General features: G+C 33.8%; 1 protein-coding gene and 1 pseudogene across 1 annotated transcript; both read left to right on the forward strand.

The window, feature by feature from the left end:
- The first annotated feature begins 21,663 nt into the window (after window positions 1–21,663).
- LOC123659034 lies at window positions 21,664–49,828 on the forward strand. The gene is made up of 6 exons (XM_045594311.1): window positions 21,664–21,721; window positions 22,433–22,794; window positions 26,393–26,612; window positions 27,196–27,370; window positions 29,041–29,177; window positions 49,614–49,828. Exons 1-6 carry the CDS (start codon window positions 21,664–21,666, stop codon window positions 49,811–49,813), a joined length of 1,152 nt encoding a protein of 383 aa, XP_045450267.1. The 3' UTR covers window positions 49,814–49,828.
- A 3,846-nt stretch (window positions 49,829–53,674) lies between these two features.
- Window positions 53,675–53,793, forward strand: LOC123659332 (annotated as a pseudogene).
- Window positions 53,794–72,089: the final 18,296 nt, after the last annotated feature.

Below are 72,089 nucleotides of genomic sequence, written 5' to 3' on the forward strand. Positions count from 1 at the left end.
TTCATTTAGAATATAACAAAGGTTAATCCCAAAACATGGAGATATAAGAGAAAGTACACACGCAAACTGTAGCCTTATTGGACTAAGCTACCCCGGCTGAGTTACAAGAACACGATTCACATGTATTTTATATACACGGGCTTAGTTTATGTACGTTGCGTTAATGAAGTTTTAAATAAACAGAGACCCTGTATTAACTTTAACCTTGAAAACTCGCCGGCAAGAAACCTTGAAACCAAGTTGGTATTCTATTAATAACTTTGGCGCTCACCGAAATGGTTCGGACGGTTTCTCTGAAACATCTCTCATGTTACAAAAAACATTCTTTTCTTACTTTCGTATTATTAATAATAAATAATTATGTTTCAGGTAAATATAAGATCGTCTGTTCGTAAAGTAGGTAACGTATTGTTCGGGTTTGGTGCAACAATATAATTCTATATTTAAAAATTCAAATTAAAGCTGTTCTATTTGAACTTAATCAAATCGCACAGATATTATTTATACGTTTGCGACTACAATAAGTTATAAAAATCTATGTTATCTAATGGCCGTTGCGAGTGTTTAACGGAACAGCGTTCTATAAAACTTAACTGAAAAAACACTAATTAAACAAAAACAAAACAAAACAAAATCAAATTAGAATGCCTCGAAATATGTTGCTGTGAAATGTAATACCTGTAATACACATGATTGTCATATATTAATTTATAAATAACTTCGTTTAAAGATGAATCCAATACAGTATATTAATGAAAACAATATTATGTTTATGACATAAGAAAATTTTTCATCGCTCTGATTAATAAGAAACATTTCTTTAAATTAACTCAAAGATATTTGTTAAGGAATTTATTCGTGAGTCGGTATTTATTGTACTGGAATTTAGAATTTCTCTTTACGTAATAATTCGACGGTATGAGACCAACAATTCCTGAATAGCAGGTTTACCCTTTACATCATAAAATACCTTCAAATCTACAGCCCAAGAATTATACGCGGTTATAGACCTAAATGTAACCCCTTGAAGACAATTTCATGTAGATATGGCGCCGAGCCTCGTAAGTTTTGGCTATAAAAAGTAAAGATCTTAAATACATCTAGGTTTTATATTTTTGACAGCGCTGATATTTTTAAAAGTCTAAGTGTCTGAAGTATAGTTAATTTTTACTTTCATTATTTCAAATATCAAAACCATTTTTGAAATAATATCGCTTCAGCCTGTAATATCCCACTACTGGGAATAGGCCTCTTTCCCCGTGTAGGAGAAGGATCAGAGCTTGATCCACCACACTGCTCCAATGCGGATTGACGGATGTATTATCTACTATGAGTAACGATCGCTATCAGGTGTACATGATAACAACCGGGACCGATGGCTTAACGTGCTCTCCGAGGCACGGTGGGTGGATCTTCACCAGGACTGCACAAACACCCAAACCACGACAAACACCTGTATGGCCAATACAAATGTTTGTCATGTGCGGGGATCGAACCCGCAACCGCAAACTCAACGGGCACGATCCATAGCTGTGACCGTTGCGCCAACGCGGCATCTGAATTTAATCGCATTTGTTTAAATAATTGAATGATATACGCGACTGCAAATAAGAAAAAGATAGTGTTGCTTGAATGTAAGAAATACTAACAAAAATATGTTCTTAGGAGAACATTAGAATAATATACGAAATATAAGAAATTTAAAACTACTACCAATTTTTTTTAGATATTGTTAAGTAGTTCTAAAAACTAGATTTACTACTAATCAGATGAGTATTCGTCTATTCATTAGCGAAATGAAATTCATGTATTAAAACTTTTAAATATTTAAATGGAATGATAATGTATCAAACCACCGACACATGATGAGTAACGCAGCCCACTAAGATCCAGCTATTCCAATTCCATTCATAGACGATTTTTTGTCCTGCAGTATATTGGTTGCAGTTTATACGTACATTTATTTAGTAGTTTCTCTGGGTATCTGACAGGTTATTGCATTTGTGGATACTATGTTTCATGTACTAATATGATGTTTTATAGCCTATAGATCACAGCAAAATAATACTGCTTTTAAGCAGTATTGTGTTCCTGTTGGTGAGTAAGGTGACCAGAGCTCTGGGGGGATTGGGGATTGGGTCGACAACGCGTTTGCGATGCTTCTGGTGTTACAGGTGTCTATAAGCTACGGTAATCGCTTACCATCAGGTGAGCCGTACGATTGTTTGCCGGCCTAGTGATATAAAAAAATATATATTCCCATGTAAAAGTTGTCTAACAGTAAAAAGAACCACATTTTTGGAAGAACTATACCATACTCGTAATCCTTTATAGCAACACGTTCGAACAAACGGACTCTTCGTTTTTATTACATTGGTAAGGATGAATAAAAAAAGCTATACACGCAACAACTTCTAATAAAATTGGACTTTATGTCAGAGTATCAGAATCATAAACAAAATATATACGTCTCCGGCGAATATTCGTTAGGTCTATACATGTTATGAGCGGGCAATATATTCGAGACCATAAACTGTTATGTTATTTAGTGACCACTAACCATCTCATAATTTAATTACATATGTCGTCAGTTTCCGTGATGTCATCAAAATTTGAATCATTTATATATTTTATCTCAATAAACTTTCCACTGCTGGGTACAAGTTAAGTTTTGGTGATTCGTAAAGTTAAGGAGAGGTTTGAATATTTATTCTCCACTCGACTCCTTTACAAGGTAGGGACCATATTAGAATTTCTTTCATGTTACACAAGTTTACTTATGGAGTCGTACATAACTTTAAGCATAATATAAAATAAGATCATAAATTTTATTAAGGTCACAGGTAGAAATATCCTGCTCGTATTCTGCAGCAGCCCGACTGAGAAAGTACTTATAATTAACAGAAGATCACAGCCAAAAACTCCTCTCAGGGACTGTTGTGTTCTTGTGGTGAGTTAGGTAGCCAAATTTCCTGAGGATCATCGGGGGTAGATTCGACAATACCCCTGCGGTACTTTTGTTTTACGGGTGTCCATAAGGTACAGTAAACGCTTACCACTGCATTGGCCGTTCGCTTGTTTGGCACATTAGTCAAAAGAAAGACTTTATTTAACCTCTCCAGCTGAGATAAAAGTATTATATCCACTAATCCATCTTGACTTAGCACATCACATCCAAGGTCAATACGAAACAAAGGCAGTAACTATTTATCTAAATGGAAAGAAATGAATGAAGCAAGATAAAATAAAATAAAAAACCAACCTAGTGCGAGTCGGACTCGTGCACCGAGCCCGTACAAACAAAATGATTAAAATATTTTTATTATATGATACAACTAAAAAAAATTTCGCTTTATCTGTGCTATAAGACGTTACTCCGTACCAAATTTCAAGATTCTGAGTTCACGGAAAGTACCCTGAAGGTTTTGATTCTCTTAGTGTCGAAAATTTGCAGCATAAACGGCTGTATCTTTTGATTGCGTTAGCTTAGAAGTTTGATTTTTTCATAACTCCAAGGAACAGTAGACTTAAGTATTTTATATAAATTTCAGCTCGACACCTTCACGCGTTCCTGAGAAAAAGGGTCTTGACAGACAGACGGATAACAAAGTTATCCTATAAGGGTTCCGTTTTTTCCTTCGAGGCACGGAACCCTAAAAAACCATAAAGTATTAGTCGTAATGAAATCGTTGTCAAGATCTGCGTCTGAATGAAAGAAAAAAAATGTTATGAGAGGTGTTTTATTATCACGTAGCTGGCAGATTCTTTCTGTGAAATAAAACTTTAAGATGAATAAAAGTCAGTAATGAGTGCAAAGTTCCTTTTTTGTTTTTCTTGTAACATTTTACTGGGTATGTGTTTTAATGGAATTCTATTAAATTTATTATCTAAATTTACACTTGGGAGTTTTTACTTTTAATAATTTTTTTTTTTTTTTATGTCACTAGGTCGGCAAACAAGCGTAAGGCTCACCTGATGGTAAGCGATTATCGTAGCTTATAGACGCCTGTAACACCAGAAGCATCGCAAGCGCGTTACCGACCCAATCCCCAATCCCCCCAGGAGCTCTGGTCACCTTACTCACCAACAGGAACACAATACTGCTTGAAAACAGTATTATTTTGCTGTGATCTTCTGTAAGGTCGAGGTACTACCCCAGTCGGGCTGCTCCATATTTTGAGCAGGAAATTCCTGCTGTGCCCTAAAAATTATAATTATAGTAGACTAACCGCAGTTTGTAGTGGCCCTGCTTTCTATTCCGCGGGTTGCAGATTCGATTCCCCTTGTATCTGGGTGTAATATTTGTATTTTATATATGTATTATTTATATCTATATTTATCAAAAAAATATTTAGCTATAACAGTCGGCTGTTACCTATACAAGCATTAAGTTGCTTACCTTAGGAACAGACAACCGTGTGTAAATGTTATAAGATATTATAAGATATTTACCTATTTAGTTACATCTAGCACGAGGGTTATAACGTTTGTATGTATAACCTGTATATTCTTATTGATTCTTCGTAAAGATTATTTTTCTTTTAAGAAAAGTAAATTAAAATAGAATATGACGGTGAATGAACTAAAGGATTAATCACATTTAAGCAACGTGAACGATATATTATCGGACTATCTTCAGGCTGAGAGCAAGGTGAGTAAAAAATTGCACCGTTGAACTCTCTTAGTTGATATTTTATACAAAGCCATTGGCTACCCATTAAAGTTATAAGACTTTCGTTTTAATTTTTTTTTCAATTTTATATACAAACTTGCGTATTAAATTTGTCCTCTTAATCAATGTAGATAAAAAAAAATCGTTAAAATATATGTTGGATACATTTCAAATGATTGTACAAAATGCTTGCAAAATCAAAAAAATATATATGTATAGTAAATTTGTAAGCGATATTATAAAAAAAAAATTTTTTTCATTCGTTATTGTGATATCGATTTTTTCTTGAAAAATAAAATTAATGTTAAATTATCCACCGTTAATGTAGTAATATATTAAAGTCAGTCTATACAAGTGATTGATTTAATAACACAAATATTAATTTGAATATAGTGGAATATATAATCACACACACTCACTTCAGCCTATCGCAATCCACTGCTGGACACAGCCCTCCACAAGTTCGCGCCAAAAATGGCGTGAACTCATGTGTTTTGCCCTTAGTCACCACGCTGGGCAGTCGGATTGTTGACTGCAGGGCTGGCTTTGTCGCACCGAAGACGCTACGGAATACGGAACTACGGAATACGGACTACGGTGTACGGACTACGGAATGTATAATAGCAAAAGTAAAAAAAAAATTGAAATTTTATCAAACTAGAAATGTAAAGTAAGCATGATGAAAAACTGAAAGGTTAACCGTTTCAATTCAGTAAAAACTTCATCATAATCTCGTCAGCGTAAAGTTCTTTTAGCAACGAAAGAGCAAGCCACAAAGTTAAATTTTTACTTGCTATGAGCGCGTAAACGTTATATAGGTTTTTCTATTTGAAATGTTATTTTTTTCGCATCTTATCAATGGAATTACTTTTTATTTGTAACCGGTATTTTTTCTGACTGATGGACAAGTTTAAAGTGCTTTTGAATTTCTGAAAGTTATTTTAGGTAATAACGATTGGAGTTTTATGTAGACTAACCTTTTGGCGCAGTTCGTCTTGCTTTCTGCTCCAGTGGTTGTGGGTTCAATTTCCGCCTGACTCTTAACAACTCGCCCAATAGTGGGATATTACAGGCTGAAGCGTTCCTTATTTATAATATCCAAGGTTTAAATAGATTAGAGATTATCACAATACACGAGATTATTTTATTTACAACATAAAAACGGCTCAAAATCAATCATTAAAACTGTTTTAAAATTACTAAGCAAATACTTTTTCTCACATTCAAATACGCGTGTATATATATATATATATATATATTTGGTACAATTTAGTGGTCAGAGTAAGGATTTAAGTTTTATATCAAATTTCAATTTTCAAATATCTAGCTGGAAGCGCTGTACTGTAAGTAGTCTGTAAGTCTGATACCCTGATCCAATAAATATTAATTTTATACCTGTAACATAAAATATTGTTCACATCTAGTTTCCCCTAAGCAGAGAAAAGGCCTTTGCCCAGTTGTAGGACATTTACATGTTGATTCATGAGAATGTCCCTGGCATGTATTTGGTATATAAAGAACTCAAAAATGATAACGTGACATTTAAATGCGATTTAACTTGCCTATTGTCTAAGTATTTTGTATTTAAACCCGAAGCTGTTAATATCGACAAATACTTCAAAACACGTCCAACTTTAAGCGTTAACTAATTATATTAGTACATAAGGAAATTTAGCACGGGCAAAATTGCAGGAGATATGTAGCTGTTCTAATAAAATTAAAGTTCGTTACAAGTACTGATCTTCAAATTTTTTGATGTGAAAATACGTTTAATATTTCAAACATTGTACTTAAATGTTGCAGTAATTTACACTGTCGACCGTTTCAGTTAAAACACTCGGTGAGTTACGACAACGGCGAAGCAAAACAATTATTACTTTTCACCGAAATTTTAATTTCCCTCGAAACAAACGAACTTCCAACGGATCATTTTAGAATTTAAATTCAAAATATTTTTAAAAACACGGTCGAGTGACACTCCGCCGATGACTTCGCGGTCTCGACGCTTTAGAGTTACGAAAAAGTAAAAAACTATCGAGTGCCCCTCCAATTATGTAGACCAGGAAAGTTTGCTTGAGCCGGAAGACTTTCGTTTGATTATTTTTAACAAAAAAAAAAAAAAAATCGCGTTAATGATGTTTTTGACAACGGTGTCATTCGATAGCTGTTCTGGTGTAGATGATTACTGTCTTGTGAAGTGTATGCTGAGGCTCACGGACTCAAGAACAAGAGCGAAGAGCGAAAGGTTTTTAATGCTGATGCAAAAGGTCATATAACCATATTTGAGGCAGGAGTAGGAGGCGTTCGAAAACTAGATGACAACGACCTAATTTAGTAGCTAATATATCTATATACTAACATATTTTCTGCTCTCAGTATTTTAATCAATATACTTAATAATACTTGAGAATACTTAAGAATACTTAAGAATATAAGAATATATATAAGAATATATATTAAGAATACTTAATAATACATAAGAATATAATACTGAAGAATGAGTGTTTATAATTACGACTGGTTTGTGGCTGTTGCGCTAGTGGTTGCAAGTTCGATCTCTGCACATGATAAACATTTGTTTTCTGTTTTTTTTTTTTGTTTGTCTGGGTGTTTCTCTGTCCTTGTGGGCCTCCCCGCCGTGCTTCGGGGAGTACGTTAAGCTGTCGGTCTCGGTTGTTATCATGTACACCTGATAGCGATCGTTACTCACAGTGGGGAATATAGTCGCCAACCCGCATTGGAGCAGCGTGATAGATTAAGCTCTGATTCTTCTCCTACACGAAGAAAGAGGCTTTTGCCCATTAGTGGTATATCACAGGCTGAAGCGTACAATTAATAATGAGTTCTGCTAAAGTTTTAAACCTTGAAGAAATACTCTCGGCTCGATATATGGGACTACAAATGGTTTTCAAATAAAATTGAAAACAAAATTATGAAATTGACGCGAAAAATTGCTTCCCTATATCGTAATGACTACGATTCTCTTATTGACAGTGAAATATCCGAAGTTACGAATTTCTTAACAACTCCCAAGACGATTCAAAAGTAAATTATGTTTATTCACTTTACAACTACAAATCTGACTTTATAAATTTGACTACGTCACGTGCTTAGCCCTGATGAGTGTTTAACGACATCTAAGCTTGTAAGCGCCTCCACTTTTGATGGCGGTTCTAACGCTGACGCTCAGTAACGCTGACGTTAAGTTACTGTTACGCTTTACAGCGCTTCTAGCCGTTAATAAATTATATACGTGTATTAGTATACCAGCATTTACTGCGCTCATACGAATAGCAACCGTATTTTTTAAAATGTTTAAACTGCCTTTTGCCCGCGTCTTCGTCCGTGTGGAATAATTACTTTGGGCTAACTGGGGAAGCTAGCAAAAGGAAAAAAACCCGATTTTGAAACATTCTTTATTTGTACTCCGCTCATATTAGTCTTAGCGTGATGATAGCTTTAGCTTTCTTCGATAAATGGGCTATCTAACACTGAAAGAGTTTTTCAAATTGGACCAGTAGTTCCGCAGATTAGCGCGTTCAAACAAACAAACAAAAAAAAACAATCTCTTCAGCTTTATAATATTAGTAAAGATTAATTACGAGTACAATTGGATTCGTTAAATAGAACATTTTAATTTTTAAATATCGTGGTAATTGTTCTTGAGGAGTTAAAGTCGCGCTTCGGGGCTGATACACTTTTTTATAACCGTTTATCTTTATATATATATATATATATATTGTGTGCGTGTGTATGTCACTGAACTCCTCCTAGACGGCTGGACGGATTTTGTTGAAATTTTTTGTGTGAGTTCAAGGGGATTCGAGGATGGTTTAGATTCACAATTTGGTTCACTAGAAAATGTTTATTTAACTAATTTTTCATTTATAAGTAGTTGTTAATTTTGGAATGTTTTACATTGGATCCGGTAGACTGCGCTACCATCGCAGGGTCAAATATTAAATATTATTCTATTTTAATTTCAGTTTGTCCCGACAGTTGGTGCTGCGATCAAATTGAGAAAAATATTTGAAATTTTGTGTTATGGCAAAACAACGTTTGCGGGGTCAGCTAGTTTATCTAAACAAATAAATAAAATTTGAGTGTCTGTTTATCTTATACTATTAAACGAGCAATTCGTGTGTATATATATATATATATATATATATATATATATATATATATATATATATATATATATATATATATATAGAATCTGGATCTCGGAAACGGCTCCAACGATTTTCATAAAATTTAGTATATAGGGGGTTTCGGGGGAGATAAATCTATCTAGCTAGGATTCATTTTCAGAAAATGTCGTTTTATCCCTGTTTTTAGGGAGTGAAAAAAATATCGTTAGAATGCGAAAGTAAATTTCGCATTTGTCAAGTTAGTTGCAATAGCTCGGTGGGAAATTGGTCGGTCGGGACCAACCGAGAAGATCATGGTTCAAATAACCACGTCCCTGGTCAATTATGTTTTCTTTTTCTTTTTCTAATTGCACTCGTTATTTTTTATTTAAATAGGCTGTTCCTACTTTTTTATTTATTATGTCGGGAAAATCGAAAAATATTATTCATATTTTATCATTATTATTTTTTAATTATTTTTTATTTTTGATTTTTTATGTATATTTATATTTTTTATTATCGTCGGTAAAAAAATATTATTCATATTTTATAAATATATAATTCGTATTTAAATGTGATTTTCAGAAAAAACACGATTTGTTGGAGCGCCTGTCAGTTTTTGAGACGCAATTACTCTCAATCTTGTAATTGTGTTTGACATGCGTTGGGGCAACAATTACGCCATGGATTGTACCTGTTGCGTTGGCGGTTGCGGGTTCGATCCCAGCACGTGATAAACATTTGTATTGGCCATACAGGTGTTTGCCGTGGTCTGGGTGTTTGTGCAGTCCTTGTGGGTCTCCCCACCGTGCCTCGGAGAGCACGTTAAGCCGTCGGTCCCGGTTGTTATCATGTACACCTGATAGCGATCGTTACTCGCTTAATATCCACCAACCCGCATTGGAGCAGCGTGGTGGATTAAGCTCTGATCCTTCTCCTACATGAAGAAAGAGGCCTATGCCCAGTAGTGGGATATTACAGACTGAAGCGTTGTAATTGTGTATTTTGCATCAATTTTTAATTTATCGTTATTTTTTATTTTTATTTTGCGTTAATTCATTATAAATAATTGTGTTTGCAGGCAAACGATAAAAAAATTGACTTCAATTACATCGAGAAGTAATGCAATGTAGGTACACGAAAAAATAGTCAAGAAATACGCATTATCAAAGATTACTTCAAAAGTTGTAATCAGATCTCGATGAAATATGACCACATGATAAACATCGGCATTCGATTAAGTTAAAAATCATCAAAATCAGTACACCCATGTTAAGTATTATGTAGTTAATGTAAAGTTATGCGGATTTTCGAGAGTTTCCCTCGATTTCTCTAGGATCCCATCATTAGATCCGGGTTTCCTTATCATGCTACCACACCAGGGATATCTCCTTTCCACCAAAAAAAGAATTATCAAAATCTTTTCATAAACGACGAAGTTATCCCCGAACATACATTAAAATATATATACTAGCGACCCGCTCCGGCTTCGCACGGGTATAAAATATAATTATAGCCTATGTCATTCACTGAAAAATGATTAAAATCGATCCAGTCGTTTTGATTTATTCATTACTGCCCGTGGCCCGCACGCGTTAAATTTAGAGTAAAAGCCGGCCGGAACTGTCGCAAACGCTACGTATCGCAATTTTTAAATCTATAATATCTTCAAAAATATTCATTTAAATCATATGCTTTAAAGGGCTATATTAAATCAACAATGTATTTACGGTATTTAATTAGATAAGGATTAATGCTGTATTGGTTAAAATCGCTTTGAAAATTAGCCATTATTTATCGTAAAAAGTAAATGACAAAAAAATGTTATTGTGGGATATCCATAAGAGATAGACATATACCATAGCGGAGTTTTCTGTAGAACTTTTCAATGTGTATAATACTTAGTATATTATTTTGATAAATCTCGTAGGGTTCAGGCTGCGTTTGCAATGTAAGCGAAAAAAATGTAATTTTTTACGACATCACATTAGAAACCTCAAAAATAACAGTATTTCTCCACTATTTAATGGATGTTATTATACATATAAACCTTTCTCTTCAATCACTGTATCTACTAAAAAACCTCATCAAAATCCATTGCGTAGGTTTAAAGATTTAAGCATATATAGGGACATAGGAACAGAGAAAGCGACTTTGTTTTATACTATGTAGTGATAGTGATATATATATAACAAAGTCAAAAAAGCTCATTTCTTAATTTTACAGGAGAGGATTTTCAATTTTTTTCTTTCGCTTTTACTTCCTTATTTCTGGATAACTATTTATAGTAGGTTTGAAATCTTTATAAATTAATAGTTTACTTTCTTTGCTATAGTTTAAAAAACTTATATTAAATTATCAAAAAGTCTTATATTAAATTAAAAAAAAGTGTCCTGAATTGTGACTTTGTTGCACCGAAGGTGCGATATATATGTATTGAGTTTCCTTCAGCCGATTTGAGTAACCTCCTCCTTTTTTGAAGTCGGTTAAAAAAGACTTCATCCAAACCGGCAGCGAATCATTTTAACTCTCTCTTCTACTACTAATCCTTCACGATTTACTAAAAATACCGAGCTGGGCTCGGTCACCCAGGTACTTATATTATAACCGCTTTCTATTAAACGCATATGAGTGTATACACGGTACATATATCAAAACTATATTTTTTACAATTTTTGTCTGTCTGTCTGTCTGTTTGTTCCGACTAATCTCTGAAACGGCTGGACTGTTTTTTACAGGATTTTCACTAGCAGATAGCTAATGTAATAAAGAGTAACTTAGGTCACTTTTATTTAAGAAATTTATTTATATAACTGAACAATTACTTTTTTGTTAAATTCCACTGGGACGAAGTCACGGGCACAGCTAGTAATTATATATATTTGAACTTCTTCTCACCGCGCTTCGAAAAACACGATAATTGGACAGCTGTCACCAACTCCTCGCTATGTCTTGACTAAGTGAATTTTATCCAGTCTAAGAAAATATTTTCAACGCATTCAACCTGTATCATCCCACAGTTGGGCATAGGCCTCTTTCTTCGTGTAGAAGGAGGATTAGAGCTTAACCCACCACGCTGCTCCACTGTGGAACGACGGATTACAACATATATACTTTATTTCAAAGGTTATTCTTGCCTTAAAAGCTCTTAGAGGTGTGGTGACATAGTTATGAATTGTCGATTTCGAATATATATTATTTTGATTTAAGCAAAAAAAAAATGTATCGCTCAGACCTGCATTAGACAAGCGTTGTGGTTTCAGCCTTTACTAGCAATTTACGTTACAGACTCACTCAGTCAATCTTTTAATTAAAAAACATCAGTATCTACTAAGTTTATTTGGGCTTAATCACCTCACCCAAAAATATATTCTCATATTAAATTTCGTAAATCCTAAGCTCTTGCATGTGAAAATAGCAATCACGTATTCGTGATAGAAATAAAATCGAAATAAAACCCAAGTACTGAAATACTAATTTCATGGATGGGGAAACCGTAACGCAATTAGGTTGTAGCTATCAGTCAATATTCAATTGGGTACGTCCGAAAAAGTTACTACTGATTAAAGAAGATACTCCCATCGTAGAGGAGTACCGAATCCCATTAATCGCAGTTCGTGCAGGGCTTAAGTAATATTTGTTCCTATCCCTTTCACTCCATCGAACCTCAAATGAGATAGTGATAAAACGTATTTCTTACCTAATTCTTTATGCCCCTGTAATATTTAGATTGAAATCGTTACGGTCTTCATTTCAAGGGTGTATAAGGGGTGATTTATAAGATTTTTTTTCTTATTACTTTTACTTGTACATTTTTAATGTTTCTCTTAATCTATATTGATATAATGAAGTGGAAGAGATTGTTACTTTGAATAAATATCAATTAATAAATATTTTACGAATCTAGTGCGTAAGTTTGTAAGTTGCTGGATGTTGAAGTGTATCTATTGTTATACGATGATCGTGATTCTAACCACGATCGATGACTTCATTTCTCTAAGAGATAAACAAAGAGAAACACTCAAATCGGTAAAACATATTTGTGAAGTTAAACATATTAAATTCTGAGCGGGAATGTCAAAATATTTAAAAATCTATGGTTTATACATTCCGTTATCGCTTCATAATTTGATCCTCGCGTTAAGTTGAAAATATTGTTATTTACAAAATCATTAATTTGTTTCTAAGATAGTTCTTAGTATTTGTTTTTGCAAGTATCCTCACGATATATCTTGTTTCATAATTAACTTATTTTTAAACCTATAGTTTTTAAAGATAACCAACTATGAATATAATTTAATGGTGAACAGTTAAGCGTTTTTTTCCGCAACAATTTCGAGAAGGAGGCCGATATGAGGATTCGGTTGGGCTGGGCGCCATTTTGGCAGGCTTCGTCGAGTCTTCACTTCGAAGATTCCGCAATGATTGAAGACAAAAAACTTCGAGCAATGCGTCCTGCCTATGTTAACATACAGAGCCGAGATGTGGACGTCAGTGTCCAGGGAAGGGACTGCTCCACAAGCTTAAAATCGCTCAACATGCAATGGAACAAGCTATGCTTGGGGTTTTTCTCAAAGATGGGATTAGTAATGACTATCCGCGAGAGAACGAAAGTAACCGACATAGCCCACAGAATTAGCAAGTTGAAGTGGCAGTGTGCTGGTCATTTGTGTCGTAGGACCGATGGCCGTTGGAGCAGACGGGTCCTGGACTGGAGACCGCGTCTTGGAAAATGCAATGTGGGACGTCCTCCAGCCCGTTGGACCGACGATCTACGTAAGATTGCCGGTGTAGGCTGGATGAGGATTGCGGAAAACCGGGATGTCTGGCACGAACTTGGGAAGGCCTATGTCTAGCAGTGAACTGCAATAAGTCGATGAACGTTTGGCATTTATAAATGTATTTGCTATGGTATATTTTAGTTTTTTTCCTCAGCTCAAAAAGAAGCTATTTCAAAATAGATAAAAAGTAATAAGCGTATTAAATTTTATCTGTCAATGGAGGAGCATGATCTTTCTCCTACACAACGACAGAGATACATGCCCAGCAGTGGGATGTTACAAGCTGAATCATGATCGTGATCATAGTAAGTTTGCAATATAGATTTATTCAATATTAAATCTCATAATGCAATAATAAAATAATGCAATTAATTTTCAAAAAAAAACAAAGACTACTCGGTATTCAATATGGTTTCTTGGCGAACAATTCGATAAAACATTATATAAAAAACCTTTGACGTAAGTTATCAGATATAATTACGTTAAGCTCTATTTTCTGATCATATTCAACCTGTAATACAATACTGCATTAACCGCTTCCCCATGCAGGAGAAGTGTCGGAACTTACTTCACCAATCTACTCCACTGAAGGTGGCGGCCATATACCCTACTACGAGTAATGATCGCTATCACGTGTCTATGATAACAATGGGCACTGACAGATTTACGTGCTCTCCGAGGCATGATGGGAAGATTCACAAGGATACCGAAACATCAATCATAGAAATACCCACCCCGAGTGGGAATCTTACCCGTGTCCGCCAATGTTTAGTCACGCACTTCTACACCAGAGCGGTTAAAAGTTGAACTGAGTAAATAAGAGACAAAGTGAAACCAAATCCACAGACCACAGCGAGTTTCTAGTTAACGCCAATTAATAAATAAATACGTTGAAATCGCAATTAACGAAAACCATTTAAATTTTGACTTTGAATAAAATAATTAAAAATAAGGACCTATCTTGAAGACACAGCGGGAAATCTCCGGTGTCATAATTGTTCGTTTGGCGTCTTCCAGTTACAAAATAAAAGATACCCTATTTTTATTTTTATCTTTTTCGTTTACTTTAGCATTTTTTGAGTTTAATTTATTGCAATTTCGAACAAAATCCTTACTAAGAATAATCATTAAGTTTCTGGTAATTCAATATAAATGTGTTTGTCCAGAAACGAAAAAAAAACCAACTTCTATTTAAATTGACAAATAATAAATGGGAAATCAAATGCGCGTTATTAGTAATAATTCAATCGATCAGCTCATACAGATCTCGATCAAATTTAAATGGGACCACATGAAAAGTACCAGCTTTTGATTAAAAGAAGAATTATCAAAATTGATGCATCCAGGAAAAGGTCATGAGGTAACTCACGCAAAAATCTTGCCTCTCCTCTGCCAAAGAGGACTCGCTTTTTTGACGTTAATTAAAAAAAATGGCATAGATTTGTATTACCCATCGCAGATATCTAATGATGAGTTTCTTTTAAGCAGAATATAAAATAATTTCTTCAGCTGTGAAATATGCAGTAAAATATTTATTTCCTTATGTACTCCTCCAGAACTACTTCAGGAACTTTTGTTATGTATACTTATTATTTACAAGCCTTTATCAAATTTTTATAAAAAAAAACGAAAGTGATAACTTTATTTTTAGACGATGTTTCCATATGAAAAATATATAAAATATTAAGTTACAGTCCAAAAAGATAGTTGTTAAAAATGTTAACTGTCACGTGACGGCTGGCAGATGAGAAACATTTATTAACATTTACTTTAGGGTGCTAAAGCCAAAGAAGAAGAAGAAGAAGAACATTTACTTTCTTTATACGCGACAACTCAATTATTATGTAGCATAATTATATTCCATCATATGTACGACTTTATTTTTGTGTTACCCACACATTAGGAATTCTAAACATTTTTGAATATCATATCAAAAATTTCGATCTAGCGGGTACATCGTTCCATAGCTTGAGCTTGAGCTACCATGAGCTTGGCTAGAGCGCCGACACGGTCAATCGGAGACGCGGGTTCGAACCCCGCTGGGGCGGTCAATTTTTGATATGATATTCAAAAATATATTCCATCATATTATTAATGGCGATGGATCGCCATGGCTTGTATAGCCACGCCAGAAATCAGGTTTACCCTTGCCTATAGATGTTCCACATCAAACCCGTTTTAAATTTTTGGTAGCAGATCTTCGTGATACAAATATACAAAGTTTATTTTTGTTATAATCATTATTAGAAGAACAAACAAAACTAAAAAAGTAATTTATTTCGATTTCTATTGGTTTAAAAAAGAATCCATACAATTGGTTTTCCTTAAATATATTTCATGTACATACGTTACATACATCTTTATAATTATGTTCATATATCATGCATATCAGCGAGTGCTAGATTTTGTACTTTATCACATAAAAATAATATTCATTTTATGAGATTACCAATTAAAATAAATATAAGTATCAGCAATGTATTAATCTTAACAAATAAATTGTATTTATTTTCGAATTCTGTGATTTTTTAATTACGATAATACAATGAACAACTGTTTATCAAAGAAAATCAAGCAAGACGCGAGTAAAAGGTACAAAGCGATGGAATATAATTTATTTATAGGAACATTTTCTACCGTATTTGGAATATTCTGTCTAAATTTTTAGAAATTTGGGAGCCTTGTTATTTTAAATCTTAACGTGAGGAGGTTATAATTAAAAATATAAAATGAATGAAATCTTAGCTTTTATGTAAGAATTAAAGGTACAAAATTAGGTACGTGGTGTAAGCCCTAGGCTAAAGCGTTTACTTTAATGAATTCTTTTATTATTTTGGGCAAAAATTCCATTTTTAAATCTTTATTTTAACGATATCTCTGAAAATTATCAAATATGTTTATTATATTTGCATTAATTAAATAGATTAAAAATATAACTATCTAATTCTATCTATCTAATACCTATCTAAAATAAAATTGAATGAATTTCGATGAAATATAGCCTAAATATTCTTTTTGAATAATATAGACAGAGAAAATAAGTTTCTGTACGGAATCATAAAGGAATAGTTTCATATACTAAGTAGTATATGAAAAAAAAAAAATACATATGAAAGTCGCTAGTGGCTTATAGCTTCATACTTTGCTTATCGCTAAGGCCGGAGGACAATCCGACGATCTTTGCTTAAAGGCCAAAACGAGACGAAATTAGCCGGATAATCCGCTATACCTCTGTTCCACTGTTAAATGCCAGCATACCCTAAGCCCTGAAGCACCCCGAAAAGTTGCCGAGGTAAGAATAAATTAACATAATACATAATGTATTTAGGTCCAAGAATAATTTCCTTTTTATATTAATTCGTTTGTTTCGACTTTTTGTAATTTGGTTTTCCGCTTTTATTTTCGTATCACCTAAATCGTGCCGTAATTAGGTCAGTAAATATTCCAGCGGGGGGCAAAAGAAAGATTTATTATAGCTTATTCTACGCAGTGTGTTCAATTAAAGGTTAACAATAGTTGGATGGGAGACACCAAAATACACACACACATATATATATATATATATATATATATATATATATATATATGTTCGCTTTGAGTGAAAACGAACCAAACGGATTTCACACTCGAAACAGATGATTAACAGTTAACACTCCCTATTTCTTAGAAAAACAAATAAGCCAATGAAACTTGTTTTGTGTATATAGAATTTAAATAATTATGAAGCACTAGCTTTTTCCCATGGTGTAGCGTCCTTGCTTGACTCTACACACTTTTTACTTGTTAATATGAAATAAACCCGAATCACAATTAATTAAATTAATTAATTTATTGATCCTTGATGATGATCAAATGACCCGCTGTGCGAGCACGCGCGATCGCCTTGATAGATCGAAACGTACTGAATAATTATTATAATGATAACCAATTTATTTATTAAATTTGCTGATTCGCAAATGTACGACTTGGTTCGTACACATGGCTCTGCTGGCGTTGAAGTTTTCTTTAAATAAAAAGTATCCTATGTTACTTCTAATACCTCCAAGAATATGTGTACAAAGTTTCATGATGATCGGTTAAGTATTTTTCCCGTGAAAGCGTAACAAACAAACTTACATTAACATTTATAAGATTAGTAGGGATGTATGAATATAAAATTACGATTTAAAAAAAATACTGATTGTTTGACGAATTTATTGTTTGATGTGTGAAATTGAACACAATTGGAATGTTGTAAGGCCTATTTTTATATTTAAAAATAGAGAACGGAGTAGGATAAATAATTACTGAGGTATTTGTCTATTGTTTTTTTTTTTTTTTTTTTAATTTTAACCAGAGCTATATGTCTTTTTTAAACCATCCTAAGATTGGGAATGGTGTGTGATAATTTTAATCTATACAAATAAATAAAATTGGAGTGTCTGTTTGTAATATTAAAATAACCGCTTTTTAGTTAATTCATATATATGTGTACACGGTAGGTACATATACCAAAGTAACATTTTTATAATTTTTGTCTATCTGTCTGTCTGTTTGTTTGTTCCAGCTAATCTCTGAAACGGCTGGCCTGATCTGAACGGGCCCTTTAGTGGCAGATAGCTGATGTAATAAGGAGTAACTTAGGTTACTTTTATTTTAGATTTTTTTAACTCTGTGAACTGAACAACTATTTTTTTTTTTAATTTCACGTGAACAAAGTAGCGGGCATAGCTAGTAACAAATATTTTACTGTACTTGTAATGAGATATTTTACGTAATGAGATGTCACAAATAGAATTAAACTAAACAACACGTTTACTCCTGTCAAGCGATAAATATTTGTCGTATAATATAAGACAAATACTAAACTCACATAACTTAATTAAAATTTATTGTGAGAACTTTGAAATAATTGACTTCGAAAATATTATAATATGATTGTACAATCACTTCAGCCTATCGCAGTCCACTGCTGGACATAGGCCTCCCCAAGTTCGCGCCACACCTCCCGGTCTTCCGCAATCCTCATCCAACCTACACCGGCAATTTTACGTAGATCGTCGGTCCAACGGGCCGGAGGACGTCCCACACTGCGTTTGCCAAGACGCGGTCTCCACTCTAGGACCCGTCTACTCCAACGGCCATCGGTCCTGCGACACAGATGACCATCCCACTGCCACTTCAACTTGCTGATTCTGTGGGCTATGTCGGTTACCTTCGTTCTCTCGCGGATAGTCTCATTTCTAATCCTGTCTTTGAGAGAGACCCCAAGCATAGCCCGTTCCATTGCACGTTGAGCGACTTTAAACTTGTGGACCAGTCCCTTGGTCAGTGTCCACGTCTCGGCTCCGTATGTTAACACAGGCAGGACGCATTGCTCGAAAACTTTTGTCTTCAAGCATTGCGGAATCTTCGAAGTGAAGACTCGACGGAGTCTGCCAAACGCCGCCCAGCCCAACCGAATCCTCCTATCGGCCTCCTTCTCGAAGTTGTTGCGGCCTAGTTGGATAGTATGGCCTAGGTAAATATAATCCTGAACAACTTCGAGAAGGGTACCATCGACCGATACCGGTATCGGTATGACTTGGTTGTTAAACATAACTTTCGTCTTATCCAAGTTCATACAGAGACCGACACGTCGGGAGGACTCGTTTAGGCCGGCCAGCATTTGGCCTAACTCATCCAGCGTCTCCGCAAAGATGACAATATCGTCGGCGAAACGAAGGTGAGAGATGAATTCACTGTTGACGTTGATGCCCCGTTCCCCCCAATCCAAGGTCTTAAAAACGATTAAATGAAATATGATTATGATGAAATTAATGAAATATGATTGTACAAGTTAGGACTTAATATTGTTTATCCAATTTTTACATTATTTGATATCAAGCTGATCTCGTATTGATGTTCTAAATATTCATTAACATTGATGGTAGGGATTTCGAATCTTACTTGCAGCAATAATATTGATTTTTGGTGGCCTTTTAGGATTCACCACTACTTCTTTATTACCTTACTTACTTACGTAACTGATATTTCGAAAACAACATAAAGCCATGTTAGCTGGGGTTGTTATTTATGATAACACATGTTAAAAATCGAAGACCCTTAAAAGGAAACTCTTAGGAACCTTAAACTCTAGTCCTCTTTTTACATGATAAGGTATTCGTTTTAAAGTTGAATATTCACACATTGTTTCAGATAATTACGTCACGACCCTAAAAAAATATGAAAATGTAAATAAAACGGTATATTGAGTTCATTTCAACTCAACTCTGCATAATTATTAAGATGTAAGATTGTTCGCTCGATTGCAGCATATTACAATTCAAATGTCACAAGTTTTTTTTTTTTTTGTTTTTTTTTTTTTTGTTTTTTTTTTTTTAAAGCCGTCAGCGGTCAGGGCTGAAGCTTAACAGTTCTGTGAAAATGTAATATAATTTTCACGCAGTCTGTAGTAGTCCTGATTTCTGCTCCCAGAGTTCCTAGTGGGTTCGATTTCCGTCTGAGTTTCCTGAGCGTTGGTATGATAAGTGTATTTATTTTTATATGAATTATTTGTATGCATATTTATCGAAAAAAATATGTCGCTGATCAGTCAACTGTTACCAATAATACAAGCATTAAGTAGCTTATTTAGGAATAGCCTATCGTGTTAGTATGTTAAAAGGTATTTATTTATTTAATGTTTGTTAATTTAATGTTCCTTTCAACCCGCATTGGATCAGTGTGGTGGATTAAGTGGGAAATTTGTAATTCTGTCAATTATTAAAATATTGTATTTTGTGTCGATATTACTCTTATTGTTTATTCGCTTAATACCGGAACAGTACAAAGATGGTGACGCCATCTACCGAATGGTTAATACTAATTTACGATTAGTCAGTCACTATCTTTGTTATCTGTTTTGTAGTTAAACAATAAATACTGTTGTCATTTAAATATTCTTATTCTGATTATTATTTTTTTAAGTACCTGAAGAGCATAAAGATGAAGACACCATATACCAAATAGTTAATGCTAATTTTATGATTGGTCAGTGGCCATCTTTGTCATGTATTGGCGGGATTGTTATCTTATAAATATGATAATTTGTAAGTGAAGAAGCAGTTATTATTTAATTATTGTGCGGCTAGCGTTGCTACTTGATAAGTAGCGTATAAGTGATTAGTGTCATGTCGTATTCAATGTAGTTAAAAGTGTGTATTGTGAATGAATAACTATAGATTTGAAGTGAGAAATAAATGTTTCGTTACGTGTTCCCAGTCGTGTTCTACACTATATATAAATTAATTATAAAGTATTTTTTCTCAATAAGTCGTCACACTTATCCCAGCAGTAGGATATTTATAACTTTTTTCTTGAGGTAGGGCAGAGTAGGAAATATCCTGCTCACGATCTGGAGCAACTCGTCTGGGAAAGTACCTCAACCTTACAGAAAATCACAGCGACATAATACTGCTAACAATTAGTGCTCTGTTTCTGTGGTGAACCAAAAAGTTAGCCAGAGCTCCTGGGGAATGTCGGAGGTAGTGTTCTCTACGCGCTTGCAATGCTTCTAGTGTTGCAGGTGTCAGCCACGTTAACCGCCTAGCATTTTTTTTTGCTTTTTTTGTATTTTTTTATATATTCCTAATCATCCGATATAGGGGTCGGAGCCGGTTTTTTCTAGTTTCTCTTTCATACCAGTTCTCGCATTTATTCTTCTCGCACTTTCCATTCCGCATACCTTATCTTTCTAGCATTCATCACCTTTCTCACACAGGGTGGGTTCCCTCTACTTTTAAGGCCTACTTAGTAACCGCTTTTTATTTCCATTTACACAGGGTAAATAATTTGACACATTTATTTATAATAATTTTTCTTTTTGCAAAATGGTTCTGTCTTTTTGATTTTAAATGCTATACAATTTGCTATGATGAACCGCCTACCATTAGAAGCATACACTCGTTTGCCGACCCAGTCATATATAAAAAGAAATAATAATACATAAAAAAAACTTGAATATTAATTCGCTCAAAATTATTAGAAATTAAAATTTGATACAAATTATTCTATTTCAGATTATGAAGCCTCGTACAGGGCGCAGCCTCGTTCAGGCGCTATGTGGTGTGTGGGCGTGTACCTTTTCACTCAGATAGTTATATGTCAATTTACTACAGGTGAGTGCTTAATAAATTATTCTTAATTCATTTATTGACTTATATTGCCTAATGACATATTGGTTTTATTTAATAATAAAATTTACTGCAGATTTATTATTATTTTAAGTTTATGACAGGTTTTTATTAGATATTGTTCACAATTTTTTTTAAATAAATTCGCAAAAATTATTTTCTTTTTTTATTTGAGAGGCTTATATACTTTACAAATTAAACGGATAACACTTCTGTAGACTCACTGTCCCAGAGGTCTAGATAACTTAACTGTTAAACTTTTTCACATTCTCTCCTCCAAGCTGGTTGTCTGGAAGAGATCGCTGTTTAGCGATAAGACCGCCTGTTGTACATTTCTCTTGTGAATAGCTTAATAAATTGTAAACTTCTTTTTATGTGTACAATAAAGAGTAAATTATTATTATTATTATTATAAGGAAACCGTGTGTAGATCTACTCAAGAGCCCATTCATCTTATTATAATGAAACAACTTTTTAGGATTTTATTTTGGAAATACTCCCGTGACCATGGTTGCTGTAAAGTATCCGAAACGTTGGGTATCTAAAAACATAATATACCGTAATAAAATCCGAAAAATTTATTTCATTATAATGAGAGAAATTTGCGTAAACATCAAAAAACAATAATCCATCCTAATTAGCATATTGGTTTAGTAACAAATATAATAATAATAATACAAGTAAACATTTTGACAGAAAATCTGACATCCACAACAGAAGAAGACCAAACTGTTACACCATTCTACGCGCTTAGTACAGGTATAGTACCAGCGCCCGTGATGCTCCGACTTGGTAACTCAACCATTGATAGCACGAAATCGTTCAAAGTACCACAACCCTCAAAAGAACCTGATACGGGAACTCTAACTGTTCAACCGAATGTGGTACCGGATATGGTACCACACGTTGTATCAGTGAAGAATACCTATTTTGACCATGACAGGAAATATGGACCAACGTTCGAGGATACTCCAGATGGTAATATCACAAAAATAACTGTGCAACTGGGTGAAGATGCTCACCTCAATTGCCGGATTAGTCTCCTTCAAGATAAAACGGTGAGTTAGTAAATTATGTTAGTTTAGCTTGACGGATTTCAGCGAAATATCAATAAAGGCTGTTTGGAACTTCACACGTAAATTTCAGAATAACTGAAAGCGATCTTTGAATCGTGGATTTAGAAGCAAAGTTTTCAGATTGGATTATTCTATTATTTATTTTTTTATATATTTTTTATGTATGTTCGGGGATAACTTCGTCGTTTACGAACCGACTTCGATAATTCTTTTTTTTTTTGTTGGAAAGTAGATATCCTTGGTGTGCTACCATGATAAGGAAACCAGGATCTGATGATGGGATCTCAAAGAAATCGAGAGAAACTCAAAAATCCGTACAACTTTTTACTGGGTGTACAAATTTTGATAATTTTAATCTTTGATAATGCGAATTTACTTGACAAATTTTTCGTCTACCTACGTTGTATTACTTGTCGATATAATTGAAGTCGGTTTTTTTTCGTTTGCCTGCAAACACAATTATATATTTTAGAAACAAGCAAAACACCTGAGCAAAAGCTACTAAGTAGTTCTACTTGTACGAAACCAACTCGCACTTGACCGGCTTCTTTTGTTTTCACAAAAATACCGAGTGACGCCGAGTCTATTTATAAAACAACACTTACAGTTTTCCCAAATTTCTTTGTTATTTTATTTTAATTTCCGTTTTGTGAATTTTAATATCTGGATTAAATGTCACTTTGTATTTGTTTTGGCCAAAAGAAGAATGAAGAAACTAAAATAATATTAATTTTTTTTATCCTATGTAGCAATGTCTTTACAATAGCGTAAATAGTATTTTAAGATTATTTTTTTGTTATTTGATATTCGAAATTCGAAAATCAAAGTATACGATACAAAAATTTGCCTTTATAAATGACTAATATCTTTAGCAATTAATTAATTGAATCTGGAATACAAATCTTAATAAACCTAGACCCATAGTAAATGTTACTATGTAATGAGCAATTGCATTTTAATTAAAATACATTTCCTTTTCACGGTAATTGTGTTAGAGACGTGGCAAACAGCGCCACTTCATTCAACTTCTTAATAAAGTTACTGTTTTTCTTTCCGAAGAGCAAGAATCGCAAACTGAAATGAAGATCTTCACAAACAAAAATTCAACAATTCTCTTAATTTGAACATAACATTTATAAGTTCATTAATTTGGTATCTGATGTACAAATAAATGAGCTAAAGTATTTTATTGTTTACCAACATCAAAGAACGCGGGTTCCGTGATTTAACCAAATATTTCTTTATCAAAACGCATTTTGATATGTTGAAACAATTATTTATTTGTATGTAACTAGTGCGTTTTTCGTCACCTGTTTGTACTCGTGATGCAATTTTTGGGCTCTTAATATAATTGATTTGATATTTCCTATAATATGGGTCAATGTAAAGCTTAAGGTACCCCAAATAAATTTGATTACACAGATTAAAAAAAAAAAACAAAGTAAAAATCATATATTAAATAATTAATTTTCTTTTTTAACATAACTTACCGGTTTATTCATTGTTATCTGTAACACGATTATTATTTATATAAATAAAAATTAATCGCAAAATGCATTTTTAATCGCAAAACTCAAGAACGTGTGGACAGTGTCAACTATTTTTTAAATTTTGTAGAAGATTCTGACACGAGAACTTAAGAAGATTGCGCAAAAAAAAATTAAAATTTAAGAAAATGTAATCTTTGTTTCTAGTTCACGCGTTTGATGGTTCACGAGACAGAAAAATTCCTTTAATTATACCAGAAAGTCGCACATAATTATATAGATATTTTAATAATAAATAAAAATAAGCTGCTCAATGTCGACTGTTATAAGGATTAATAGTCAATAAAAGAGATTATTTGGCCTCGTTTGTTCTTAATTTATAAATACTCTTACATTAACCTTATCTTTTCTTACTAAGTCTGTTTAGCATCAAGCTTAATGATTTTATGTGTTTTTACTTGTACTTATCTAATTTAGACCTTATAAAAAAATTGGGTATTATGTAGGTATTTTAGTTTTTGAAGTCATATATATTTTTTATTTATTAATAAACGCTTCACACTAAACATCCCTATTAGCTAGGATTTTCTCCTATGTCGGGGGTCCAAAAACATACAATGCATATGCACAAACAAAGTATAATATTAAAACAAAATTGAAAATCACAAGCAAAAGTATTTCTAAGAAGTTCCCTTCAAACCAAATTTGTGGATAAATAAAATTTAATTATCATTATTAAGACGCGCACCCCGAACCCTCTATAATGGTTAAAAGCTTCATTGTTTCTGATCTTTTAAGATAATTACCGAAATTGTTACGATATCTGTTAAATTGGCTAACACGAAACTCTCGAGGTCAATTACAAAGGATTCAGTAAATTTATTAACGTTCTGCTCGTTGGTATGGGAAAAAAATGTTGTTTAAGTACAATACGGTTTTCACTCCGCTTTGTAATGAACTGAATAATTCCAATCTTGATTTACTGGGGCGGGGAGAAAGAAATGAAAAAACAACTAAAATGAAGAAAAAAATTATTAATGCTTTTGTATTACATCATGTATGTCGTCAATTTAAATAAATCTTTAAACCAATTTTTAATTTTAACGTGGTTTTTTAGCTGATTAACAGAAGTTCGAAATTTCAAGTAATATTAAAACTGTCGTCTGCTGCTGCTGCTTTTGCGTTATCTATGAAACTTTACGCCACTCATGGCTAGACTTTAGCTGCTATAACTTGATTGCTAGACTGCAATATCAAAGCGCTCAAAGTTCAAAAGCGGATTAGAATCATGTCTTCGTTTATAGCATGGCGTTGCTCGTTCGACCGCATCTATTAGGAAACACTTTGTGGAAGCCACAGTTGTTTGTTTTATCTTATAACGTGACAAAATGTACTTAATCCCACAAGTCCAGTTATCTGCAGAACACAGTTGACAATAACTCTCATAAATTTCTGAGCTAGTAATTTTTTCTTTCGTATTACATTAAAAACTGACTTTGTTAAGTTTTTATCAAAACTTATAATTTTTTTTATGTTTTTGATCATTAGATCTTACCCTTAGATTATCTTTAGATCTTAAACCTTCACTCAATACAAGGAATGTTTTCATTACTATTCAAGCTGAAGTTTAATTCATTTACCTCTTACCTCTTTAGAGATTAAAATAAATTAAAATCCGATGACAAATTATCGGGTAAAAATTGTTGCTGATGCAACATCTCCCATCGCAATTCATTAAGTTTCATGGATTTGGTTTTCGTCGTGTTGCGGCATAACGCCCTTGATGATTGACGAAAGATGGAATATCTTTCTTTGTATGTACGTTTTACAGTATTTACGTCAGTTGTGATCTGGACCAGAATCTGTAATATTTTTTTGAAGTAAAAATTATCTGCGCACGTTTGACTTGGTTCAAAGTACAATATCTTTGATACGACTTCGGATTACAAAATCAGCTAATAAATATATTGCCAATATCAACATGGACGTGAACGACATTGCTTGTCTTGATATTTACGTTTGACGTTCCAAATGTCTATTATATTGTACAAAAATACCTCATTATTCAATGATTAATGTTAAGTGTGTTCTAGGTATCTTGGGTTCGTCGAAGAGGCAAAGAGGAAATTCCTGAACTCCTAACTGTAGGTGCTGTTACATATGCAGCTGATAATAGGGTGTCAGTCGGAAAGAGATATCCTGGTAACTGGAGATTACTTATCAGGGAGGTTAAGCCAGATGACGAAGGAGTTTACGAATGTCAAATATCAACACACCCCCCTAGAGTTAGTAGGACATACCTACATGTGAACAGTAAGTACATTACTCTAAGGTAAATTTTATTGTTAGTAGACAGTGATCCACACTCTCCATAACTTAAAAATAGTAAAAATGTTACTAGAAATTTAAAAATTGATTTTTTCTTTCTATTTCCAATTTAATTCCTTTTAATGCTTTTGTTTCCCTTTGATCGTGGTTATTCTAAAATAAAAATTAGAATAATTATTACTTACATCTATAAATCGTCTCTGTAATATTAAAATAACCGCTTTTTACTGAATGGATATTGATGTATACATCGTCCAAAATATTTTTTTTATAATTTTGTCTGTCTGTCTGTCTGTTTGTTCCGGCTAATCTCTGAAACGGCTGGACTGATTTTGATGGGACTTTTACTGGCAGATAGCTGATATAGTAAGGAGTAACTAAGCTACTTTGTTTTAGAAATGTACCTATTTATTTTATATCTCTGCGAACTGAACAATAACTTTTTTTTAAATTCCACGTGGACTAAGTCGCATAAAATAAAAAGCTAATACAAAATAGTATACTTAGTAATTTTTAATGCTAGCTATCGTAATATTAAATTTATGAGTGAATTTTATCTTTACGTCAGCACCACAAGTATGGGTAGTCGATGAGGCAGGTGGTCCGCTTCAAGCGAAATATTACGAAGCTGAGTCAACTTTAGCGTTGGTGTGTCGAGCGCGACATGTGGAAACACCGGCCGTGCTTACTTGGCTACATGAGGGACGGGCCCTTAATGCTGACACAACAAGAGGAGGAATCAGGTAAGGGTTTGATCGAATTCATACAATATTGAAACACAAATCAAATATGTAATTTACTCCCTACTTAATCTTCTACAAAGTTGAGAATTTTTGGCTTCTAAGCCAATTTTCCCTGCCAAAACGTCTTACATAGAATATGTGGCACAAAATTGATATACGTATAGCTGAAAATTAATATTTCAAGTTGAAATTTCAATCTACAAGCTAATATAATGGAAAATATCTTAGCTTGACAGTTAACCCCGGTTGAAAGGCGAAATCTGTTTATGCCGTATTTCTGGTTCAATGTGTTCCAACGTTGATAGATGATCCGCATTCACCCCTTCAAAAGAAGCTAAAATACATTTTCATATTATATCAGGTACTTTGAAATGCGATATGACATAGCTAAACCTTTTTGCACGTGCACGGAATAAATGAGGTTATAAATAAATAATGGTTACGAGGCCGCTACGTGTACCTTACTATGACACCTTTATAAATTAGTTCCAAAGCATCTAATATCAAATCTTGTAATGGTATCACCTTTTTAGAAAGAAACAAGTTCTTGTATACCCTATTTGTACAGTTCTTATTATGTAAATGCCCAATGTTATTCTTCTGTACGTGTCTCTCTTTCTAAAATGGGAGAAGGTCAACGCCGTGGTCTCAGTAATTCATCAGTGATGGCTGGTTCGATCTCTTGCAGAAGAAATATTTTCATATAGGGTATTAAGTTTTTATGTGTTTGTATAGACTTTTAAGTTATGTAAAATTGTAATTAAGTAAACGAATACTAAGTAGGACTAAAAGTTTCAAAGATATTTTCAAACAAGGCAACGGGTTTTAGACGTATTAGTCAAAGTAAATGTACCTTACCTACCTTTATACCTTTGACCGTTGCGTAGCCAAAACAGTTTGATAAGTATAAGTTATGTACACATCGATATTTTTATATTTATAAGTGCGGGATACACTCTTATAATATTTATATCTTTTACGTGACTCACTCTGTAGATGAATTATTTAATTTTTATATTAAATTTATTGTCATCAATAGAAACATTGAAAGAAATATTAAATAGTCAAACAATGTTTATTTATAGAAACAATTTACTAGTATGTTATTTGATATTTTGGTGTTTTTGAGATTATGGGCCTGTTTCACTGGGTGTGGATAACGCTATTCGACGGATAAGTGTCCAAGAGGTAAAAGTTTTAAAGTAAAACTTCTATACGCCCGCTTGACTTGGGGGAGTAACCTGGTGAATTCGTGATGAGAGCGTTACGAGAAGTAAGATCGGGCTAGGTGAACGGAAGTCGAGAGGGATATATAAGTTAGTGAAGATAGAAAGAGAAAGAGTTACGTTTCGTATATTACTGCAGTGGCAACTAAATGAGTTTTACTTTAGTCGTGTCGTCTAAAACTTACCTACTTGTTTTATATATATAATATGAATATTTCGTAGCGCAGCTAGTGTTTGATGTAATTAAAGAATGAAAAACCTTACATTCACATTGTAAAACTAATATCGTAAACTTTATTATCACTCAATTAAAAAATGAAGTCTAAGTTTAAAAATTCAATGTAATAGAAAGTGTATGTTAAAATCCTATGACAACGTATTCCATAGACAATAAATAGATTTACGATTATGAAAAATTATTAAGACGGGCTATTTTGTCAACAGTGTAAAAACAGAGCAAGTACCGGGCGGCGCTGACAGCGTGCTCAGATTAGCACGCGTGAACAGCAGCGACGCGGGCAACTACACGTGCGCGGTGCGGGGAGCGAGGCCCCACACTGTCGCTGTACATGTGCTCAACGGTAACTTTGTTTATTATAATTAATTTGGTCTATTGTTCGATAGGATAGTGTACTGACGATAATTGATCAGTTGCATTGAGCAATAGTCACAGCTTTGGCTGTTGCGTTACCCTTTACGATATCAATTCCCACTCATGACAAACATTTCGTACAGGCCATACAGGTCTGTGTTTGTATATGTGTACGTCCAGGCTCCCATCATAGGAGTGAATTTTAGTGTCAAGTGTATTTATTTATTGAAGTGAAACTACTTTGCGCACGCTTGACTTGAAGATTGAGGTGGTGAATGTGTGACAAGAGCATTACGAAAAGTGTGATCAGGTGAGGCGAACGGAAATTGAGAGGGGGATATAAGTTAGTGAAGATAGAAAGAGAAAGAAAGAGAGTTACGTTTCGTTTATTACTGCAGGGGCAACTAAATAAATTTTACTTCAGTCGCGTCGTCTAAAACATACTTGTTTTTTTTTTTATTACTAATGTGAATAGTTTCGTTAACTGTGAATCGCTATAACTTTTACGTTCTACATTTTAAAATTAAACTTAAATTATTTTACCCTTTGACTGTAAGAAGTTTGTAAATTATATCCAACAATTTATTCATAATTACATTATTCAAAGATATTTTTGCCCTCCGGTTGAGGTATTTAAGCTTCAATAGATTAAATTTTAAATTTATTACTATATTTTAATATAATTTGATTTTGAAAGTAGTTACTTGGCAGGCCTTAGTTAATAATCTATACAAATAAATAAAATTGGAGTGTCTGTTTGTAATATTAAAATAACCGCTAGTTACTAATTGCATTTGGATGTATACACGGTAAATATGCCAAAATATTTTTTGACAATTTTTGTCCGTTTATCTGTTTGTTCCGGCTAATCTTTGAAACGGCTGGACCGCTTTTGACTGAACTTAGACTATTCTTATTTTAAAAAATTATTTATTTTTTAAGTCTGCAAACTGAACGATATTTTTTTAAGTTTCACGCGGACGAAGTCGCTGGCACAGCTAGATATTTACAAATTCTGTTTAAGATTAATTTGTAAGTAAAAAACGAATTTGAAAGACAGGATATTATTCTTTAATCTCTTTCGAGTACTTCCTTAATCACTGAATATAAAAAGAATTCAAAGCTTTTCTCACTTTTAATGATAATCATAATCGTTTCATATTCATTAATCTACAGAATTATTTAAACTTCGATATGATTTTTTTGATGCTGTGTGGTTACGGCATTAAAAAATATAGCCACATCCTCTCTTCTCGTGGGTGTCGTAAGAGGCGACTAAGGGATAGCACAGTTCCACTACTACCTTGGAACTTAAAAAGCCGACTAACGGCGGGATAACCATCCAACTGTTGGCTTTGAAATACACAGGCCGAAGACGGGCAGCAGCGTCTTCGGTGCGACAAAGCCAGTCCTGCGGTCACCAACCCGCCTGCCCAGTCTGGTGACTTTGGGCAAAACACACGAGTTCACGCCATTTTTTGGCGTGAACTTGTGGAGGCCTATGTCCAATAGTTGACTGCGAAAGGCTGATGTGATGATTTTTTAAGCAATTTTATGCTAGCATGTTAAATTCATAATACACGACGTATTTTAATAATATGAATTGATTATTACTTCTATTAAATATTTCTATTCGATAATTCGTTAAATTAATTGATTTCGTTGCGTATTATCAGTTTCATTTTGTGGTGCATCTGTAAGTAATGATATAAAGTATTGTTTGTATAAACTTGAAAAATTTCGAGCACATCATAATTACAGCAAAAATTAACTTAATTAACTCACATATTTACATATTTTTTATCTGAAGAAATTTTTCTTAACTACCTTTAAAAAAAGGTGGAAGATCTCAATTCGACTGTATTTTTTAAATAAATAAATAAATATCTACAATACACACACGGTCGTCTGTGCCTAAAGTAGGCAATTTAATGCTTGTGTTATTGGTAACAGCCGACTGGTATGGCTACATTTTTTTTTCGATAAATATACATATAGATACTATATATACATAAATATACATATTACACCAGACTGCTGATGGGAATCGAACCCACAACCGAGCAGAAAGTAGGGTCACTACAACCTGCGCCAACGGACTAGTAAATTTAATGTATGTTACCTAAGGATTTTTTACTGGGTGAAATTATTTCCATGATCCTTTTATTAATCTAATTTAAATTAAATTCAAATCTGAAAAGCACTTTTTGAATTATCTCTGATAATGGTTATTTACTGAGTTTTTTTTTTTTTTTCGTCGACCTTCATTGTATTATACCTCATAACTTTTTACTGGGTGTACCGATTTTGATGATTCTTTTTTTTAATCGAAAGCTAGTACTTGTAATGTGGCCTCATTTAAATTATCGAGACGTGATGACTCCTTTTTGAGTAATCTGTAATAACACTTATTTACTATTTTTTCGTCTAACTCTTCCTTGTAGTAGGTACTTGTCAATGTAATTGAAGACGACAAATACGATTACTTTTATTTAGGACGTTGTGAGTTTACAAATCCGGCTTACTTAAAATTCTTTACTATTTTTCTAAACTAAGCATCTTACACTCGATGTATTTCAGCAAAATTGTGAATTTTGTGTTCGAAAACATACACTACATACAAGCACAGTCGTCCAGAATATGACAAACACATCATTGTGGCCGTAAATTATGGCTGACATACGTGACGGACTTTAAAGACGTCGAGTGATGTAATAAAATAGATAAAAGCTCTGCACCGTCTAAGAATTTGATAGTTTGCTATTAATAGAAAACAAACACGTGTTAAGAATAACACGGTGGTGTGGTGGCATATATATATTGTCTTTGTTGTTTCAAAAAAAAAAATAAGAATAAAAATTAAAAAAATGGTGTGTGATTTATGTAACCACGATGGAAGTTAAACTCTTTTTAAATATAACTAGGTTGGCCAACAAGCGTACGGCTCACCTAATAGTAAACGATTGCCGTAGTTTATAGACGTCTGCAATACCAGAAGTATCGCAAACGCGTTGCCGACCCTATCTCTAATTTCCCCCAGGAGCTCTTGTTACCTTACTCACCACCAAGAACACAACACTGTTTGAAAGCAGTATTATTTAGCTGTGATCTTCTTTAATGTCAAAGTACTAACCCAGTCGGGCTGCTCCATATTTTGAGCAGGAAATTTCCTGCTGTGCCCTACCTCAGTTAAAAGTATTCTATTGTTTTTGTGAGTTTTTAGTAAATGAAACTTTAGCGAATAAAAACATTTACATTAATGATACATGCAATAGATGAACGAAAAATTTTGTGGTAACAGAATAGAAGTTTTACTTTAAAAAAAATATGTGTAAATAATTGGTTTATACTCTAATAATAAATACAAACAATACACCTAAAAACTAAAACTTCTAATTTTAAATAAACAACTCGCACTCAATATACCATTTCATTCATAATTGTGTTTGCTCGCAAACGAAAAAAAAAACGACTTCAATTACATCGAAGAGTAATACAACGTAGATCGACGAAAAAATAGTAATACTTTGTTCGTATTCCATATAACGCGACATTATAAAATTGTAGAATTATATAATGTTCTACTGTTATTTCTAACATTTTGTTAGCGATTGTAGGCAGAAATTTCATAAAAGGCCCGTCGTCGATTCGCGCGAAGCGCTGACATCGCTTATTACGGCGGGTTTTTTAGTTGAAGCGGATTTATATTGAATTACGGTTTATGTCTTTCTTATTAAAAATATGTAATGTTCATGTTTTCACACAGCTCCGATGCACGACTGGAGTTTACCCCTTCAGATCAACTGTCTAAATAGGCACAAAAAGGCTTACTAGTCTAAGAAATATATTATTACTATATCAAATTGTAAATAAATGAATGCAATAACGCCATCTATCGGAACCTAATTGCGTTATTAGAAAACGTCTGAACGCCATCTCTAACAAGGTCATTCGTTCAGTAGATTTTACTGTTCAATTTTTTCATTCCGGGGCCTTAAATGAAAATCGATTCTTAAGGAGAAAACTCCAAAAACAGTCAAGTAAATACGCCATATCAGATATAGCTCAAAAAGTTCGAGTCAAATCTCAATTATATTTAAATGGGACCACATGACAAGCACCACCTATCGATTAAAAAAAGAATCATCGATATCGGTCCACCCAGTAAAATAGTAATGAGGTTAATATAACGTTAGTCGACGTAAAATAGCCAAGTAAATACCCAGTATTAGCGATAACTCAAAAATTAAAAGCTCAAATATATTTATAACGAATAAACTGCTACTCTCTACTCTAGTGGAATATTGTAATTTGATCGATAGTGAACGAAGTAATTTCATTACATTTTGATAGATGGCGTTGTGGCAAAGTATTGAACATGACCACAGTCGTCTTAACATCGTCATGTAAATACGTGTCATCAAAGATTACTCAAAAATTGCTCATTATATCTCAATCATATTTAAAACGGACGACATGACAAGTATTAGCTTTTGATTTATACAAAAAAGATCAAAATCAGTGCACCCAGTAAAAAGATATAACGTATAATACAACGTAGGGTGACGAAAAAACCGTCAAGTAAATACGCAATATTAGATATAACTCACAAATTACGAATCAAATCTCAATTAAATTTGAATGGGACCACGTGACGAATAGTAGCTTTTAATTTATATAAAAAACGTCAAAATCGGTGCACCCAGTAAAAAGTTATGAGGTATAATACAACGTAAGGTGACGAAAATAATGTCAAGTAAATACGCGTTATCAAAGATTAATCAAAAAGTAGTTATCAGATCTCGATAAAATTTACATGTGACCACATGATAAACATCAGCTTTCGATTAAAGTAAAAATTATCAAAATCGATACACCCAGTAAAAAGTTATTGCGGATTTTCAAGAGTTTCTCTCGATTTCTCTGGGATCCCATCATCAGATCCTGGTTTCCTTATCATGGTACCAAACTAGGGATATCCCCTTTCCAACAAAAAAAGAATTATCAAAATCGGTACACCCAGTAGAAAGTTATGTGGTATAATACAACGTAGGTCGACGAAAAAAGCGTCAAGTAAAAACGCATTATTAGATATAATTCGAAAAGTAGTTGTTAGATCTCAAATAAATTTAAATGGGACCAATCGGCACACACCACCTTTCGATTAAAACAAAATTTGTCGAAATTGGTCTACCTGGTCAAAAGTTCTGATGTAACATACATAAAAAAAAAAAAAAAAAAAAAAAAAAAATACAGTCGAATTGAGAACCTCCTCCTTTTTTGGAAGTCAGTTAAAAAGCAGTAATAAATTTGAATTTCCGACGCCAATGCGCGCTTTAAGCACGAACGTGTTTGTTTAAATGAGCATCATTGAGGTTCAAACACCACGCATCACCGTAGCCCAATAATAAATAGGTAGTGCATTAAAACACTAAGAGCTGATTGGTATTGATTTGGCTATTGGCTTTGGATATTGGCTGATTGGTGATGGCTATTGGAGCTGGTTGGTGGCTGGAGATCTTTCTCACTAAAATAAAAAATAATTGTTTACGTTATATCTCATTTATGTCTATAATTCTCGTGTCACGATGCTAGTTATAGTACTCCTCCGAAACGGTTGGACCGATTTTTATGAAATTTTGTGTGCATATCGGGTAGGTCTGAGAATCGGCCAACATCTATTTTTCATACTCCTAAGTTATAAAGGGGGTTAATAACATATATGACAAAACAACGTTTGCGGGGTCAGCTAGTAATTAATAATAATATAAAGCGTACTGTTTGAAAATTAGTGTGTGTATACTTCCTAACTTTACGTTGCCAACTTCTTCGTTGACTAGTTAACTTTTTTTTTCGTGACGTGCGCGCATCGTAATAATTTACTCTCATAATTTTTCCTTAACAACCCAAAAGAAGGTATAACTTCAAAAATGTGGGGGACGCTATCGTGTGAAAGAAGGAAACAGCAGTGAAGCTTTACAGCGTTTTTAGCTGTAGCACGATACGGGTGTAATAGTATAGCAGAATTTGCTAAACCGATAAGAATTTGTTTTTATTTTAGAGTTTTATTGTTAAATAATTTATAATTTAATGCATTTACTATTTTTATCCCTATTCCCTACTAATATTATAAATGTGAATGTAAATTTCTTTGTTACGCTTTCACGCAAAATCTATTTAGCCGATCATCATGAAACTTTGTACACATATTTTTGGAGGTTAATATAATAACATAAAGAATTTAGCCACCCCCTCTCTTCCTGTGGGTGTCGTAAGAGGCGACTAAGGGATAACACAGCTCCACTACCACCTTGGAACTTAAAAAGCCGACCGGTGGCGGGATAACCATCCAACTGCTGGCTTTGAAATACACAGGCCAACGACCGGCAGCAGCGTCTTCGGTGCAACAAAGCCAGCCCTGCGGTCACCAACCCGCCTGCCCAGCGTGGTGACTATGGGCAAAACACATGAGTTCACGTTATTTTTGGCGTAAACTTGTGGAGGCCTATGTCCAGCAGTGGACTATATAGGCTGTAATGAATGAAAAAATGAATGAATGAAAAATAACATAGAGCGAAGCCGCGGGTAAAAGTTAGTTCTATATATACATCACAGTAATCGTACTTAATGAGTAAACTTCAGAAGTCGGAGCTGATACATAAACATTTTAGACCGAAATTTTGATTCGGTTAACATCCAACATATGGTATTTTTTGTTTGATTGAAATGAAATATAAAGAAACATCTACTGTGTCCTACGAAACAACGTTGCGTTATTTTATTACATTTACTTAATTATGATCATCATCATTATCAACTCAGCCTGTCGCAGTCCACTGCTGGACATAGGCCTCCACAAGTTCGCGCCGAAATTGGCGCGAACTCACGTGTGTTGCCCATAGTCACCACGCTGGGCAGGAGGGTTGGTAGTAATTACTTAAACGTTCAAAGAAACAATGACCTACTTAATTTATTAATTACAATTAACCTATAAAACGATATTTATTTCAACTATCTGAAAATTAATTTAATAAAATTACTGCTCCGGTTTCGATATTTAAACGTAAATAATTCATTAGCTTTGATGAACGTTGAAATAAATTTTATATCAATTAAATGTTAATTTCGATACGTAATGATTTTTTATGGCAATCTTAATGTTTCTACTTATCCAAGACACTTTCCGCTTATCCAACTAATTCTACCAACTAATCATTGAGAAAGTTTTGGAAGGTGATATTTTGTGGCAATCAACTATTTAAACTTAACAGAAACTACCAGAAAATCAATTATTTATAAAAAAAAATCTGACGTAAAGCAATAAAGTCGCTTGCAGTTAAATATCTTATCCCCGTAAAATATGTAATCCATTTAAATTCAGAATAAAGGCCTTTTCATTTCAACATTAAAAAAAAAAACGGCCATACAATTCGTGACGATGGTCTCTTTTCCGGGATTTATAAGCCTGACAGTCAGACGCAGAAAGCACGTGGCCGAAATTTCCCGTATAATCTCATTAAAATTTCACAAAAAAATTCAAGAGCGCTAATAGGTGGGTACATTCACACCGGAGTGTTTGAAAGAATTTTATAATTTCGTTTGTAATATTTTGCTTTCGGTACTTTTTATTTTTGTTGTTTTGCTCGCGGTGCTGAAAGTTTGTGAGTAACAAGTTGTTTGCTTTTGCATAATATAAATTAAGTGTTCTTAAAAAATTTAAAAGTTACAGCTGATAAAACACGAGTTTATCTCATTCGATTCTCAGTTTCAAAAGTGAAAATTTTAGAAAGCATGACTCAAAACGGAGTTCCATACTATATAATAATTATAACTTATCATTGATTAAAGCTAGTTTTTTATTTTCAATTGTTGTGTAGGCTACTTAGCATTTATTATTTATTTATGTAAATTATATTTATTTGTATTCAACACATATTAGTAACTAGCTACTACTCGCGACTTCGTCTGCGTTGAATAATTACTGGAAAAAAAACCGATTATGAAACATTCTTCATTAGTGCTCCGCTCCTATATCTTAGCGTGATGATATATGTATAGCATATAGCCTTCCTCCATAAATGGGCTATCTAACACTTAACCCTTAACCGGAATAGCTAAATTGTTCTACATTACTGGAATCTTGGGTCCAAATGGACCTTTTAATTAAATTTTTATTTTTATTTTTATTTTATTTTGATAGCTTACAGCTTATTATAACTATTACTAATACAGGATATGAATAAAAAAAAGCTAATAACAAGCTACCACATATAGAATAAATCCAAGCTATTATTTAATACAGAAGAAATTATCACTTAGATGGGTTATAAATGCATTAAAACAATTGTTATGTAATATATAAATGAACTTTTATTCATTTACATCATGAAATTATATATTTTTTTTCACTTTTAATCTTAGGTTATACATTTGGTCATTTTTATCTGGTCATCTTCTTTGGCCATATCAAAAAATAATAAAAACAAAAAAGCTTTAAAATTTTACAATACTTTAGAGTTCTACGTATCTTCACGTTAACAAAAATATAGATTCTTTGTGAGATCAACTGAAAATAAAAAAAATGACAACCTATTCTAAAACCGTAAAATTGTTATCAGTCTTTTACTTATTCTACGTAAGGCACTTGCTACACATTTTTTTTTTGTACATGAAGCTTACATATAAATTTGCAGCATCTACCACGCTTTTGCCATTGTTTATTTTCAATCTTTGGACCACATAAATAGCATCTTCCTCTCTTTCGTGACCCACTTTGAGTGGAAGTTTCTTGTTGTGTATCATTTTGCGGTACATCAACAGTTGGCCTCAGGAAATTATTAATTCTATTCTTCAGATCCATTGAAAATGAAGAATAAACTGCTCTTCTTTCTTGTTGTTCGTTGTTGTTTATCACGAGCTGGACCAACGATCCCATGTAGGTCAGTAATAATGTTGGGACTTCTGATTCTGGAGCTACTAGGCGGTGTCTTAAAGCACTTAAACCTATTTTTGCCTCTATAGTAAGTTTTAGATGACAGTGCATTACCTTCTCCTTTACTTTCATCTTCAACATTATCGTCAGATGAATAGTCACGTGATTGAAAAGTGGCTTCATGTTCTGAATTTCACACATTGTCACTTATGTTTTCTTCGTCACAAGGTTTGAAATCACTCAAAGGTTCTGGTTCTGTATCATTTTCATCCAACAATAGCTCCTGGATATCGTTTTCGCTAAGACTACGCGCCATTATTTCAGAATTGTATCAAAACAATTTAAAATATATATATATATACAAATTTGAAAAAAAAAAACGTACCTGGAATTGTGGGTCCGATTGGACCCAACGACGTCTCGTACTTACACTTCCAGTAAATTCAAAGCGCCACGCATCCGGCACCCGTCGCAACAAGCGACTTAATGACATTACGTTGGGCGCAAAAGTGTTGATGTTCGCGTTTCGAAATTAAACGATTTTTTTGTCGTTGTCGGGTCAAAATGGACCCACGATTCCGGTTAAGGGTTAAATAATTTTTCAAATCGGACTAGTAGTTCCTGAACTTAGCGCGTTCAAACAAACAAACAAACTCTTCAGTAATAAATAAAAATATTATAATATATGTATATAAATTTATTTAACAAGCATGTCCGCGGTAGGTATACGGCGGATTTATTAGCTCTTCGGGCCTGGCCCCATGTCCACGGCACGGCGCCGTTGACGTAAGGGCCCGGTCCCATGTCCAATGAAATGAAATATTACGGCACGACGCTGTCGCCATAAAAAGGCACGGCGCCGTAACGTGTTACGGCGACGCCGTCGTGCCGTAATGCAGTGCCGGCGCCGTACCCGTAAATCGGCGCCGTGCCGTGGACATGGAGCCGGGCCCGAATCTATATTTATACTGACATCTAATTTTTCATTATAAAGGAACGATCTAGAAAGACCTTATCACGCATGACCAAGACTTTGAACAAGGTTACAGAGACGTAATTTTGTGATACAAGAGATTTAATTATTAACAGCTACATTATAGTTTAATTGCTAAAATTGAATAATTTCCATTTCGAATACGATACAACTCATAATTAAAATTAGAGATATCATACATTAAAAACCTGTCTAATTGAAAAGTATCAAAAATAAAACGAAAGGTATAGAAGGAAGCGAACATTGATTACGAAATAAAAAACACTTTTAACAAAACAAACCAAACGAGAGAGAACATTACAGATTGATTTGCGCCTTTAGTCGCTGCCCAGCTTGTACAAACTAAAGCATTATGTAACCTTTCTTAATGAAAGGGCTTTTAGAAGACAAAAGGTTTCCGAAATTCAAACCATTAACACGTTCAATCAAATGGATAAAGAAACTTTTCAGTTATATTACTTAATATTGGAACTAGAGCAATCGATAGTAGAATATATCTCTATTTTTCAGTTAAAATTGATTCTTATATGCTACATGCATGTATTTATATCGAAGTTTATGTACTACTGCGTACCAAGTCACTGATTTGGTTTTCGTTTAATATCCCTTGCTTATGTTATTTTGTATATCTACCAAGTATTCTTTCTTGCAATTGCAAGCAACCGCTCTGGTGTAGTGGTGGATTGGGCTCCGATTCTTCGTCTACGTGGAAAAAGAGGTCTCCCACAGCAGTGGGATGTGACAGGGTGAATCGTGATTCTTTTCTGCGCGTTTTGACACCCGTTTGTCTCACCCAAGGAACACTCCAGTAGGAGAGTATTAAGTAATGGTTTTCTGTAAGATTGTGGTATTTCGCTGCACATGTCATCCTAGTAAATAAATATTATAAATTTATGACATCGCTACGCTAGCGAAGCGTACGCTACGCTTCAGCCTATAATATCTCACTGCTGGGCATAGGCCTCTTTCCCCATGTAGGAGAAGGATCAGAGCTTAATCCACCACACTGCTTAAATGAGTAACGATCGCTATCAGGTGTACATGATAACAACCGCGATCGACGGCTTAACGTGCTCTCCGAGACACGGTAGGGAGACCCACAAAGACTGCACAAACATTCAGACCACGGCAAACATCTGTATGGCCAATACAAGTGAGGGATCGAACCCGCAACCGCCAGCGCAACAGGTACAAACAAGTGCTGTGACCATTGCGCCAACGCGTCATCAACAAACACTTACAACAAAACTTTAATAAATAATAAAATAAAACATTTCTTGGAGTTACTTACAACTTGGATATAATTTGTATAACTTGTGCACATAGTCACGCTTGTACGTGTATTGAATTAGTAATATAATGAAGTTCTTACAACCGACGGAACAAAACTTAATACGGCCACTACAAAAGTTTTAATATTACGAATACACGAGCGCGATATTAAGTTTAAATTGAGCTGGATTACTCTATCAAACTGAATTGTTACTCCTTGTTTAACTTTTAACGACGTTATACAGGTAGTGTTCGTTTTGAGATTTTGTACAAAATGCGGATGCTGGTTTACATAATTTGAATTTGGAATTTTATATATGCTAGCGACCCGCTGTAAGGTTAATTTAATTAATATATCATTCTTAAGTTTTTTTTTTTTTAAACATTTTGTAAGCAATGATTAGTCACATTGACTAATCATTGCAAACAATCAAATGATTAATGTCGGTCATTCGATATGTCGGAATCAACTGACAGCAAAGATGTCGACTCACTTTACTTGGTACCGAGCTGTGAGAAGGTTGTGTCGAAATATAATTCTGTTTTATTCCTACAAACTACGTTTTATTTCTGAGATAAGGATTTGACTCCTTTATCTCAGAAGTGGGATATATCAAGGACGCCCACGATTTCGAAGAAATATCGCAGATTAAGAGAAAGTAGCTTACACAAGTGCTATTTTTTTTTCTTTCTACCCTCAATTGAAAATTCGTATTCATTAATTTCGTTTCGAATATGAACGTCTCGAGCAACAATGAAGGTGAAATAAGAAGTCGCCCTCGACGAAGAACACCGACTCTAAAGAAAATACGGCAAAAGCGGCGCCGAAACCGAAGTAGAACTGTGTCGAGCGTACGGAAGCGTCGACGACAGCGGACGGTTAGCCCTTCAAGATCTTGTGACGAAAATGAAGATTCTCTTCGGCGAAGTCGTAATCGCAAAAGAAGGAGTGTTAGCAGCAGAAGACATATACGTGATTTTCGGGAGACCGCCAGTGGAAGGTCACAACATGGCCGCAGAAGACGCAGCAGCAGTGCGCAGCGCAGTAGAAGTCGCAGTAGCAGACCGCGTAGCAGCAGGAGGCGTGGCAGCAGTACGTGCGACAAGCGTGCTAGTAGAACGAGGTCGGTAGCGAGAAATGACTGTAAAACTCCTCCCATTCATGTAAGTAATTCTAATTTTCTCAGTAGTGACACACAAACTTTTCTGAGTACTTTGGTAGAGGCTCTGACTAATAATCGACCGCAGGGTAACAAATTTCCCATGTTGGGTAATGTAATACCTGAGTTTGACCCCATGATTAAGGGTCAAACTATCCACATGTGGATTAATAAGGTGGATGAATGTGCGAGTCTTTATAATTGGGGTGATGACCAAATTATTCATTATGTCTTACCAAAATTGTCAGGTGTTGCTAAAACCTGGTATCAGGCACTCCCCACTATGTCATTTTCGTGGTCGGAATGGAAGGTAAAATTGAAAGATTCCTTTCCTAGCAGTGACGACTATGCCGAATTATTAACAGAAATGCTTTCAAAACGTGTCAGGTTTAACGAATCTTTAGAACTTTATTATTATGAAAAAATTAATTTACTCAACCGCTGTGAAATACAGGGTAAGAGAGCTGTTGATTGTCTATTGTATGGCATCGATGATCGATCCTTAAGGCTAGGTGCAAAAGCGGCGAAATGCCAAGAACCAGAGCAAGTTTTAAAATACTTTCAATCAATAAAACAGCAGTCTCGCGAATTAGACAGATTAAAGGTAAATAACGAAAAACGTAATTCTACTAATATAATGTCTAATAATAATTTAAAGAGCATAGCGAGCAGTAACGAGTCTAGAATGTCAAAATCACAAAATAAATCGCCAGTCATTTGTTATAACTGCAATGAACCGGGTCACTTTAGTACTAAATGCACAAAAAGGATATTAAAATGTAACGTTTGCAATAGGCTGGGACACTTAACTATAAACTGCCCCAGATTACCGACAGGATCTTTAGATAAAAATGATACAAGTAAGGACAAGGATGTTATGCGTATCGTGACAAATGACTGTAGTGATTCTAAATATTTATTGAATCTTAAAATCAACGGGGATACAATTCAAGGTTATATTGATCTAGGTAGTCAATGTACGTTGCTCCAATATAGTGAGGCTATTAAAAGGGGTATTACTTGGTCAAATAAGAACTTACCATGTATGAGGGGGATAGGTAATAATATTGTGCAACCATTAGGCGTCACAAATGTAAGCATTGATATTCAAGATCTTATAGAAGACGTCGTGATTTACATTGTTGATGATAATGTTATTAAGTACCCTATCTTAATTGGGCACAGCTTTACTGAAAAGACTGGAATCATTATAACAAAAACTACTGATTCCTTAATATTTTCACGTGACAATTCAACCAAGCTACATTTACGATTATTAAATGACGTCACGGTTCCGTCACTAGGAATGTTTCCGTTACCAGTTTTCTCTAGTGATAATTATTCGGGTGCAGTAGTCGTAAGGGGTTCTTTACGCGGTATACCACAGTCCGAGTTCTATTTGCTTCCTGGCGAGTACGAATTAGTTAACGGAAGGGGTACGTTGCTGGTACAGAATTTTACCAAAAGACCAATTACGTTAAAACACAATTCACTGATCACTCGCGTCGTTTGTACTAAAAATTACTTAAATGTTAATCTATTAAATTTCGATAGTGCCGATACTGCTAGTTCATTTCACTATGGTAAACAGTTAAGTGATACTGAAGTTAAACGATTAAAAGAGTTACTTAAGAAATACGAAACATGTTTTTCGGATAATTTGAATGATTTAGGACTTACTACCATAGTCAAGATGGAAATCGAACTGAATGACAGTCAACCAGTGGTCTATAGGCCATATAGACTATCGTTTCCGGAACGTGAACAGGTTCGGAGTATGGTTAAAGAGATGGTTGAAGCGGATATTGTATGCGAGTCTAACTCATCCTACGCCAGTCCGGTTCTCTTAGTAAAGAAAAAGACTGGTGAAAGTAGACTCTGCATCGATTATCGCGCCTTAAATAATAAAACTCGAAAGGAACACTACCCGATGCCCCTAATAGATGATCAGCTAGATCGATTAGCCGGTAATTCTTTATTTATAAGTTTAGACCTCGCTTCTGGGTATTACCAGATCGCAGTTGATGCAAACTCACAAGATAAGACATCGTTTGTTACACCCGATGGGCAATACCAATTTAAGCGTATGCCCTTCGGACTGGCAAATGCACCCTCGGTTTTTCAACGAGCGATGAATAAAATACTTTCTAGAGTCAATTACACCATCATTTATATGGATGACGTATTAATCCCGGCGCGGTCGTTCAACGAAGGTATCACTCGCTTAGAAGAGGTATTAAGTATTTTGAATGATGCAGGACTTACCTTAAAACTTAAAAAATGTAACTTTTTCTGTACCGAACTAGAATTCTTAGGATTTCACGTTAGTGGTAATGGTATTCGCCCAGGTACACGCAAAACCATGGCCATTAGTAACTTTCCAACCCCAAAAAGTGTTCATGACGTTAGGCGATTTATAGGTCTCGCTAGTTTCTTCCGTAGGTTTGTTAAAGATTTTGCTCTCCTAGCCCGCCCTCTAACAGACCTAATGAGATTAAAATTTGAGTGGAGGTGGACTGAGAGGGAAGAAGAAGCTTTCAAAGTCTTAAAGACAAAATTGATAGAGCGCCCTATTTTAGCCTTATACGATCCAAAATTAGAAACAGAATTGCACACCGATGCTTCTAAAATTGGAATAGCTGGAATTCTAATGCAAAGGGGTGTTGATGGTTTGCTGAGACCTGTGGCTTATTATAGTCGCAAAACGTCAGCGGATGAACAGAAGTTTCACTCATTTGAGTTAGAAACTTTGGCGGTTATTTCTTCTCTAAGCCGTTTTCGTGTTTATTTGTTGGGTTTGAAGTTCAAGATAGTTACGGACTGTAATGCGCTTCGTACCACTTTAACCAAAAGAGACGTCATACCCCGAATTTCTCGCTGGTGGGTTCAACTTCAGGAGTACGACTGTGAAATTGAGTACAGACCGGGCTCCCGAATGAGCCACGTAGATGCCTTGAGTCGTGGTCCTGTAGCTGAGCCTACTGATGAAATTTCCGAACACGTAATTGATGTTTTACATGTAGATATATGTGATTGGATCGCCACCGTACAGGATGATGATAGTGAGATAAGGCGTATAAAGGACATACTAGAAGATGATAGTACTAAATTTGTTGCAGACGTTCGTAAAAATTATCAGTTAAAAGGTAGTCGCGTATATCGAATTTTAGATGAGGGATTGAGATGGGTGGTTCCAAGGGGCTGTAGGTGGCAGGTGCTGCGCATGAACCACGACGATGTTGGTCATTTCGGCTACGAGAAAACACTAAGCCGATTAAAAGGTGCATTTTGGTTTCCTAAAATGCGTAAATTTACTAAAAAGTACGTGACTTCGTGTCTAGAATGTGCGCATCACAAGGCACCAGGTGGCCCTAAGGAAGGAATGCTTCACCCAATACCAAAATTAGAAAAACCCTTCCATACCATTCACGCGGATCATTTAGGGCCGTTCATTCGTTCAAAAAGGGGAAACATGTACTTGTTAGTTATTATAGATGCATTTACCAAGTTTATTAATATAACTGCTGTTAAGGATACAAAAACTACAACCGCGATGAAGGTATTTAAACAGCACTTTAGTTTTTTTGGCTTACCTTCACGCCTTATAACAGATCGCGGTTCTTGCTTCACTAGTGCAAAATTCAAAGATTTTATGGACAAAACTAAAATTAAACATATACTGAATGCCGTAGCGACCCCGAGAGCGAATGGGCAGGTGGAAAGATTTAACCGCACTATCTCAGATGCCTTAAGTACAAAGTGTCATGGAGGTAATGATAGCATATGGGACGAATACATCGGTGATATACAATTAGGAATTAATACAACGGTCAATAAAAGCACGGGTAAAAGTCCCTCTGAATTATTATTTGGGTGTAAATTAGTTAGTGCCTCAGAAAACCTGTTGGTTGACGTGATTGATGAAACATACGAGCGGGTTACTGGCGATGATCTGATGCAGTTGAGATCAGATACTAAAAATAAAATAGAGAAACAACAAGAATACGCTCAAAAGCAATTTAACAAACATAGAAAAAGACAAACTAGTTATAAGGTAGGTGACCTTGTTAGGATTGAAAGAACCGTTATCGATAAAGACCACATAGGAAAATCTAAAAAACTGATCCCTAAATTTCAAGGGCCCTATAGAATTTTAAAAATTTTGCCAAATGATCGGTTTTTAGTTGAAGATACCCCCTTAACGAGAAAAGGGAATAAAAGATATGAAAATGTTATCGCTTTAGATAAAATTCATCCCTGGATGAACTTTACTGGTTATTCCAGTGACACTGAAAGTGAGCAGGGTAACAATACCGATGCAACCGATGAGTGAACATAATAATTAATTTTGTATTCATTCGTTATATTAGTTTTTACTCTAATACTTATTTTTGATGAGATGTTAGATTGTGTGTGTTACTGCTGAGAATTACTTTATTATTTAGACTTTATGAGCAATCAGTGCAGATTGAGAATGGCATCGAGTCCGATGTCGCACAGATGATTGCGAGATTATGATTTTTTTTTATTATTATTATTGTAAGCACAGCTAGTTGTCAGAGGTCAGTGCAGATTGAGAATGGCACCATGATGGTGTCGCACAGATGACCGCAGATTGTGACAAACTGTGCAGGATAATAAGATAATAGAAATATAGACTTGAGATTTGTGATAAGAGATAGATAAATATTTGTAGTTTAAATTATGAACTTCCGACGAGAATTGTACTATGATTAATTAAGGTATTTTATTTAAGGTATAGATTTAATTAGTGTATTTTATTTTGTTATTACTACTTTTTTTTTCTTTGCTATGCATACTTATATTATTATTATTTGTGTAATTTTTTTCTCTCTTTCTCGCTCTCTTGAGTGATTTTGTTAAATAAAGTGTTGCGAAGGATTATTTAAATTAAAAAGGTATATGATTATTACACGTAAAAGTGAGAGGACTCACTTACAAAGGATGGCCGAGCTGTAAGGTTAATTTAATTAATATATCATTCTTAAGTTTTTTTTTTTTTAAACATTTTGTAAGCAATGATTAGTCACATTGACTAATCATTGCAAACAATCAAATGATTAATGTCGGTCATTCGATATGTCGGAATCAACTGACAGCAAAGATGTCGACTCACTTTACTTGGTACCGAGCTGTGAGAAGGTTGTGTCGAAATATAATTCTGTTTTATTCCTACAAACTACGTTTTATTTCTGAGATAAGGATTTGACTCCTTTACCGCCTACGTTGATACTATCAACAACAAAAGCTACATTAGAAACCTCTAAAACTATCAGTCTTCTCTACCATATTATGCATATATTATACATATAAACCTTTGTCTTGAATCACTCTATCTATTTTTAAAAAAATGCATCAAAATACGATGCATGGTTTTAAAGATCTAAGCATACATAGGGACAGACAGCGGGAAGTGATTGTACTTTATGCTATGTTAAGATAAGATTGATTAAAATTGAAGATTGCGTATTGATTCATAAAATGTACAATTGGTCAGAAATATAACCGCAAAAATTTGTATAACTTATATTTAAAGATATAAGAAAGGGATATAATATACGATATGATAAATAATAGAATGTCATTCCAAATTTTTGCTGTTCTTGTGTCAAAGATTCGAAATAATTGATGCTTTGAATACGAACTTAATAATAACGAATGTTTAAAAATAATCTTCAATAAATTTTAAAAAGAGCATTATGATATTTCTGTCTTTATTATACGTATATTTTTAATACTCAGTAAGAGTGATCAACCCTATATTAAGAATTAGGTTTGTTTTTTTTTTTTATTATTTAGATAACCTAACTTTTTTGTATCTTGATACGAATTTGCATAATTTCAATTAGAAAAATCTACTTAACGATTCATATTTTCGTTTACAAACAGATGAATATGAAGTAATACATATTCGATTAGGCTAATTGAGATTTAAAACATTTGTTTCTATACAAAATTGTTCATTCTGTTACAAATAATCACTGTAATTATACAAAATTTCAAGTCTAAAGTTACTTTCGTAATTTGTTGAAATAGAATAAATAATTAGTTAGTAGAAACAAGCATCTTATTGCTCAATTTCGTCTTATCAAAAAAGGTGGTTGTGGAACCTTGTTATCCCTTAGTCGCCTCTTACGATACCCACGGGAAGAGAGGGGGTGGCTAAATTCTTTAGTGCCGTAGCCACACAGCACATGCATGGTGCATGTCATTTAGTCTTACTTCAAATCTATTGAGATCTAACAAGTGCTTTTCGAGTTATATCTAATAATGCGTTTTTGTTTCACTATTTTCATCGACGTTTGTATTATACCGCATAACTTTTCACTAGGTATATCGATTTTGATTATTCTGATTTTAATCGAAAGCTGATGTTTGTCTTGTTGTCTCATTTAAATTTGATAGAGATCTGATGACTACTTTTTGGGTAAACTTTGATAACGCGAATTTACTTAACTATTTTGTGTCTACCTTTCGACGTAATTGAAGTCGGTTTTTTTAATCGTTTGCGAGCAAATACTGTTATTTTAGTATTAACTACATCTTGTTTGTTGATTTTGTTTTTTAATTTTTCAGTTGTATGCTTTAGGCTTTCAGTTGCCACTTAATCGCTGGTAAGCCACCTGCAGACTTTCTGAACACTGTCATAAAAATTGTGTGAAGTACGAACATTAATATTACCAACGGGTTTTGCATGAATTTTTTTCACATACGCTTTGCACATGTCATTATAATTTTATGACTTTCCCTCGAGCTTTTTAAAAATATAACACATAAATTTGGTGGTGGTCTGAAAGCTTTCCATGTAAATTTACCAAGTAACCTGTATGCTGTTAGTATGAGCTATATTGTATGAGCTAAATTTCTTTAATCTTTATTTTAATGAAAGCCATGGATAAAAAAATGTTTAAGAACCGAACAATAATTGTTAACATAATTTAATTAGCGATTCGGGATTAAAAACTATTTTGATTTAACCAAAAAAATGGTAAAATAAAATATTTATTTTATTACAATAAATCAAACAAAATAATAATAATTCAAACTATTAAGTGAAGTAAAAAAACATATGACTTTATTTATTTTTGTCGACGGTATAAAATTACATAAATATTAAAAAAAAGTTTACTAGTTATATTTTAGTTTTACAAACGTCATATTATACAGTCGTGTGACTGATATTACGTCACTTCCGTTATATATATTTTCTTACGGTTTTAGTATCACATTTTTTTCAGTTCGGTCGCCCAGCAAATGTCGAATGCCAGTTAAAATACCAAAATTCAATAACAATATACCTATTTAATTAGGTACTTTTAAAAAACTTTTTTGCACATATGGCTTTAGGTCATAAAATACATCAATGAAGTTATGAATTAAGCTTTGTCCTATTGTATTTTAATCTGGAGGAAAAAAATATAGAAAACAACATTTTCCTAATGTGATCTCATGCAATTATCCGTCCACGCGATGTTAATGTATTATGTAAGAAGTAATGTGATTTGTGAGGGTACAAGTGTGTGTAAATTATTTATGTATGTATAATACCGCTGTTAATTTGTAGGCATTTTGAATACTATAAAAGTTACTCTAATAGCGCATTTGCGGAATTTGCAGTGATCCTGTTCTCTGCTCTAGGAGTTGTGTATTTGATTCTTGCACCGAGTCTAGGTGTATTATTTTCATGATTTATTTATATGTACATTTATTACGATAAATAAATTTGTATCTGCATCAGTGGTCAGGACAACACACATGAGTTCACGCCATTTTTGGCGCGAACTTGTGGGGGCCTATGTCCAGCAGTGGACTGCGATAGGCTTAAGTGATGATGATATTGATAATGGTGATCAGTGGTCACATCACATTAAACTGCTTACCTTAGAAACATACAAATACTAATAGATATAAAAATATCACGGTTTGCGTCAGAATAAAGGAATAGTAGTAGGCTTTATTATAAGAAAATTGCGAGGAACATCTTGTATTGCAAATTATTTATTGTAGACTATCAAATAAAACTAATTAAAAAATTATTTGTTCCAGAAAGTCTCGCAGAGCTGCACGGTGGTACATCGACAGTACAACCATCACTAACAACAGTCACGACACTATTCATCGTAACGTTAATCGTTTCAAGGTCATCACTATTATCCATAACGATCGCGTACCCAACACTAGCCTGTAGTATTAGCGCCAAAGGCGAAATGAATGAGCATTACAAAGTATTACTATTACCTACGTGATAAAAATATGTAAATAATATAAGAATAATGATTTTAAAGATATAATATTATTATAAATAGTTACTTGGAAATAAAATTTCTTTATATTCGGTCGTTTTATTTATCATTCGCTCAGTAATATAGCAACTTTAACCGACTCCTAAAAAAGGTAGGGCTCTCATTTCGTGTGTAATTTTTTTATTTATATTTTTTATGCATGTTACCTCAGAACTTTTTACTGAGTGGACCAATTTCAACTAATCTTTTATGTTCGGACTATTGATCAAATGATATAACGCGACCAGATCTACTATAATTTAGAGAGCAATATTATTCGCTACAGGGCAGTAGCAGTTTATTTTTTATAAATAATTTTGATGATTCTTATTTTTTATCGGAAACTTATAATTGTTCCCATTTAAATTTGATCGAGATCAGATGGCTACTTTTTGAGCAATCTTTTCGAGCGTTGCCTACCCTAGCGTTTTTTTTACGTGGGGAAAATCCACCATAGGTCCAGCGTGGGGGCGCCAGAGGGTTATGTCAGACTCCTACTGACTAAAAAACCACCACGTGTGAGCAGTCGTCCGCCTGGATGGTGCGAGATGGGGTCGCGCTTGCATTCGCCACCTACCCTACCTTTGACCCGTCCATAGTAATGTGGCCAGAGCTTCTGGGATGGGTCAAGGGCCACAAGGTCACAAATTCGCGATACTAATTGAGAACAGTATTACTCGGCTGTGATCTTCTGCAAGTTATTACCTAATCGGGCTGCTTCATATTTTGATCAGGATATACTGTGCCCTACCACAATAGCTAATATGAAGGTTTGTTGCTGTAGTTATTTGTATGTATTTGAGAATTTTAAAAGCTGTCAGTCTGATTCATAGATTCTTTTCGCTATTGAAGTAACTTAAAATAGTAGAAAACGAGAATATATAAAGGTAAAGGTATAAATGAACACCCTATATGGCTACCCTAAAAAAAATTACGTGATCCGGAGCTTTGCGAAATGTTGTGAAACGAAGTGACATATCTTATACTTCATACACATTTATAATACAAACTACAGTCATATTATATCAAAAATAGTTTTTACTAACTGGACTCTGAATAATTGTATGTGCTCGCAAACGAAAAAAAACCGACTTTAATTACACCGACAAGTAACACAACGTAGATCGACGAAAAAATAGTCAAGTAACTACGCGTTAGCATGTATTAATCAAAAATTAGTTTTCAGATCTCGATAAAATTACCTTAATGTGACCACATGGTAAATATCAGCTTTCGATTAAATTAAAAATTATCAAAATCGGTACACCCAGTAAAAAGTTATGCGGATTTTCGACAGTTTCCCTCGATTTCTCTGGGATCCCATCATCAAATCCTGGTTTCCTTATCATGCTACCAAACTAAGGATATATCCTTTCCAACAAAAAAAAAGTTTAATCAAAATCGGTACATCTAGTAAAAAGTTATGTGGTATAATACAACGTAGGTCGACGAAAAAAGCGTCAAGTAAAAACGCATTATTAGATATAACTCAAAAAGTGGTTGTTAGATCTCAAATAAATTTAAATGGGAATAATTGACACACACCATCTTTTGATTAATAAATTTTTTGTCGAAATCGGTCCACCCGGTCAAAAGTTCTGATGTATCCACATACTAGGTATACTAGGTATATAGATAGGTATCTCACATACATAAAAAAATACAGTCGAATTGAGAACCTCCTCCTTTGTAGAAGTCGGTTGATAAAAAATATTATTATACTGCATTTAACACGACTTTGTTCCTCAATAGCGATGTTCGATGCCTTTTACCGAAGATATTTTGTATCTGATATCACATGAAGGGTACTTTATCGCCTAAAGGCTATTCGTTTTATCTCTTTGCCATATGACTTAAAGAACAGAAAGGAAAAGTTTAGAACATTAATGTATATACTCGTATATTCAACTCGGATTCGCATCGAATTCGGATGTCGATTTTTAATTTTTCAAAAATAGAAGACAAAGTCAGTAAGAGAATTGGTAACGTAGGAGAACTAACTTCCTGATACACCTTAATATATTAAAATTTAAATCATATTTAATTTCAAATTTCGAACAAGCGACTAATTCAGTCAGCATTTCATTGAAACTTTAAAACTTATTCAGGAAGAGAGGAATTGTTACCGCAGATAAAAGTTCATTAAATATTGAATTAAATACGTGTCTCCTGTGATAAGTGATATGTCAATTAATAGCTAACGCTCATACACTTTGTGTGATTTTAACAAAGGATGAGGGATTTTAATCAGAAAAAAAACAGGCTAATTGCGACTCGGACTCGCGCACCAAGGGTCCCGTACTAACAAAATTATTAAAAATATTTCCTAAAAATTTATGCTTTTCGTAACTTTTTCTTTATCTGTGCTATTCTTATATTTCGTTGCTTCATACCAAATTTCAAGGTTCTGAGTTCACGGAAAGTACCCAGTAGGTTTTGATTCCCTTAGAGTGTCGAAAATTGACAGCATAAACTGCTGTATCTTTTGATTTCATTGGCTTAGAAGTTTGATTTTTTCACAGCGCCAAGGAACAGAAGACCTTAGTATTTGATATGAATTTTAGCTTGTTACCTTCACGCATTCCTGAGAAAAAGGGTCTTGACAGACAGACGAACAACAAAGTGATATAATAAGGGTTCCGTTTTTTCTTTTTAATATACGGAACCCTAAAATAATAAAATTTTCATGTCGAATTCACGTTGTTCTATCTGTTATAGTTGCGAAAATATATTTTTTACCAAGTGATATACCTAACTATGTAAAAGAATTCGTGAAAATCGATATTTGTCAAATCAACAATCAATCTCACCTTTAGTATTCAAAATTATTCTTTGTGCTTTGTGATTTAAATGCGATCGTATTGAATTTCAAATTTAATTTTCAGTACATTTTTTTGTGAATACTGATGTATCTGGTTATATCTCTTTGAACCTAAATTTTCATAAACTGAAAAATATCAGGTAGATTATGTGAATAGGCGAGTGAAAACAATTTTTTAACCGACTTCGAAAAAAGGAGGAGGTTCTCAATTCGACTGTATTTTTTTTTTTCTTTTTTTTATGTATGATACATCAGAACTTTTGACCGTGTGGACCGATTTCGACAATTTTTTTTTAATCGAAAGGTAGTGTGTGCCAATTGGTCCCATTTAAATTTATTTGAGATCTAACAACTACTTTTCGAGTTATAGCTAATAATGCGTTTTTACTTGACGCTTTTTTCGTCGACCTACGTTGTATTATACCGTATAACTGTCTACTGGATGTACCGATTTTGATAATACTTTTTTTGTTGGAAAGGGGATATCCCTAGTTTAGTACCATGATACCGAAACTAGGATCTGATGATGGGATCCCAGAGAAATCGAGGGAAACTCTCGAAAATCCGCAATAACTTTCTACTGGATGTACCGATTTTAATAATTCTTTTTTCGTTGGAAAGGAGATATCCGTAATTTGGTACCATGATAAAGAAACTAGGCACTGATGATGGGATCCCAGAGAAATAGAGGGAAATTCTCGAAAACCCGCAACAACTTTTTACTGGGTGTACCGATTTAGATAATTTTTAATTTAATCAAAAGCTAGTGTTTATCATGTGGTCACATAAAATTTTTATCGAGATTTGATAACTACTTTTTGAGTAATCTTTGATAACGCGTAGTTACTTGACTATTTTTTCGTCGATCTACGTTGTATTACTCGTCGATGTAATTGAAGTCGGTTTTTTTTCGTTTGCGAGCAAACACAATTATTGAAGTGAAACTTCATTAGGCGCATAAGGATTAAATTTTTTGGATCAAACGCGTCATGTCGTTACGAATTTTAGACGTCCATAGCGCTTTAAATACACCGGTTCTCGTCCGATCGCCGAAGTTAAGCAACGTCGGGCGCGGTCAGTACTTGGATGGGTGACCGTCTGGGAACACCGCGTGACGTTGGCTTTTTGTTTTTTTTTTCTCACTTCGTATTTTGAATTTTTTTGCCAAAGAAGTTTCGCTTCTGACATGTGTACTTTGTTTGCACATATTTTTTTTATCTTTTGTTTAAGGAACATTGCGCTAGGATAATTATTTAAAGACAAGTCATAAGTGTAATTTAAAATAGTACAATTATCATTTATCACACTTTTAATATGATAGTTGTAAAAAGTACAATTCAAAAGTTTTCTTTCGTAAACTACTTTTAAAACACATTTATATTATGTAAGTACATTGGATGTTTATAAGCAAGTGATACTAAACTAAACAACCTGTGATACATCTCATTTCAAAGCAAAAGGTAACCAAAAATTATACGAGACATTGGCCAAGCGGAATCGATAGATATTTTTAAACGACGTGTCAAAAAATATTAGATATATTTATATATTATTTTTAGTATATAATTATTTTTAATGTATTATATATTGTATGTTATTATTTTTATGCATATTATTATGTAAATACATATATGTGTCTAGGTTTATGTATATGTAAATATAATTTTTTGTGTATTGTATATATGAATCTTATATAATTATAGCATATTGTTTTAAATTGCACCGTGTGCCTGTTATATGTTACAAATGTTTCCTTTATAGACGGGTTATCTGTAAGAAATCACTGTCAGTGATAAGACCGTCTTTGGACTTTATTCATTTTTTTTCTTCTCCTCTTTTTAATGCTGTTATTGTAGAGTATAAATAAATAAATAAATTATTCAAACAGGCGCAGCAATATAGCTTATATAAAAAGCAAAAGATATCTCTTTTTCAGAAAATTGAAATTGAGTAAAATAAATAAATCTTCATTTTTGCAACACATTTACAAAATTTGGACAATATTAAATGTTAAAAAACTTATATAGGGTTAATGTGAAATTTATTTATACTTTAAACCGGTGTTATAAGGTTGGTAAAACTCCCAAAAACTCGGCCAGGGCTAATCCTATTCGGTCGAATAGCTCCCAAAACGCGCATTGTGTAGTTCCCCTGAATAAATTTCAATGTTACGACTTGTCAGTTTTTCCCGTTTTGTTTTTCAGTTTCAATACAATTTTTCGTACGAAAAGAAGTGATAGCCGTTGTAAAAATAAAAACAATTATCTGGTTATTTGACATAGACTTTTTGGGTGGAAAAAGAATTGTGACAAATTGAAGAAAAAAAAGTTGGTGTGAATCTGGATTTAATATAATTGTGTTTGCAGACAAACGAAAAAAAACCGACTTCAATTATATCGATAAGTAATACAACGTAGGTTGGCGAAAAAATATTTAAGTGAATACGCATCATCAAAGATTACTCCAAAAGTTGTAATAAGTACTCAATGAAATTTAAATGTGACCACATGATAAACATCGGCTTTCGATTAAATTAAAAATTATTAAAATCGGTACACCCAGTAGAAAGTTATGCTTATTTTTAAGTTTCCCTCGATTTATCTGGAATCCCATCATCAGATGCTGGTTTTTTATCATGGTACCACACCAGGGATATCTCCTTACCAACAAAAAAAGAATTATCAAAATCGGTTCATAAACGACGAAGTTATCCCCGAACATACAAAAAAAATTATATAAATATATATACGGTGGAATTGAGTTACCCTACTCCTTTTTTGAAGTCGGTTAAAAATCAACGCAATTTTTAAAATATACGGTACAAATTTGCAAGAGGGTGCTCTACGACTGATTTAGGGTAGCACAGTTTCAACATATTTATTAGTAGTCAGGGAATTCACGGAAGTCTCAAGACCTCCCGAAGGTATTATTACGTTGTAACTTTAAATGGAACATTTTTTTTATAAATTTAATTAATACGGTATCAAAAATATTTTTTGACCTAGTTGCTTTATACCTATTTATGTAGGTTACTTATTCGAATTTAAGAACTTTTTTTAAACAGTTAAAAGTCTTTTAAATATCGACGATCACGTAAATTCAAAAAAAAGTTAAGTGATTTAAAAGTAATTAGCGTAGACTTTCTGAATAAAATTAAAAGTGAAGTCTTATATAACACGTGGTTCAATAAGTCCCGAGACTAAGTACAAAAAAAAGGTCTTTTTTATAAAATTATTTTTTATTCATCAACATAGTCTCCTCCAAGAGCGATACAGTCCCTCCAACGCTTTTCCAACTTTTCTATCCCATGTGTGTAGAACGATTTGTCTTTGGCTTCAAAATAAGCCTCCGTTGCTGCGATAACTTCACTATTTGAGTCAAATTTCTTACCCTGAAGCATTTTTTTGTGGTCTGCAAACAGCCAGTAATCGCTGGGGGCCAAGTCTAGCGAATAAGGGGGATGAGGAAGCAATTCGAAGCCCAATTCGTTAATTTTGGCCATTGTTCTCACGGACCTGTGACAAGGCACGTTGTCCTGGTGAAACACCACTTTCTTTTTGTTCATGTGAGGGCGTTTATCCGCAATTTCGTACTTCAATCGCTCCAATAAGCACATGTAATAGTCACTATTTATATTTTGCCCCTTTTCAAGGTAGTCGATGAAAAGTATTCCATGCGCATCCCAAAATATAGACGCCATAACCTTACCGGCCGATTTCTGAGTCTTTGGACGCTTCGGGCGGCTTTCACCAGCCGCTCTCCACTCCGCTGCCTGCCGATTGGATTCCGGAGTGAAATGGTATATCCAGGTTTCATCCATTGTTACATAACGACGTAAAAAATCCTTTTTATTATGATTCATCAGCGCCAAACATCGCTCTGAATCATTGATACGTTGTTCCTTTTGATTAGTTGTAAGCAAACGCGGCACCCACTTAGAAAAAAGCTTTTTCATGGCCAAATTTTTATGTAAAATAGTGAAAACACTACCAGCTGAAATCTTCACTATCTCGGCTATCTCTCGCACTTTTACCTTCCGATCTTCCAATACGATTTTGAGGACTTGGTTAATATTTTGTTGAGCCACTGCTTCATTTGGACGACCTGAGCGTTCCCCATCATTGGTGTCCATGCGACCGCGTTTGAAGCCTGCATACCACCGACAAATGGTTGCTTTAGAGGGAGCTGATCCTGCATAACATTTTATAAGCCATTGCTGTGCTTCAACGGTATTTTTTTCCATTAAAAAACAATGTTTTATCAACACGCGAAACTCGTTTTTTTCCATTGTATCGAAATTACAACCGTAGCGTCACTTAAATGTTTCAAAATCAATAATTTTATTGTTCCATTTTTAAAAATTTGACACATATTCTTGTACTGATAGCCAGTACTTTTTAAAAATCAAAAGAGTTTTTAATATATGCGCCATTTCCAGGTTAGTCTCGGGACTTATTGAACGATCTAGTACTTATGGATTAAATATAATAAGGAAGCAACAAAAATGTGTAATTTTTGGTTTTTGTGGTATAATAATAAGATTACATATAATGTGTACTAGATATAACTAACAACAATATTACTAAGCAAGCAAGTATTAATTCGAAGCTGAAAAACTAACAATTCAAGTCCAAAGAAAACTGAACTGAGTAATGCCATTGCTTGGACTCTGAAAGGAACTAGGATTACCCTTTTATCAATCGTATATCATAGTAAATATATGATTAACTATATTAAAGTGACATTTTTTTTAACCATTCAAAATAATTCTGAGAATGTACTGAAAAAGTATTCGCTTAGTTTTCGCTTCGTTCAGTTTGACAGGTTTTCTGTCATACTCCCTTTCAAACTTCTGTCAGAATTCCCTAGTGTATTATTGATCAAGTCAAGTAGTTTTTTTACAACTAGGTTAGCAACGAAGCGTACAGCTAACCTGATGGTAAGTGATTACCGTAGCTTATAGACGCCTGCAACACCAGAAGCATTGCCGACACTACCCCAAATCCTCCGGAGCTCTGGTCATCTTATTCACCACAGGGCACATCGCTAGTTGAAAGCAGCATTATTTAGCTGTGATTATGTAACGTCGAGGTAAGTACTTTCCCAGTCGGGCTGCTCCAGATTTTGAGCAGGATATTTCCTGCTGTGGTCTACCTCATATTAACACAAAAATTACAATATTAATTGGTTAAATTAATATCAGAAGCACTTCAGAGTTGATTTTGAGGTAGAGTACTGCAGATGTATACTTAATGCTATAAATTTGGAAGCGGTATCGACTGGGACCTTACAGAGACCCAGGTCTCAGAGACCCTGGTGAGGGTCGGGTCATCAACGGGTTTGCAATACTCCTTCTGTTACAAGCGTTCATAGGCTACTGTATTTGCTTACCATCAGGCACACTATAAGCTTCTTTGTTACCCTAGTGGTATAAAAAAGTTTGTATATCAGATCTGATGCACGACTGGAGCTTACTCCTTCAGATCAACTGTCTACATAGGCACAAAAAGGCTAGTCTAAGAAAAAGATTAATAACATATTAAATGATAAATAAACAAATCAAATAACGCCATCTATAGATAGATGGCGTTACGAGATTTGTAACGAGGTCATTCGTTCAGTAGATTTTACCTATACTTCATATTTTTTCACACCGGGAGCTTTATATGAAAATCGATTCTTAGGGGTAAACTCCGAAATTAAAATCACAATTCCGACTACCAATATTAATCACCATTCTGATGACGAATGGTTTTCAATTTAAAATCTCAAAGAACTTATTAGTAATGAACATTTCAGCATGATTTTAGCAACATTAACACATGCATTACGCTACAGCTACGGTTCGATAATTCGCTATAGCACATACAGAAACGGCTCCGCTTTCTCATTGCGAAAATCAAGTAATTATACCCACTGTAGCTGAAGTTAGAAGGCCGTTAATAGATTATGCTACGTGACCAATTTAAACCTCGAATTGAATGAACTATTTGACACCTACAACTTGATATATTTTGGATAGTAGTTGTTGTACTATCTATGATTTCAACTACAACTTGGTCGAGTTCGAGATGGAATGCTATGTTTGTTTATTTATTAACTATGTTTTTTTTTTTTGTTAAATAAAAACTAAAAATAACTATAATAATATTTGTATAAATAAAAGTGAATTAACGAAATGTATTTACGTACGTGCATAACTTCCTAATTTTACAGTCACTATATTCGATTTTTATTGTCAGTACATTATTTATATAATATAAAACTTGAGTAAAAATCATAAATATATAGACAAAATAAATATATTTGTACAAGTTCAACGATTCAGCATGTTTTAATTTAACAAAAATATCGACTTATGTGATTCATATAAAACAAGCAAATAATTGAAATTTTAGAAAACCATTCATATATGAGAGAATAATTTATACCTTTTGCAGTTTAGACAAGACATTTTTAGGTACGTCGTATTTCAGTAAGTGTACGAAATTAGACGATGTCACTTCAATTTATTTCCTTGTTACGAGACTTACAAATTTACATTTAACAAAATTGTTTTTTTAATATTAATATGTATGTATAATGACAATGAGAGTTCAATAAATAGAAAATCGAACTAACAAGAGCTATTATCCTGACAATAACGAACACAAAAAAATTGCCCAAGTGTGTTTCTAATTAAAATATTGATGTATCATAGGGTTTCGAATAACTTTGTAACCTTAGGACGTCTGACACCTCAGTCTTCCCTGTAAAGTATCCGAAACGTCGGGCATCTAAAAAATAATAAACCGCGATAACATTCGAAAAAGTCGTTTCATTATAATGAAACGAGTTACAGTTTAAACGCATACTGAGTAACGTTTAATCTATATATCTCTTAATAATTTGCATCGTGATATGATCATTTACAATTATTTTAACCGGCTCCAAAAAAGGAGGAGGTTTCTCAATTCGACCGTATATATATTTATATATTTATGTGTGTTCGCGGATAACTTCATCGTTTATGTACCGATTTTGATAATCCTTTTTTTTTTTTGTTGGAAAGTAGATATCCCAGGGGTGATACCATGACAAGAAAACTAGGATCTGATGACGGCATCATAGAGAAATCGAGGGTAACCTTCGAAAATCGTAGCGACGACTAGTGCGTTTGTTATGTTTTTTCGTCTACTTACGTTGTATGACTTGTCGATGTAATTGAAGTCGGTGTTTTTTTTTCATTTGCTCAATACAATTATTTAATATAACTGATTTTACGAAAATATACTCGTACACAAATTTCGCGTAGTGCGTCTGAACACTTATTCAAGTCATCAATCTCCTACCTCACGTCTGAGCGTATAAAATAAACGTGAATGTAATTTGAAATTCCGCCTAAAACACTAGGTATCGCGTCACGAGCAGCTGACATTTGACGATATACATATTTATTATTAATAAAAAAATTATATTAAAATAAATATAAAATATATATTTTTTTGTAAAATCTGCTGTCCTGAGATATAATAATACAACAATATTCGATCTTAATACTAAATTACAAAGCTATATACAAAAACGATATAAACAAAGATTAGTACGTGTATATTGTACCAACAGTTAATATATATATCAATTAACAATATCCTACCCCCTACGTTATAGGTGTAGATTAATTTAATAAACTTGAAAAAGAAACATTGAAAAAACTTATGTATGTCTTTATGAGAATATTCAGTGTACTGTCACTTTAATAGTATAATTTGATAGTTTATTAATTATAATATTAATTTAAAAATATTTTACAATAAAATAAAAATAAATAAATAAAAAAACATTTTTTTGTAATCTTTGTTTGTCTGTCTGTCTATCTATCAATCTGTCTGTTTGTTCCGACTAATCTCTGAAACGGCTCGACCGATTTTGATAAGACTTTCATTGGCAGAAAGATTTATAACTCTGCGAACTGAACTATAATTTTTTTGTTAAAGACCACGCGGATGAAGTCGCGAGCACAGCTAGTGTGAAATATTATTTTAAACACAAGTTACAAAGTTGGAAAACCATTTTATTTTCGCGTTTGATAACCCATTAGAAAAACTTAGATTGTTATAAAGCGGGAAAGACTTTACGAAAGCAATAAAGTTATCAACACATATCAAAAAAATAACAATAAAAATCAGTCATAAGCGCATTTATTGCGTGACGCCCAAAAATAATGCGTAGTAACCCCCACTGTTTCGTGGAATAGGATCAAACGTTATGTATTATAAACTTTGTGCATTTTTGATTATACAGTTTCGTCAGATATCATATTTCTTTTTATCAATTTCAATGAAACATTAGAAATGGAGTAACGTTGTTTGCCTTCTAATGGAAGATCGTTAAGTGACACAACATTATATGTTGGGTATTTAGGTTAAGTTTTTCATCAAGATCAACCTTAGGAATAAATGACTGATGCTGACTCTTAATGAGGAACGATAAAGAACTTTAGCCATACATTATGTAAATGTATTCCATCAAATGATTAATACAGTGAGAAGTAATTATAAGATATATTATTATTATTATATTACTATTATAAAACCACTGAGTTTTTTTTTCTCTCTCTTGTATAAAACTTTACAGATTTCAACCGAAATAAAAGTAACCGACTTATCCCGTAGAATCAGAATACAAATGGTAGTGGGCGGATCACGCATTTCACAGGATCGATGTCAGCTGGAGCAGGCGTGTCCTGGAGTGGAGACCGTGTATGGACAAACGCAGTGTGGGACGTCCTCTGGTCGTCTGGACCAGTGGTCTACGTAAAACCTGGCCAGCAGGGCCAGGCAGGGCCGGCACAGGTTGGATGAGAATTGTGGGGAGCCGAGAATTTCAGCGCGAACTTGAGAAGGTCATGCAGCAATGGACTACGATTGGCGATTTGCTTTCTAAGAATAACTAAACACTCGGCTATTAATGCAAAGTTTGGTTTTTAGCATGCGTCCAACCTAAACTAAGGTTTGTTGCAAACCCCTCAATTACACGGGACATAGGCGAGTCGATCTGTATGTTCTTATAACGTTTTTTATAATATTTTTTTTTAAATTCCAGCTCAGTGTTGGGTTTAATAGATAATTATGCAAAACAAATATTTGGGGATATTTTCTGTAAGGTCTGTTTTTTTGGAATTGTCCTAATTGGTAAACAAATATGGCGTACTTATGACCACAGACAATTAGAGTATAGTGTAGCTTAGTGAAGTGACACAAAGAGCAAATGAATGAACAATATCAATAAGCCATAGACAAAGTAAAATTAATTTTACATCGAAATATTTAATGATACCATATTGCTAAAAATATTTCAAAACCTAATAATATATTGAATATTTTTGCTAAGAATTAGTAGAGGTACAGAATTACGAAAAAAAATATTAATCGAGCATCGAGCATAAAAGGCAACAAAGGGGACTGTCCATTTTGGCCCAAGGTGAACAGAATTCATACAAAAAAACAAATATACCAATAATTTTCATAAATTAAATCATGTTTATTCGTGAATTGCAGTTTTATCAATATAAACTGATGAAAAGTTTATTTAATAAGTATTTTAATTCATTAATTTATTTATTTAGTTTATTTTCGGTTGGTGATTTGATTACAACACGTTGCCAGTCTTAAACAAACAATTATTATTAACGAAAAATCGATTTAAAAATATTTTTAAATCAATTATTTGTTAAAATCGATTAAAAGTATTGTTAAATCGAATTAATAAGAAAAAAGTCTAAAAAAAGTCTATAAAAGTGTATTTAGTAAAAAAACATTTAACTTTGGTGAAAAATAAACTATTTTAGAAACATTGTTATTGACTAAATAAAAAGCAAGCAATTAATTATATTAAATTCGATTATCGATTTAATCGATTTATTTGTTTATTGAAAATATTATTTATTATGGCAACCCTAAACTACAGACTTTTGCTTCATACATTCATTTGACTTCGATGTTGCTTTCATGGTGATATAGCAACCTACTGTAAGGTTTTCCGTCAACCGAGAATTCATCACTACTGCGACGTAAAATACACAGTAGGCATATTCATAAGTAGGAAAATATATTTTGTATTTATTTTATATGTAAACAATAAAGGTCAGGCAGAGAAGCCATAAAAAAATATTATTGCAACTGCATGGTTGGTCGACGGACAGTGGGTTGTTGTGGCCATGTCATGAAATTATTTGGTTTTTGGGCTGAAAAAGGTTTCAAGATTTTATAAATCTACCTGCCTAGTTTTTAGATAACATTCTGTTAACGTACGAATCCGATTAGTAAAACAAAAATAACAAAACAATGATTTTTTATTTCAGAAACCTTCTTGTAATTATCCACAAAAAAACAAAAAATGAAACACCTGGATACAAAACTATATCATTTTTCTAATTCATACTTGTTAGTACTACTAACTTAATATATAATTATTATTCTCAGTGACTGTCCACTCGGGGCCGAAACCCCCATACAAAGTGGACAGTCCCCTATATATTTCGTTTATGTGATATGGTCGGTAAAAAAAAAGCCAAAAATAAAATTTACAACAAAATAAAGGGGCCGCCTGTGTCTAAAAAAAGTCGACCCTATTAATATTATTGTCACATTATTTGTATTTACTATGAATAAAAAACCTTGCGCCGGCGGCACACTCTCTCTAACATCTAAAAAAAGGACTAATAACATTGTACTCCACGAAGCTCTCATTGGGTAATCTTAAGTCTCATCCTAAAGTCTCAAAAATTTTTCCTGTGAACTACAGTAAACGTTTATGCCGTTGCTATGTGGTATACTTTAATATTATATGGGATAGCATTAAAAATGTTCAGGGTGAAATTGATATTCAGAAATATTCATAATATAAAATAAAACCTTTACAATGAACACTTTACCATAAATGATTGACATTTGCAATATTTTGTAAGCATTTTTTTTTGTGCGCTCAACATAAAAAAAGAAGAAAAAAAAACAATTAATAACAAAATACAAATAAATAACAAATCGCTTTACTGTAATATTATTTAACAAGTTATAATTCGTGAAATTTTAAAATATAGTTAAAGAACATAGCCTATTTTATCGCTCATGCTGTTCATTCACTTATACTCATTCACTTCTAAAAATATTATGACCACATCCCTATTTGCCTTATAAAAAAAGATATTGAAATGTCATATTCGAAAATATTAGTTATCTGTACTCTCGGAATTCGTATTTTGTAGTTTTTATGTGTTTAAAATGATAAATTGATATTTGTTTTTAGTGAAATAAATAGTAAATGGAGTTTTACAAATGTCCGTAAGCTAATATGTTGTGAAAGTGAGTGATAAATGCGGAAAAAACGTGAATTACGATTGACAGCGGTTTGTTTACCAATTAGGACTCTTCCAAAAAAAAAACAAGATATAAGTAATTTTAGTTTAATGGTACTTTTTTAGTTACTTCTTTACTTAAAATATTGATTAATTTAGCCTGTAGCATCCCACTGTTGGGCATAGGCCTCTTTCTCCATAGGAAAAGGGTCAGAGCTTAAAAATTGACGCTAGTCAGCTGTGGGTTGGTGGATATATTCCCTACTATGAGCAACGATCGCTATTAGGTTTCTGTTATAAAAACTGGGACCGACGATTTAACGGCTCTCCAAGGCACGGTAGGATAACCACAAGGACAGACAAACAGACCGGATAGAAATTAATATTTGTACAAACACAAATATTCCTCCCGAGCGGGTTCGAACTGTGAGCATCCACACGGCGCACGCAGCACTACACCAGAACGATGTCGCTTTTTGAGTTATTGGCATTTTTGAGGCATTGGCTTCAAATGCTAGCTAGACTTTATATTAATAACAAGAAGTCGATATAGAAACGGGGCTTCGAAACCTTTAGCCAAATAACTTTCGCAATATGACGAGAAATTTCACGACAAAGCCATCCGTATACCAGTATACCTACTGAAGCCTTCAAAAGCATAGGACTGAAGTTTAGTTTAACACATTCCTTTCACATGCGCGCCTCTTGGAAACATACAAGTATATATTTTGAACGTTCCTGTTTAAATTCACATTAAATAAATAAAATCACAAATGTTACGAGTATGAATGCGCAATGGATGCCCTCCGGCCCGCTTGACAGTCGTCTACGTAGGATTGCCGGTAGTGGTGGGATGAGGATTGCTGAAAACCGGGATATTTGGCGCCAACTTGGGGAAGCCATGTCCAGCAATGGACTGCGATAGGTTTAAGTATGTGTTTATTCTAAAGTTTATTTTCATTGTAAAAACAAAAATCATATAACCTCAAATAAAATTGATATAATACAGAGTCATAAAAGTGATTTTTCTCTTGTTATTATTTTCTAATTGGAGTTTGGCGATTATGATGAAAAATTTAAAAATATATATTCTTGTCTATCTTTCTTTCTTTCTTTCCTTATTTTGCAATAATAAAATATAAAATGGCCTTACGTTTTTGTACAGAGTTAAGTGATGTGTTTACTATATATGGAACGCTTGGCATGCCTCACGTGAATACTTAACTTCATTGAAGTAGCACAATATCGTACTTGAATCTCGAACCGTGATGCATGACCTCACGACATACCGGGCTTCCTACCACATACCTCAATAACTTATATAAATTATTAATTCATATTTATATTTTTAACTTTACGCTATAGAGAACTAAGCTTCATTCTTTTCTTATGTAACAAAAAAAAATTTTATATTGAGTATATATCTATAGTCTGCCTTACATGTGAGGTACATGAAATGATGAAAAATTATTAAAAAATATTGATTCGATTTTTTTATATAACTGGGTCGGCAAACAAGCGTACAGCTCACCTGATGGTAAGCGATTACCGTAGTTTATAGACGTCTGCAACAATAGAAGAATCGCAAGCGCATTGCCGACCCTAACCCCAATTCCAACAGGAGCTCTGGTAACCTTACCCACCAACAGGATAACAACACTGCTTGAAAACAGTATTATTTAAGTGTGATCTTCTGTAAGGTCAAGGTACTACCCCAGTCGGGTTGCTCCATATTTTGTGCAGGAAATTTCCTGCTGTGCCCTACCTCAATAAAACCTCATCATTACAGCCTATACAGTCCACTGCTGCTCATAGGTCTCCACAAGTTTACGCCAAAAATAATGTGAATTCATGTGTTCCACCCATAGTCACCTCGCTGGGCAGGCGGGTTGGTGACCGCAGGGCTGGCTTTGTCGCACCGAAGACACTGCTGCCCGTATTCGGCCTGTGTATTTCAAAGTCAGCAGTTGGATGGTTATCCCGCCACCGGTCGGCTTTTTAAATTCCAAGGTGGTAGCGGAACTATGTTATCCCTTAGTCGCCTCTTACGACACGCACGGGAAGAGAGGGGGTGGCTATATTCTTTAGTACCGTAGCCACACAGTACAGAAAACCTCGTTAAACAACAATTCTAAAGCCGCGAGAGTATGATAAATTCATACCCTTTTATTATTATTTTTTTAAGTTTTTCAGAAATACATATATTTTTAAACTTATGCGTATGAAAAAAAATAAGAAACGCCAATCATATCTGCACGTTTTATGTACACTTCACAGGCAAAATAAATTGAAGTCAAAGAAGGAGGAGGTTCTATATTCGATTGTAGTTTTTTTTATCCTTAGATGGTGGAACATACAATAACAGATAACGAAATATGTATAATGTTGGTTTTATATAATTAAATTTTAATTGGACAACTTTTTTGCAGACTCTTTTTATACGTGTTCTATACGTCAGTCATCGGAGTGGTGTGACATCTAAACCTATTTAGTTGTCACACGGTTTTCCAGGGCATTGATTTATTATAGAGAGATTTTCTAAGGCCGACCTTTTCGTAAAATTGGTTTTTGCTAAAGTCGATATTTCGGGATTGACCCGATTTTCTAAACAAAATTTTTATCAATGCTAGAAATCTACTCTGAATTTTGTCACACGCAGGTTACACGGGATAACTCTAGTGATTTACATTACATATGGACGGTTTAACGGTTACTTGCACTCATATGTTACAATGGTCAAAAGGTGTAATCAAGGACAGAGTTACAGGGAGCTTATACAAGCATTGATAGTTATCTGACTTAAAATTATTTTAAAATATTGGATATGGAATTAATTAAGATGTCATCATAGCGCAGTAGACACAGCAACTGGCATACGCTAACAATTTACAGGTTAAATCCCTCACATACATGGGTTATACTACTTCTCTGACATTATCTGTGATTTCAGACCTCCAACGTATATTTTTCATCGCGATAATAGTTATTACCAAGCCGAGCTAGTCGTCTATAAGCTAAAGTTTATCACATTCAAATGCCATAATATAACATAATTTTCTAACTTGTTTTTAACGCTAATTATTCAATATAAAAACATTAATACGATATTCCAATAACAAATTTTCGGTACAAAAAATGGGTCGACATTTAGTATTAAAATATTGTCTCGGAGTGCAAAAGTTTTTTAATATGGACAAAATAATTGTATTTTACTGTCGATAGAAAATGAGTCTTATTGTCATGTGCATAAAGTAGTTAACTCTTTGAAATAAACTTATTGTAATTTTTTTAACCGACTTCCAAAAAAGGAGGAGGTTCTCAATTCGACTGTATTTTTTTTTTTTTTTTTTTTTTTTTTATGTATGTTACATCAGAACTTTTGCCCGTGTGGACCGATTTCGACAAATTTTGTTTTAATCGAAAGGTGGTGTGTGCCAATTGGTCCCATTTAAATTTATTTGAGATCTAACAACTACTTTTCGAGTTATATCTAATAATGTGTTTTTACTTGACGCTTTTTTCGTCGACCTACGTTGTATTATACCGCATAACTTTCTACTGGATATACCGATTTTGATAATTCTTTTTTTGTTGGAAAGGGGATATCCCTAGTTTAGTACCGTGATAAGGAAACTAGGATCTGATGATGGGATCCCAGAGGAATCGAGGGAAACTCTCGAAAATCCGTAATAACTTTTTACTGGGTGTACCGATTATGATAATTTTTAATTTAATCGAAAGCTGATGTTTATCATGTGGTCACATATAAATTTTATCGAGATCTGATAACTACTTTTTGAGTAATCTTTAATAACGCGTAGTTGCTTGACTATTTTTTCGTCGATCTACGTTGTATTACTTGTCGATGTAATTGAAGTCGGTTTTTTTTTCGTTTGCGAGCAAACACAATTATTTCGTGTTCAATGACAGCTGTAATAAACCTAATTAGCGATGGTAAAATGTTTCTCGTACGTCGCTTCGTAATACGCGTTGTTTTAATAATAGTATCAAAAGCGTGACAAAAGAAGGATTAGTTAACTCTACGCATACACATAAACCATTATATACGTCTCTATCTAAGGATACCATGTTAAATTAACAGCAGGAAATTTCATGCTCAAAATATAAAGCAGCTCGACTGGGGTGGTACCTCGACCTTAAGAGCACAGCTAAATAGCACTGTTTTCAAGCAGTGTTGTATTCCTGTTGGTGAGTATGGTGATCAGGGTTCCTGTGGGGAATTGGGGATAGGGTCGGCAACGCGCTTGCGATGCTTCTGGTGTTGCAGACGTCTGTAAGCTACGGTGATCGCTTTAGGTGAGCCGTACGCTTATTTGCCAACCTTGTAATATATATATATATATATATATATATATATATTATTTTAAAAAAATTCGAAAAAACTACAAATAAATGCTCCAACTTTATTTGATAACTCTGGTAGCTCCTACGTTATTATAGAAACATAAGCTAATCCCTACTAATATTATAAATCTAAATCTAAGTTTGTTTGTTACGCTTTCTCGCAAAAACTACTTAGCCGATCATCATGAAACCTTTTATTTTTGAAGGTATTAGAAGTAACATAGGATACATTTTAGGGATCTTTTTTTTTTAAATATCATTAGTTTCAACGTTAATTAACATAACTAGTTAGTGTTATCGAACAACTCCAGTGGCATCGGAGCTACAAGTCCCATTTCAGAATTTCTTTATTCATTATAATGCCTTTTGTAATCTTTAGCAGCAAGAGAGTTAATATCAAAAGTCATAGCGAGAAAAACCGCAAGAATCGTTTACCCATAATAAGGCTGTCGTCAGCGTTTGTATGTCTTATGGTTCCAAGTATAAGTTGATGTAGTAAGTTATATATAAAAATGACAGGGAACGGGCCCAGCAGAAAATATTCTGCTCAAATTCTGGAGCAGTCCAACTGGGGAAGTACCTCGACGTTACAGAAGATCACAGCCAAATAATACTGCTTTCAAGCAGTGCTGTGTTCCTGTGGTGAGTAAGGCAACCAGAGCACCTCGGGGGGGGGGGGGGGGGGGGGTGATAAGGTTGGCAACGCGCTTGCAACTTGCTTCTGGCGTTGCAGACTGCTATAAAATATGGTAATCGCTTACCATCAGGCGAACCGTACGCTTATTTGCTGACCTTCTTTTTCTTTTTTTTATACAACTGTATAATATAATTGTGCTTGCAGGCAAACGAAGAAAAACCGACGTCAATTATATCGACAAGTAATACACCGTAGGTAGACGAAAACATAGTCAAGTACATACGCATTATCAAAGATTACTCCAAAAGTTGTAATCAGATATCGACGAAATTTTAACGTGACCACATGATAAGCATCGGCTTTCGATTAAATTAAAAATCATCAAAACCGATACACCCAGTAAAAAGTTACGCGGATTTTCGAGAGTTTCCCTCGATCTTTCTAGGACCCCTTCATCAGATCCTGGTTTCCTTATCATGACACCAAACTAGGGCTATCTCCTTTCCAACAAAATAAGAATTATCAAAATCGGTTCATAAACGACGGAGCTATCCCCGAACATACATTAAAAAAAAATATCCGGTCGAATTGAGTAACCTCCTTCTTTTTTTGAAGTCGGTTAAAAAAAGAAGATGAAGAAAAATGGTTTAAAATCAATTAAGGACAAGGCGTTTCGTATTTTGTATAATGATATGTAACCTCGAGGCTATGTTAATATATGCATCTGATTCTTAGTCTAGACTTAAATCGTATTAAAAGACAGTGCGCTCGAATTTTCCCGAAGAATTACCTACAGTTCGATTTCGCCCACATGCCTTCTTATTTTCCGCTCTGTCGATAAACGAAACTCGCATGAAAATGAATCAATTTTAGCTTTGAAATAATTTAAATAACTGTAGTAAAAATCGGATGATTTAAGTTAAGTACCTAAATAATTTAAAATTAATCGCCCCACATTATGTACTTGCAACAAACTTGATATTTTTTTCTTTTTTTTTTTTTTCGATTAAGATTTACTTATTCTATTCATTGTCATAGATCCCTGATTTTTTTTATAACTAAATTGGCAAACAAGCGTACGGATCACCTGACGGTATGCGATTACTATAACTTATAAAACAACAACAACAAGTGATTACCATAGCATATGGGCGTCTGCAAAACCAAAATCATTTCAAATTGCTGACCCTACCCTCCCCCTCCCCACGAGCTCTGGCCATCTCACTCACCACGAAACACAACACTACAGTATCATATCATCTAGTCGAGTTACTCCAGATTTTGAACAGGACATGTCATGTTATGCCCAATGATATTATATTATGTTTATGTGTACATATGTATATAATATATATTATATTTTATATCGTTATAAATATATCGAAAAAATAATACAATTTTCTGCTCACTGAAATCTCGTAGCACGAACCATCTCTTGACACATCAGATAATTCAAAATATGATTTGGCATATGCTGTTAAAATTTCATAAATGTAAAGACAAAAGAATTGCCCACTCGCCTGTATGGAAGCCTGCCAACGGTTAAAGTCACTTACGAATTGGCACCCGACAATTTTTCCTTTACAATTTGCTGATATTTCTGTTGTAAAATTCTTACTTACCCTTTAAAAATTAAAAGTCATTAATTCTGTCCTCATATTTTAATATTTCTGTTGTTTATAATTATCTATAATCGTATTTCTATAATATGAGAGAAAATATGATAAGGCGTACGTACGTAAAGCAGCGTAGCCACACCACCTCGCAGTGTAGCGAATAAACTACAACACATCTTCCTTATGGAGTAATAGTCTTTTAATAGGTTTGGACTCTTAAAGACTTATTCAAATTTACATTAAGTTTATCGGGAATTCTTAAAGAAAATAATTTTGAAATATGCTAACCTTTTTATTGTGCTATGTGGCTACGGCACTAAAGAATTTAGCCACCCCCTCTCTTCCCATGGGTGTCGTAAGAGGCGACTAAGTGATAACAAGGTTCCACAACCACCTTGGAACTTAAGAAGCCGACCGATGGCGGGATAACCATCCAACTGCTGGCTTTGAAATACACAGGCCGAAGACGGCAGCAGCGTCTTCGGTGCGACAAAGGTCTGCGGTCACCAACCCGCCTGCCCAGCGTGGTGACTATGGGCAAAACACATGAGTTCACGTTATTTTTGGCGTAAACTTGTGGAGGCCTATGTCCAGCAGTGGACTGTATAGGCTGTAATGATGAACCTTTTTATCACGACTGCCATGTAAGAAAAAAATTGTCAAGTGCTAGACGAAGTCGAATAGGCGTGGTCTATAATAATAATTTCTCAGTTGCTACAGATTGTTGTTGGTAGCAGTAATAACTTATAAACCTGCTTGATTTCTAACTTTCAAATATTTTTAAAACAATATTAAAAATTAAAACAAGTAAAAAAGTAAACATCAAGGCGTAAATAAACAAGTATCAAAAAATTTTACATGAGCAGTGGTTAATTCTGCAAACACTCCAGATTAATCAGTTTTTACGTAAAAGGAAGATATTCACATTTAGAATACATTTTTTTTTTAAAGATTGTTACCTCATAACTCTTACTAGGTATACCGATCACGATTTATATTGATGTGTGATTCTTTTTATATTCGAAATCTGGTGACAGTCAAGTGGTCGATTAAATTTGATCAAAATCTGACGAATACTTTTTGAATTATCGTGCTTTACATTTTATCACTTCTCGATGTAAATTGAAGACTATTTATTTTATTTTTTATTTTTTATATTCCACGTAGTAATCCACTAAAAAAGCGCCAAGTCGAGAACATGTTATATGGTAGCTTCAAAACTTTTTTTTTTTCGAGATAAAAAGGTGTCTCTTAAGTGGGGAGCGTGATTTATACCAGTATAATGTTTTATGTTCCAATAAAGCTGTAACTCTTTTAATTGCGGCTAGGTTACAAATCAAGTTGAATGAAAAAATATTACGATCTCTTTTTTAAAATTGAAACGAGTTTTTTTAGTGTGTATCGTGATTTTAACTGCAATTTTGTTGCGAAGTCGTAAATACATTTTTAAGAAGAACAATGTATTC

This window comes from Melitaea cinxia, chromosome 13 (assembly GCF_905220565.1).
Source record: "Melitaea cinxia chromosome 13, ilMelCinx1.1, whole genome shotgun sequence".
In the NCBI taxonomy this organism is placed as follows: Eukaryota; Metazoa; Arthropoda; class Insecta; order Lepidoptera; family Nymphalidae; genus Melitaea; species Melitaea cinxia.

Excerpts from the sequence above, each read along its gene's own strand:
- LOC123659034 (XM_045594311.1), top strand. The coding sequence starts at position 21,664 with ATGTGGTGTGTGGGCGTGTACCTTTTCACTCAGATAGTTATATGTCAA. Across the intron at positions 22,795-26,392 it reads GTCTCCTTCAAGATAAAACG|GTATCTTGGGTTCGTCGAAG; the intron begins GTGAGTTAGTAA and ends AGTGTGTTCTAG. Across the intron at positions 29,178-49,613 it reads CGCTGTACATGTGCTCAACG|AAAGTCTCGCAGAGCTGCAC; the intron begins GTAACTTTGTTT and ends TATTTGTTCCAG.